Raw genomic sequence first — 72,089 nt, 5'->3', positions numbered from 1 at the left:
TGTCTCGGAAGAGTTTCAGAATTTTTAGACGAGCTTAAGGGCGAGTTTGGGTGGACAAACCAGTGAGCCAGGGCGATTATCCCATGGCGCCTCGCTGATTGCCTCACCTTGGGGTGAGCAAGGCGATAGGCGAGGCAACGCCTTGGCTATCGTGGTGCTCAACCCAGGGCGACGCCTTGGGTATCGCCCCAGGCTATTTTTCAGTTTTCTCCGAGATTTTAAGGGTGTTTTGGGAATTTTCAATTCCCCAATCATCTTAAACACGAGATTTAATCCCAAATACATCAAAATACCTTCACAATCATCCAAATTTCACACTAACATTCATAAAGATTTCAAACTAAAAACTCAAGCAACTCAAAATTCCATGGGTTTTCGAAACTAATTGGAGATTTGGAATCCCCAAGCCATAGGCGTCGAGAATCATCCTTTATTTTCTAAAATAGAGGTACGTGGGGTTGTCCTAAATTTCATGGGTATGCTTTCGAAAAGAATTTATACAAAATTTTAATATATACAAGTATATATATGTTATTACAAATGGGGTTTTCGTTTTAACACCAATAACATGTTTTGTAATATGATTTTGAAAAGAATATTGGGTTATCATGGGGTTGTTTGGTTGAATATATTTCAATTATTGAATTGTGGACATGTGATCTGAATTTTGAAAGGATGTGATGTGTATGAATTGTGAATTCCTTAAATCCCCCATGATAATGTTCTATACCCCATATGATACTTCTGTTAAACTATCGAGAGCATAAGTTTTTGCTATTTCTATGATACTACTCATAAATGATAAAACTTCTTGAATTATTATATGTTGAGAACCATTGTCCATGTGTTTGATGTATATGTAAGTATTATAAATGTGCATGTTGTGAATGACGTAAGAAGTTGGATAATTAATATGATACTGATGACTTGCACGTCGGGGTATGATGATACCCCACAGAGTATGATATATATTTTGTCTTGAATCAAGCTTAAAGCCTAACTTTATGTGTGTTAGGTGGTTACCCGAAGAAAGCACGAGTCAAATGACTCTATGCTGAAAATTGTGAATTGCCAACACGGGAAACTTGGTACCATGCTATGTGATCTTGTGTACCTTATATTGTGTCATCCCTATTCGGGACTAATGGTTAGGAGCCCTGCTTTGTGATCTTGAGCCCAACCCTGACACGTGGACTCGATTCGGATGGAGACACCCTATTGTGTGATCTTGCGTGTTCTTCTCCCCTCACTAATACTCCAATCTTGACGGCAACTGGGATTTGGCGATTGGTGAAAGATTGTAGGGTGTACCACTTAGCTCAGTAGTGATACAGTGTTGTTGAAAAATCACTATATTATGGCCATGTGTTTCAAACTATTTTTGATAAAGTGTTTTATAGCAGCTCTCATCTATGTTATATAAAAAATCTATTTTTAGTTTTGGATTACTCTGCGTACCAGTACATTTGTATTGACCCCCCTCCCCTACCTCTCAGGTTCTGAGGCTCAGTCTAGGGGTCCAGATAAGCAGTAGATAATTCAGACAGCAGATCAGATTGTGCAGTGGTGAGCCTTCTCTATTCCAGAAGGCCTATCTTTTCAGATTATGTCATCTCTTACAGTTTTGGTCTACTGGGGGCCTTGTCCCAGTTTTTAGATACTTGTTATTGATCATGTACTAGAGATTTTGCAGACGGTTTTCCAGAGGTTGTTATATGATTTTGGATTTTCATTTTTTATTATCGAATTTATATCAAATTTATGACCATGAGTCTGTTTCACTATATTTTCCGCATTCCCTTATTTGTGTATGAATGGTGTATTTGATTACAAGTTAGGAGGCGTGTCCGGGCCTTCATGGTTCGGGATGCTCATCCCGGCCAGGGCCTTAGTTCGGGTCATGACAAACTTAGTATCAAAGCACGGTTCATGGTCCCAGGGTGTCTGTAAAATTGCATCGGGTAGAGTCTTGTTTATGGATGTGTAACATGCCACACTTATAAGCAGGAGGCTACTAGGCGTTTAGGAATGTTTCCCCTCTTTGTGATTTAGTTCGGGCTTTAAAGTCTAATCTGTCCTCTAATCTAGTGATCTCATGTATTTCAAAAAAAAGACAACCATGCCTCCTCGTCGCTCTAACAATCAGGATACTCAGAATGATGAAGTCAGCCCCACCCATGGGATGCGGACCCGTAACAGAGTGTACACCCCAGAAATTGTTCCTACCCCGAGAGTACCTCTAGTCCCGACCAGTCCTCCTCGATCTCCAAGGACAAATGTTAACTATTCCTAGTCTTCTCAGAGGGACATATCTAATGCTGAATTTAGATAGTCCATTTACATGCTTGCACAGCTGGTAGCCATACAGACTCAGAGGTCGGAGGATACTGGATCTGTTACTTCGGAGGCTACTAGGGTGGGTCAGTTCATGAGAATAAACCCACCCAAATTTTCTGGCACTAAGGTAGAAGAGGATCCACAAGAGTTTGTGGACAAAATGGAGAAGCGAACTAATAGTATAATGAGTGGGAGGATGCGAAGGGTGAGAGTGTTGATCCCATAGTTTGGGGCAAGTTTATGGAGGCCTTCCTTGATCAGTTCTTCCCTCTAAAGCTGAGGAAAGCCAAAGCTGAAGAATTCATGAACCTGAAGCAAGGAAAAATGAGTGTCCAGGATTACACTCTGAATTTTAACCAACTGGCCCGTTATGCACCAGAGATGACTAGTAATATGAGAGCCCAAATATGGAAATTTGCATTCGGCCTTTCAAATAATCTAGCGCTTGAATGTCAGGGGGCGATGCTGAATAGGGACATGGACTTTACTAGACTATCAGTCCACATGCATCAAGTTGAGGAGAAGAAGAAAAAGATTTTTGAATCTAGCGAGAAGGACAGACAGGCAAAGAGAGCCAAAATAGCAGACCAGAGTCACAGTCAGCCACAAAGTGAGAATTGGGGAAACAGGTGGCAGAAGAGAAAGAATTGGGGAAATGCTCAGCCTGCAACCAGCGCCTCCGCACCCAGACCTCTACGTGATCAATGGTCCTTTAATCCTCGGGCTAATAGTAGAGGGAGGATGCAGGACACCCATTCATAGGGTAGCATGATGCAGCCCGCCAGATCTTTTCCCCGTTATAGTGTCTGTGGGAGAAATCATCCTGGAAAGTGTTACTTTGAAAGGAGAAATTATTATTCCTGCGGCCAAGTGGTTAACCTATAGAGAGATTTCCCTTCCACTGGGGGTAATGTTGGAGGAGCCAAGTCTCGAACAAATTCTTCCGCACCACCACCTCAGAAGGGAGCCACTTCAGCTACCAAGAGCGGTCGCAACCGGTTGTACGCCTTGACCAAATGCCAAGAGGCAGAGGCCTCACCAGGTGTAGTTAGCGGTATGTTAAAAATCTTTTCCCGTGATGTTTATGTGTTACTTGATCCCGGGTTTACCCTGTCTTATGTGACCCTGTATGTAGTCGTTGGTTTTGGGTTTGAGCCCGACGTGATAGCTAAACCTTTCTCTGTTTCCACTCTGGTTGGGGATTCTGCTGTAGCTAGAAAGGCATATAAGAATTACTTGTGTCTATTTTTAGCTGGGATACTGTGGTAAACCTCATAGAGCTTGATATGGTGGATTTTGATGCCATCTTAGGGATGGACTGGCTCCATTCATGTTATGCCACACTAGACTGTAGAACCTGAAAGGTTTCTTTTTCCTTTCTAAATAAACCAGAGGTAGAATGGAAGGGGCATTCTTTATCACCTAGAGGGCTCTTTATATCTTATCTAAGAGCCCGTAAACTTATGCCAAAGGTTGTTTGTACCATTTTATTTGGGTTAAAGATTCTAATACTGAAAGTCCTTCCTTTCCATTTGTTCCTGTGGTAAATGAGTTTCCAAAAGTATTTCCAGATGATCTACCGGGAATACCACCTGATAGGGAGATAGATTTTGGTATTGATCTATTGCCAGACACCCATCCCATTTATATTTCGCCATATAGAATGGCTTCTGCAGAGTTGAAAGAGTTGAAAGAGCAACTAGCGAATCTTCTAGATAAAGGTTTTATCCACCCCAGTTTTCCCCCTGGGTGCACCTGTTCTCTTCGTGCGAAAGAAAGATGGTTCCCTTCGTATGTGCATAGATTACCGCCAGTTGAATAAGGTCATGATTAAAAATAAATACCCTCTTCCTAGAATTGATGATCTTTTTTACCAACTTTAGGGTGCTAAATGTTTCTCAAAGGTAGACCTTCGTTTGGGATATCATCAGTTGAAGGTTCGAGAGTCAGATATTCCCAAAATAGCTTTCCAAACCAGATATGGTCATTATGAATTCTCAGTCATGTCCTTCGGATTGACTAACACCCCTGCATCTTTCATGGATATGATGAATAGGGTCTTCCGTCAGTTTCTGGATCTGTTTGTCATAGTATTCATTGATGACATCTTGGTTTATTCTAAGAGTGATGAGGACCATGCCAATCACCTCTAAATCATCCTTCAGACCCACAAAGATCATAGGTTGTATACTAAGCTTTCTAAATGTGAATTTTGGCTAAATTCTATTGCTTTCTTTGGGAACATTGTGTCTAGTGGGGGAATAAAGGTTGATCCCCAAAAGGTTGAGGCAGTAAGAAAATGGCCTAGAACCATGAATCGAACCGATATTCGGAGCTTCTTGGGTTTGGTAGGGTATTACGGAAGATTATAGAAAGCTTTTCTTCCATACCTGCTCCACTTGCTAAGTTGACTCAGAAAAAGGTGAAGTTTGTGTGGTCCGACTCCTGTGAGAATAGTTTTGAGAAGTTGAAAGACAAATTGACTACAACACATGTTCTTACTCCTCCGGAAGGAACAGAGGGTTTTGTTGTGTATTGTGATGCATCCCGCGTGGGACTTCGGTGTGTACTTATGCAGCACGGTAAGGTGGTGGCTTATGCATCGAGGTAGTTGAAGGTGCATAAGCGGAATTACCCCACTCATGACTTGAAGTTAGCAGCTGTGGTGTTTGCGCTTAGAATATGGAGGCATTATCTTTATAGGGTGCATGTTGATGTTTTCACTGAACATAAGAGTTTACAGTATGCTTTCTCGCAGAAATAATTAAACCTCAGGAAAAGGTGCTAGATGGAATTGCTAAAAGATTACGACATGAGCCTGCAATATCATTCGGGCAAGGCGAATGTGGTAGATGACGCCCTTAGCAGGTTGTCAATGAGCAGATTTTATCATATTGAAGAAGGAAAGAGAGAAATGGTGAAGGATATTCACCGACTTACAAATATTGGGGTGCGACTCTTAGATTTCGAAGATGGTAGGGTGATTGTTCATGAGATAGCTAAATCATCCCTTTGTGCTGAAATTAAAGAGAAGCAGGTCGAAGTCCCATCTTGATGCAGATCAAGAAAGATGTGGGTCAACAGAAGGTGATGTCCTTTGAAATTAGTGGTGAAAGTATTTTTTGATATCAGGGTATCTTGTGTATGCTAGATGTAGATGGTCTGCGGAAGAGAATCCTTGTCAAAGCTCACACTTTGAGGTATGTTGTTCACCTCGGCTCTACCAAGATGTATCATGATCTGAAAACCATTTATTGGTGGAATAATATTAAGCGTGATGAAGCTAAATATGTTGCCTAGTGTTTAAATTGTCAGCAAGTTAAAGTGGAACACATGAGGCCAGGTGGTACTTCCCAAGAGATGGCTTTGCCTTTGTGGAAGTGGGAGATGATCAATATGGACTTTATTATGGGATTTAGAGGTCCTGAAACCAGTATGATTCCATTTGGGTGATTGTTGATCGGCTGACTAAGTCAACCCATTTTCTACCTATTAGAACTAACTATTCGGGAGATGATTATACCAAGCTGTATATTGAGGAGATAGTTCGCTTGCATGGGGCACCGGTATCCATCATATCTGACCGAGGTACACAATTTTCTTCACAGTTTTGGAGGTCTTTTTAGAGAGGTTTAGGTACCCAAGTGAACCTACATACTGCATTTCACCCTCAGACGGATGGGCAAGCTGAGCGTACCATTCAGACTCTTGAGGATATGTTGAGAGCTGTGTAATTGATTTCAAGAGTAGTTGGGTAGATCACTTGCCACTAATAGATTTTGCCTATAATAATAACTACCATGTCAGTATTAAGATGACCCCTTTTGAAGCATTGTATTGAAGGAGATGTAGGTCGCCTATAGGGTGGTATGAAGTTGGTGACACACGGTTGTTTGGGCCTGATCTTATTCATCAGGCAATGAAAGATGTGAAAATCATTAGAGAACGACTCAATACAGGTCAGATTCGTCAGAAGTCCTACGCCGATATTAGGATAAGTGGGTTAGAATTTCAGGTTGGTGATTGGGTGTTTCTGAAGGTATCCCCTATGAAGGGAGTCATGCATTTCGGGAAAAAAGGTAAGATGAGTCCTCATTATATAGGGCCATACTAGATTGTGAGAAAGATAGGTGGGGTTGCGTATGAGTTAGAGTTGCCAGCAAGTTTGGGTTCCGTCCATCCAGTTTTCCATGTGTCTATGTTAAAGAAATGTATTGGAAACCATTCTTTAGTGTTGCCTATTGAGGAGATTAAAGTGTCAGACTCCTTAACATATGAAGAGGAACCTATTGCGATCTTAGATCACCAAGTTTGAAAGTTGAGAAGCAAAGAAATAGCCTTAGTTAAAGTGTTGTGGAGGAATCAGAAAGTTGAAGAAGTAACTTGGGAATCAGAAGATGACATGTTTGATAGATACCCAAACTTATTTGATTCGGCAAGTGACAAAATAGAAGGTACCATCCTTGTCTTATTTCTTTTCCTCTGCCCTAGTATGCTTGAAATCCTTCATGTGTTATATCGTAGTAGGATGCTTGTTGAGTCAAAAGCTTGAAAATTTTCTAAGTGTAAAAGGGGGCTTAGAATCATTTTTATCTTTCAATCTTTGAGGAATTTATTTTTGACCTTTACGACCTTCGTTTCTTGATTTTTTTGTTGATACGCGATGGGGAAAGTCAAGAGTATGTCTCGAGAGAGTTTCGGAATTTTTAGAAGATCTTATGGGCGAGTTTGGGTTGACAAACTAGTGAACCGGGGTGATTAGCCCGTGGCGCCTCGTTGATCGCCTCACCTGGGGTGAGCAAGGAGATAGCCAAGGCGACGCCTTGGCTATCGTGGTGCTCAACCCAGGGCGACGCCTTGGGTATCGCCCCAGGCTATTTTTCAGCTTTCTCTGAGATTTTAAGGGTGTTTTGGGAATTTTCAATTCCCCAATCATCTTAATCACGGGATTTAATCCCAAATACACCAAAATACCTTCACAATCATCCAAATTTCTCAATAACATTCATAAGGGTTTCAAACTAAAAACCCAAGCAACTTAAGATTCAACCGTGGATTTTCAAAACTAATTGGTGATTTGGAATCCCCAAGCCGTAGGCGTCGAGAATCATCCTTTATTTTTCAAAATAGAGGTACGTGGGGTTGTCCAAAATTTTATGGGCATGCTTTCAAAAAGAATTTATACAAGACTTTAATTTACACAAGTATATATATGTTATTACAAGTGGGGTTTTCGTTTTAACACCAATAACATGTTTTGTGATATGATTTTGAAAAGAATATTGGGTTATCATGGGGTTATTTGCTTGAATATATTTCAATTGTTGAATTATGGACATGTGATCTGAATTTTGAAAGGATGTGATGTGTATGAATTGTGAATTCTTTAAATCCCCCATGATAATGTTCTATACCCCATATGATAATTGTGTTAAACTATCGAGAGCATGAGTTTTTGCTATTTCTATGATACTACTCATAAATGATAAAACTTCTTGAATTATTATATGTTGTGAATGACATAAGAAGTTGGATAATTAATGTGATACTGATGACTTGCACGTCAGGGTATGACGATTCCCAACAGAGTATGACATTTGTTTTGTCTTGAATCAAGATTAAAGCTTAGCTTTATGTGAGTTAGGTGGTTACCCAAAGAAAGCACGAGTCAAATGACTCTATGCTAGAAACAGTGAATTGCCGACACGGGAAACTTGGTACCATGCTATGTGATCTTGTGTACCTTGTATTATGTCATCCCTATTCGGGACTAATGATTAGGAGCCCTGCTTTGTGATCTTGAGCCCAACCCTGACACGTGGACTCGATTGGGATTGAGACACCCTGCTTTGTGATCTTGCGTGTTCTTCTCCCCTCACTAATACTCCAATCTTGGCGGCAACTGGGATTTGGCAGTTGGTGAAAGATTGTAGGGTGTACCACCTAGCTCAGTAGTGATACAGCATTGTTTAAAAATCTTTATACTATGCCCATATGTTTCGAACTATTTTTTGATAAAGTGTTTTATCGCAGCTCTTATTTATGTTATATAAAAATTCTATTTTTATTTTTGAATTACTCTGCATACCAGTACATCTGTATTGACCCCCCTCCCATACCTCTCGGGTTCTAAGGTTCCGTCTAGGGGTCCAGATAAGCAGTAGATAATTCAGACAGCAGATCAGATTGTGCAGTGGTGAAACTTCTCTATTCCAGAAGGCATGTCCTTTTAGATTATGTCATCTCTTACAGTTTTGGTCTACTGGGGGCCTTGTCCTATTTTTTAGATACTTGTTATTGATTATGTAGTAGAGATTTCGCAGACGGTTTTTCAGAGGTTGTTAGATGATTTTGGATTGTCATTTTCTATTATCAAATTTATATCAGATTTATGACCGTGAGTCTGTTTCGCTATATTTTCCGCATTTCCTTATTTGTGTATGAATGGTGTATTTGAATACAAGTTAGAAGGGGTGTCCGGGCCTTCATGGTTCGAGATACTTGTCACGGCCAAGGCCTCAGTTTGGTTCATGACAGAAACAAACCCCTAATTTGCTTGAGCTGCATCAAGATCAGTCCATTTGACTAGGACTTGACCTACTGCCTTGTTGCCGCACTTGACTATCCTCATATCTAGAACTGACTCAGGTGCAGGACAAAAGAGACTAGATAAGTATAGAACAGGTGGATGGTTGAAGCTCATGGAGAATTCATAACACTTCTTGAGCTGAGAAACATGGAAAGTAGGATGAATAAGAACATCCTTAGGCAACAACAACATGTACTCAACAGCTCCAATCCTAGCCTCCACCATATAAGGTCCATAATACTTGGTTGCAAGATTATTGAATGGTCTAGTAGCTACTCAAAATTGCCTATAAGGTTAAAGTTTTAAGTACACCCAATCACCCACTGAAAATGATAAGTTAGTTCTGTGTTTATCAGCAATGTCTTTCATCCTTTATTGAGCTCTAGCCATGTGAAATTTCAGCAGCTAAATGATGGATTCTCTAACTTGTAGTGATATGTCAACCATCTCAAAAGTACTCTCACTGACCAAGTAAGGAAAATATATAGGAGGTTTCTTACCATACAACACCTCATAAGGGGTGCACTTGATGGTGGAATGGTAAGTTATATTATGCCACCACTCAGCCAAGGGGATATAGGTAGCCCATTTTTTAGGTTTGTCTGTGCAAAAGCATCTCAAGTAAGTCTCTAGAGTCCTGTTGAGCACCTCAGTTTGACCATTAGTCTAAGGATAGTAAGTTGTAGATCTCTGCAATTGCACATCTTGAAGTGTAAAAAGTTCTTGCCAAAAATAGCTTAAGAACACAGGATCTCTATCACTTGTCATAGTCACTGGCATACCATGAATCTTTAAAACATGGTCCAAATAACATTGGGCTACTGATTGAGTAGTATAAGGATGGTGCAAGCACAAGAAATTACCATACTTGCTTAATTTGTCAACCACAACAATATTACATCCTTCCCATTTGATTAGGAAGTCCTTCAATGAAATCCAAGAAAACATCAGTCCACACACCTTCAGGAATCGAAAGATGTTGCAAATAACCCGGATAAGTTTTTGCATCATACTTGTTTCTTTGGCATATGTCACATTGTTATACAAAAGATCTAACATCCTGCAAAAGGGATTTCCAATAGAATAGTGACTGCAATCTCCAAGTAGTAGCATCCATCCCTGAGTGTCCTCCTTGAGGAGTGTTATGCCATAATTCCATGATCTTTCTTTTTAATTTTGGATCATCACCCACCACCAATCTACCTTTCCATCTCAGTTGTCCATGATACCAAGTATAGTGCTTAAAAGGTTGAACCTACAATCTTGTAATAATTTCCTGCAACTTAGGATCTTGTATCTAACTCTCTTTAATTTCATCATATAGAACATCATGTGGAGAGAAAATGGATATAGCCAAGAGTTCAATATCAGGCATTCTAGATAAGGCATCAACAGCCTTATTCTCAGACCCCTTTTTATACTCAATAGAAAAATCAAAATCCATGAGTTTAGAAATTCCTGTAACTTGAAAGTCAGTGTGTATCTACTGATCTAATAAATGTTTTAATGCCTTCTAATAAGTCCTAAAAAATGTCTCCCTAACAAGTAATGAGACCACTTTGTAACAACAAATATAAGAGCCAACAATTCCCTATTATACACAGACATAGCTTGATATTTTGGAGCCAAGACCTTACTGATATATGCAATGGGGTGACCCTATTGCATTAACACAGCACCAATTCCCTTTTCACTTGCATCAGTCTCAACAACAAAAAGCAAAAAATAATTAGGCATAGCCAACACAGGTGCAAAAACTAGAGCTTGTCTGAGTGCATGAAATGTTGTAGTAGCCTGTTCAAACCAATTGAATCCTTCATTTTTCAATAGGTCATGTAGTGGTCTACAAATAGCACCAAAACCTTGAAGAAATCTCCCATAGTATCCACCAATACCTAAGAAACCCCTCAATTGCTTGATGTTGCTTGGAAGTGGCGATTGTTGCACGACACTGATCTTTTTAGGATCAGTTGAAACACCTTCAGCACTTATATAATGACCTAAGTATTCTACATTATCCACCCCAAATGCACACTTGGACACCTTTGAATACAACTGATATTGCTTCATCAATTCAAATACAGCCTTAACATGTGCAACATGATCATTCAAAGTCTTACTATAGATGAGTATGTCATCAAAGAATACAAAAACTGATTTTCTCAGTAGAGGTTTAAAAACAACATTCATCAGCTCTTGAAAGGAAGAGGGTGCACTAGTTAAACCAAAAGGCATTACTAAAAACTCATAGTAACCTTCATGATTCTTAAAAGCAGTTTTATAAGTATCATTCTTGTCCATTCTCAACTGATGATACCCTGCCCTCAAGTCTACTTTGGAAAATAACATAGCACCCCTTAATTCATCAAGCAAGTCTTCAATCATAGGTATAGGGAACTTATCTTTGATAGTCAACTTATTCAAGCTTCTATAATCCACACAAAGCCTCCATGTACTATCTTTTTTCCCTACTAACACCACCGGAGAAGCATAAGGGCTAGTACTATTTTGTATTACCCCTTGTTCCATCATTTCTTGGATAAGTTTCTCAATGACATCCTTCTTGAAAGATAGATATCTATAAGGTCTTTTACTGTCTGGATTAGCAGACTCAATCAATGAAATTTTATGGTCAAACACACCTCTGTATGGAGGTAGTGTGATAGGTATTTCAAACAAACAAGAGTACTCCTTAACTAGAGAATCTAAAGCAGGATTTATACCAGTAGATGAAGTAGCTTGAATATTGTAACAACTAGTGTCAGCTATTATACTATCCACCAGTGATAACATAAACAATTGAGCTTGTGCTTCTTGTTTAATCATCTCTTTTGCTTTAGCAGACTTAAGTTTATCACTAGCTCATCCCAACACATGTTTCTTGCCCTTGTAAACAAATTCAATTATTCTGTTCTTGAAATCAAATAGTATCCTTCCCAATGTGCTTAACCATTGAACTCCCAACACAATATCCACATTCCCTAAAGGTAATAACAAAAAGTATGAAGAGAAGGTGGTACCTTATAGTAAACGCTGCAAATTTTTACACACAGCAGCAGTCTGCACTTTTCTGCCATCTGCAATGCTGATAGATTGTTCCACTATAGGATTAGCCTGACAACCCAACCTTGTGGATATAGATTGATCAATGAAGTTATGTGTACTCCCGGTATCAATTAAAACCTATAAGGGATTTTTCTCATGATACCCTGTGACTCTAATAGTTTGATAACCAGAAACACCAGTAAAAGCCTAAAGTGATATAGTCATACAGTCTTCAGGTTCATTCAGCATTTCTTGCACTATATCACCATCACTTATCTCTGTAGTATATTCATCTTCCAATACCAATACCATATATAGTTGCTTCTTACTTCAACAGTTATGTCCTTGTACATAAGGTTCATCACAGAAGAAACAAAGGCCCTTTTCCCTTTTCTCATACATTTCAGCAGCAGAAAGTCTTCTACCTGGGACTTTACTAACAACATTTTGATGTACCATCTGACTAGTCACTTGGTTAGTCCCAACATTTTTCTTAACTATAGGTGTGTTAGTAGAGGGTCTTGCTTGAAGAAAGGTTTAGGGGTATTTAATAGGCCTAGCATCTTGAAACCCCAATATTGAATTTGAGCTTCAAAAACCTCTTCTTGCAATCTAGTGATTTTGTAGGCTTGGTGAAGTGTTCTTGGAGTTTGAATCCTAACAACTTTATTAAGTTCAGGTTTTAACCCCCCTAAGTAACAACTCAGGGCATTTTCATCAGACAAATTTACCCTATATAATAACTTGTCGAACTCAACTTGATAATCCTTCATACTACCAGTCTGTTGTAAATTCTTAATAGCTTCCATTAGATCTTCAAAACTATCACCAAATCCATCATTAATGGCCAATATATACTCAGACCAAGAAGGATATTTTGCAGCAGTTCTAGCTCTCATATATTACCTATGCCAAGCTATAGCATCCCCATCTATATGAATTAAAGCTACCCTAACTATTTGATCAGGTGGAACCTTGTCCATGGCAAAAAATTGGTCCACCTTATACAACCAGGTTCGAAAATCATGTCCAGAGAATTGAGGGAATTCAATCTTAGAACAACGAGTAAGAAATTTACCACTAGAATTCTGAAATTCTCTATTTTGTTGGGAACAACTTGGCCCTCTTGGTTCATCACCACCTACTGAAGATTCAGCCCTGCCTTCATTTACATATCTTTCCTTGTGATTCCAATTCCCCAAAGCTTATTTAATCTTTATTAATTCCTTATCTATACATGCATTTCAATCATTCATGCTCAACATTCCATCCATCAATTTCAGCAATTGATCTTGGATTTGTGACAATTTTCCATCGACCTCTTCTGTTGATTTATCCACATTTTTGTCACGCACAACCATGATTATTCATCCTAGAATCACGAGCTCTGATACCAATTGATGCACCTCGAAGAACCAAATCAATCCAGGAGGTTAACCTCGAGGAAGAAAAGAGCTAAGTTCAGGGTATAACCAAGAAAAATAGCCAAATTGAAAAATAAGAGAGAAGACGAATTGTATTATGATTTTCTGAATAGCTGTGAATCATTACACATGAGTATTTATATCTAATAATTGATTGATAACCGCCTAGCTAACTCTTGGACTCTACTACAGTAGTTCTGTTATAACAGTAAAAACAAACTCTGCTACAACAGTACTTAACAAACTTAACTAACTTTTGAATCTTAACTGTTTTGACTCTTTTTATCCTATTGCACTTGTATCAAAGGGACCGACAATCATACTACCGCGGCCACAAAAGAACTTGTCAAAAACTATATGAAAAGGGGTCGAGGGCAGAAAAAGGGTTTTCGATTCAAGTTGCCTCTGATATTCATTGGGCTTCTCACTTCGAGATATTTGAACTCATAGTACAAATCTTGGCTCCACCACTAATGACGATCAATTATATGTGTCCATTGTAGCAAAGAAGATAATCTCCAAACTCATGGAGTGAGTTTATCGTCCGTATATCTAGCGTTCATCCTAATCTTTTCTCTGACGATGAAAATTATCTTGGTCTTCTGTAAAATCTTGCATTAAACAGTATGATGGCAAAAAAAAGGTCCTAAAACTTAATTTTATAAGTGTTATTGGACATTTAGGTTTAGGTGTAAAAGTTCACCTATTATTTCTTTTCCCATAGCTTTTTGTTTGAATTTTGTTATTTTTTATAATTGTTCCTTATAAAATGAATTGATTGTCAAATTTGGATAATATCTTAGCAGTTTAATTAGTGGCCTACAATTTTGCGCTATGTTGTTCATAAAATACTTCACTACTATATTATTACCTTCATTTTATTTATCCTTTTTCTCCTTTTGGGGGACATTTTTCCTACTTTTCAAAATTATATGCTAAAAAAAACCTCAAAAATCACTCATTTTAACCCTTTTAATTATGTTTAATGTACTTAAAAGTTTTTTTTCTTCCAAAGATGAATAAACACGTAGCAACATTAATTATTAATTAATGTTAATAGTTGTGGAGCCTTGAAACTTTTCCTGCAAAGTACGTGGTTAACAATATAATTATGTATTAGTGGTAGTCTATTTGTGTTCCTATTCAGTGTTATCTCTTCTCCTAAAACTATTCAGCTTCTCTTGTGTGGCGTTACCAATTGTCGGTATCTCACAGCCTGCATCCTCATATTTTGTACAATCGACCATAATAGTATCTTTATGAAAGTGTCTTACAATTTATTCAGTTGTTCTGTTGTTCTGTTGACTGTTGTAACAGTTCTTCTGCATAGCTGTGGACTGTTGTAATAGTTCTTATGCATATATTTTCTTAGTTGGAATGTTCAATGTCAGCAAAGAATGTGATTCAACACAAATCTCACGTCTCAAGAGAAAAACAACACTAGCACTGTTAATAGAGAGTAACGTGCATTGGTTTCAAGGGGAGTATCTACAGTCCTGTTGTCAGAAAGACGCGCCCGTGTAAACAAGTCAGATATATACTTAGTCTGAGAAAGAAGATACCCTTTCTTAGACTGAGCCACCTCAATACCCAGAAAATAACGCAGCAAGCCCAAGTCCTTCATTGCAAATCGATGAGCCAAATCATGCTTCAATAACTCAATACCACTATGATCATCACCAGTAATAATCATATCATCTACATATAAGGACAATAGAATTCGCCCTGCACTTGTACATCTAACAAACAATGCTGAATCATGGTTACTCGGGACAAATCCAAGGGAAGTAATAACAGTGGAGAATTTCTCAAACCAAGCACGAGGGGCTTGTTTGAGACCATATAAAGCTTTTCGAAGCCGACAAACTTCACCAGGCTGGTGGTCAATACCTGGGGGAGGAGTCATATAAACTTCCTCGTGGAGATCACCATTCAGAAAAGCATTCTTGACATCCATCTGAAATATCTTCCACTGTCGAACGGATGCAACAGCAATCATAGTGCGAACAGTCGTCATCTTTGCTACGGGGGAAAAAGTCTCCTCATAATCCATACCATATTGTTGTGAATACCCTTTTGCCACAAGTCTTGCCTTGTATCGCTCAACAGACCCATCAGATTTTGTTTTTATCTTATACACCCATCGACAACCAATCGCATGCTTACCAGGTGGGAGAGTAACCAAATCCCATGTATGTGTATGATGAAGAGCAGCAAGTTCCTCAGCCATAGCATTCTGCCAAAGAGGATCAGACACAGCCTCTCTATACGACTCAGGTTCAGACAAATGATGTATGTTTGCAATAAAGGAAGCAAATGAGGCTGAATATGTAGAATAGTAAAAATCTGGCAGTTTGGTGGACTTACAAGGTCGAGTAGACCTCCTCAGAGGTGGTGGGTCTCCAGTCTCAACAGTCGAAGGAGCAGACTCAGGCACAGGCGAGGCTGAAGCACTATCAGGTGGCACACCAGATGGCATGGATGAATCCGGAACTGGAACCTCTATGTCAATCCCAAAGGGATCAATAAGCCGAATATCTGACTTTGTCACATCATGGGTTTTAGCTGGAATGGAATAAAAAGGAATATGTTCCAAAAAAGTGACATGTCGTGAAACATATAATTTCTGACTTACAGGATCATAGCAACGATATCCTTTTTGTCCAATACCATACCCCAAAAACACACATATAGCTGATTTTGACCCTAACTTATTTCGTTCAACATGAGGACGAAGAACAAAGCAAGTACATCCAAAAACTCGTAATGCAGAATAATTCGGCGGGTGACCATATAGTTTCTCAAACGGAGACATCCCTGAAGTCAATGCAGTAGGAATACGATTAATCACATATACAGCAGTTAGAACTGCTTCTCCCCAAAAAATACTAGGAACCTCTGCAGACAAAAGTAAAGAGCGTGCTGTCTCAACAATATGACGATGTTTTCTTTCTGCCAGACCGTTCTGCTCAGGAGTGTCGGTACAAGATGACTGGTGTATGGTACCATCAGAGGCAAGTAACTGAGTAAAGTCATTAGAGGTATATTCACCCCCTAAGTCACACCTGAAACACTTTATCACAGCCGAATGTTGTGTTTTAACAAGGGCTCTAAAGTTGTTGTAAATGCCAAAGAAATCAGATCTGCGTTTCATAAGATACACCCAGGTATAACGAGTATAGTCATCTATAAACGAAACATAATAGGTCGATCCACCCTTAGTGGATACTGGCGCTGGTCCCCATACATCAGAATGAATAATATCAAAAGGAGCAACAGAATAAGACACACTTTTATTAAACGGTAAGGCAGAAAATTTTGCCAGTTTACAACCACTACAATCTGAAATATCACTAGTGTTCACATGACCCAAAGCACCACTAGAGACCAAAAAACGTAAACGTGAAACTGACACATGTCCTAATCTGGAATGCCAAAGATAAAACTGAGAAGACAAAGGACTCAAACGAAAAGAAGATAAATCTATGCTAGAGGCAGCAACTACAGACACTTTGAGATTCTCCAAGACATAGAGTTCCCCCAACCTACGGCCGGTCCCAATCAGCCTCTGAGTGTGTTGGTCCTGTATAACACAAACAGAATCAGAAAAAAACACCCAATTACCAGCCTTACACAACTGACTGACCGAAACAAGATTTAAAGCAAGTTTGGGAATGTAATAAACATCAGAGAGGACAATGTGAGGGGTAGTAACAGAACCAACACCCTCGACTGACATAGGTACAGCACTCGCGGACATAACAGAGATTGGTGAAATGGGTGACAAAGAACCAAACGATGACAAATGAGGGGACATGTGATGAGACGCACCAGAATCCAATATCCACAAGGATGAAGGAATACCTGAGGTACTAGAAGAAACTGAACCCGAATGAGACATAGATGCTGACATGGCCGTAGGATTAGAAACGAAGAACTGTCTGAACTGTTCGAAAACCTGGGGATCCAACGCAGAAGGTGGCATAGTGCTAACCGACTCAACATCTACAGATGGTGCAGCAGCAGCGAACTGTGGAGGACGAGATGACCATGGAGGAGCACCAGAGGAGCGTGACAGAGACTTTTGCTGCCCATATTTCTGTTGCTGCCCAGATTGAGGTTGTTTGACCTTGTTAAGTAACAACGGACACTGAGCCTTCCAATGATTTTTCTGTTTGCAGAATGCACACTCATCAAATGCAACGTTAGGAGATTGTCGAGTCTGAGTACGTGGTGGCCTAGACTGATCAGTTGAAGCAGCAAACATGACAGGAGTAGTAGTTACTTTAGACCCTTTATCCACTTGAGACTTGATACGAGTCTCCTCTGCAATCAGTTCATGAACCACAGAATCAACAGTAGGGAGGGGAGATCGATGAAGGATTGTTCCACGTAGGCCCTCAAAGTCAGAACGTAGTGCCATCAAAAACTGAACCAAGCGTTGCTCTTCCCGTCTAGCAATGTACGGCCCAAAACCTTTTAACTCTGCAGATTCAGTAAGTGCCAATTGATCCCACAAATCCGACATGGCAGCATAAAAATCTTGAATACTGAGATCATGCTGTTGAAGAGCACGGATATCATACTCCAACTGGTACTGCTTAGCAAAATTAGACTGAGTGTACAGTCTTTCCAAATGATCCCAGACCTCCTTTGCTGTGTCATACTTAGCCAATTGCATACCAATTGACTGAGTTACAGAATTGTTGATCCAAGTGATAATCTTGGAGTTATTAGTTTCCCATAAGTCCACCAACAAATCAAAATTTTCAGTTTTATCATCGATAGGTCTTGGTTTTACTCCAGTGATATAACCCCACATATTTTTCCCACGAAGAAAATTCTTCATGACATAACTCCAATATGCATAGTTCTTACCATCTAATTGAGTACTAATGGACTGGAGAGAATCATCCTTTCCAGTCATTGTAAACACAGCAACACACAAACAATTCAAAAAACAAAAAGATGCAAAACCCTAGGTTGAACAATTCCGAACGAACAACAATGGCAGCAAGCAAAAGAACGAAAGACGAACAATACCAGACAGCAAACGAATACAGCAGCACCTCAAAATTCGGGGCTCCGCCCCGAACCCCGGACGGGGGCGCGCTGCCCCCCGTACCCCCCAGCAAACTCACCGCGGAGTTCGATCCGCGCAGTAGGTGCCTGCTGCAAAATCTTCAACCAACAAATCAAAGGACATGGATCGAACTAGCTTTGATACCATGTTAATAGAACTTTTATTGAAGGGAAGAAAGGCTAAGATTTACAATATAATCTGAAAAGCATAGAACTAACTAAAACAAAAGTAGGCTATATATACATAGCCAATAACCTAAAGGTCCATAAACTAAAGGCCCAATAACATATGGGCTAACAAGCACATATCTAGCTCATATCGTTGATCTGATGGTGATTGCATTTACAGAGCCGTGGCCTTAATTTTTTAAGAATAAGATTATGTATGTATATGTATTGTTATGTTGCACCTTTTCTGGCATTCTAATTTGATTTATCATTATTTTATTTATTTTTTGGTTATTTATATGATTGTGTTTTTGTTTGTATCATTTGTAGTTAGATTATTCAGCTTGAAAACGTTGAGATAGATTCAAGATTTAATTTTATGGGTTCAATAATCAAGGTTATTTGATTAAATTTACCGTACTTTTAAAGTTATAAATAAATATCTACTATTTGTTGTAATTTTAATAGATTTTCGTTACATAAAAGTATTATGTTACTGATGAAACCGTCGTTGCTTTTGTATCATTTTGAAGGTAATATTCCAATGTATATTTATTTTCAATCTAATTATTTTTTTTATCATGAAGAATTGCACATCGGCTTTAAAAGCTCTACAAGTTGCTTGATGAAAAAATTATTTTCTCCAAGAAAATATCATCAAGGAATTTATCAAGAATGTGGTAGCATTTTAAAAATATATTTATATGATTTATATGTTTCGATCAAAATGTTTATTTGTTAAATGGTTTTATATGTAAACTTATATCATTTAAATAAAATATTACTTTCTTTGTATCTTTCATATATAATATTGGTATTTGTGTGGAATTAGTAGTATGAAATGGGAGTTAATATTTTTTTTTCTACTTGTCTAAATTATTGTCAGTGTTATACTAATAGACAAAAATTCAATAGTTGATATTAATAAATTACATGGTTATTCTTCTTTTATCTTTCAAATAAAATTTAACTTTAAAATTGTAGCATGAATTCATTGATATTTTTTCACAGAATAATTGCCCGAAGCGCGGTTGAATTCACTAGTATATATATATATATATATATATATATAAGAGTTATAGAGAAGGTGATGTGCTGGTGTTCATAGCTTTGTCATTAAAATGTTAAAATTAAAGTTCAAGATGTAAATTAACCAAGAAAAAATACAGAGTAAAGATGTAAATATTGATGCAAAGAACCAACCCCTGAAAGTGGAGGATCTAGAAAGTCAACTCTTATTCTATTCTTCTGTCTATATACTGATAACTAATAACGGATGATTACTAGACACTTAGTTGTTGTAGAGTTCTTATAATTGTTGTAATTTTAAGTCTATTCTTGTCAGAGGTGGATCCAGAATTTTAAATTTGTGGGTTCCCAAGGGCTCCTTTCCTGCCACTAAGTTATCCCTTGGTTTAGTTATGGGTTCCCACCTATTAATATTTATAACTTTTGGCGATTTTTCTATGTAATTTTAAGCCTTACGGTAGCGGGTGTGGGTTCCCGGGAACCTACACCTTCTACTTTACATCCGCCACTGATCCTTGTTGATATAGGTCTTGTATATAGTCTTGTACAGATTCTTTAAACAGCAATCATTCAATTATTAACATACGAGGCAGATCAAAATATGGTGCGGAAAAACCAAAATCGATATGAATGGAAGATGCCTCTAGAACTCCTTTTTCTTGGTAAGGATAGGTACGAAGTCACTCGACTGAAAGGAGAGGGAACAACCAAAATGTTACACCCCAAAACTATACGGAGTCTTTCCGAATGACCTAGAATATAGTCTACTAGACTAGCCAAGAAAGAGTGACGTAGACTATATTGCCCGTGGAGGTGAGTGGAGGAGGCTGTGAAGCTTCTAAATCTAATTACCAACTTGGGACTACATTAGTATAAAGCGGCATTATCTCTCATTTTCTACTCTCTATCTCTTTATGGTATCAAAGCCTATCTAAACTCCTACGAGTTGATCCTCTCCTTTTTTTTTTCTTTCTCTGCTTACTCACACAAATGGCCTCTAAGATTTCTGTGATCAATGCCGATGGAATCCAACAATGCCATCACTATTGTTCAATTCAATCCACTTACCCAACTGCCCATTAAATTAACGGACATTCACAATTTCTCCTTGTGGAAAGCTCAAGTTTGAATGCTTATGCGTGGTTACAATTTTTATGGACATCTCGATGGCTCCATCCCTGCACCTACTTGCACCATCTCTCCAAACAATCAAGACATTGATAACCCTGAGTTCCTTTCTTGGTATCGCCAAGACCAGCTAATTTAAAATGTTATTTTGACCTCTGTTGATCCTAGGCTTGCCCCTACTGTTGCTGTTACAGTCTCCGCCAAAGCTGCCTAGGATGCTTTGCATACTGCTAGGGGTGTATAGACCAAACCGTCAAGTCAAACCAAATCGAAGAACCAAACCAAACCGAGAAAAAAACTGACTTATGATTTGGTTTGGTTAGTTTGGCGTTTGAAAAAAAAAAACGACCATTCTTGATTTGGTTTGGTGTAAACCAAAAAAAGTCAAACCGAACTCAAATCAAACCGACAATATATATATATATATATGTATGTATGTATATATGCATTTATGTATATATATGTATGTATATATGCATATATATAATTTAACTTTTTACCCATAAAATATTAATTCTAATCAACTTTTTAAATACTTTTTCAATTAGTTTTATTAATTTTCAATATTTAGAAAGTAGGTGTGTGTGTATTAAGTGATAATATTTGTCCATTAATTGCTAATAAAATGATCCAAAATCCAATATAAACTTAAAACCTAAACTTTTCACTCTTCATCTTACTTTTTAGTTTCAAAAGAGTTTTCGCTCCTCAATTTTTCGTAATGGAGTTTTTTCATTAGCACACGAGTGAAAACATACTTGATCTAGTCTTCAATCACAATATAATTGTAAAAAATAAAGATTATAAAAAAACCGAGAAAACCCAAAAAAACTGAAAGAACCGACTAAAACCTAAACCAAAAAACCAATTTTATGTTGGTTTGATTTGGTTTGTAGTTTTAATAAACTGATACAAGAACAACAAGGGAAACACAAAACAACTCCAAAAGAGTCCGCAAATCTTAAGGATCTGAGGACCTCTTTGGAGATCACTCTCGGATTCACTACCAACAACAAGAATACAAGATATAATGGTGTGTTTTAACACCAAAACAGCAACAAGAACAAGAACAAGATGAACTCAAGACGATAAACAAGAAGACACAAGATTCGAATTTAACAATAACAACAAGAACATAAGATTACAACACAAACAATAAACAAGATTACAAGAAGGTAAAAGGATAGATAGATAGACCACATGAAGGTATAATCTTAAGAACCCAAGAATGGACAATCTTGGACCCTTAACATTACACACAATAATAAACCTATCTCTTACAAAGATACAAGTTCGTATTCCACCTCCCAAGCATCAATGTTTCCAAGCAATTTACAATCACTAGTGATGTCACACTAGATCTTGTCCTAGTTTTGGTTAGTGGCTTTTCCAAGCCCTAACTATGGTGTTTCAAGTCTTACAAGACTTACAAATATCATCCAAAAACTAAGTGAATAATCCCTAATATGTTCCTTATATATTACAAAGCAAATAGAAGTTAAAATGACCAAAAAGGCCCTCCAAGAATGGGCACCCATCTAGTGTAATTTATGGGCTGAATTGGGTGCATTTTGGACCTCTTTTACACTTCAATTGCACATACCAAGGCTCGGGGCCAACATGCACTCTCCTAAGTCCATAATAATGATTATTCCTGTATCATCCTCTCCATCTTGAGAGGAATTTGTCCACAAATTCACGGCTTCACCTCGTTCAATTGATCACGTCAAAGGAAATCTACTCAACACAATCCGCAAACAAGTCACAAAAACAAGTCAAAAACAGTCCACAAAATCATGAAGAATCCGAGGACTCAATAGCAACAAGTCTCGGCCAACATCTTCATTTTGAACCTCGACTTCCTCTCCATCTTGAGCCTTGTCTTCAATCTCATCCGAAACAAGTCTCCTACCATCATATAAGTATTGTAGTAGTCTCCATATCCTTCATGTTCTTTTCTACCATACTCTTCTACATGGATATATCAGTTTTGGTGAAGTGAAGTTTCGATTGAGAGGAATGATTTGGTAAGGGGGAGCTTCGGTTGTGGAGCTTGGATGGGAGAAAATTGGCTTCCAAGTCCCTCTTGTTAGACTTGATCGAATTGATGGGGAAGTGACTCATTTAGGTCTCGGGCTTGAGGACATTTGTTGTCTTGGCTTATGTCTATGTCATTTAGTGGTGGTATTGGAGGGTTGATCGTTTGAGGTAAAGCTTCGGGAGTAGAAACATGAGAGTTTCTTTGACTCTCCACTCGATCCAACCTCTCAAGTATAGTAGACATATTCGAGCCCAATTTGCCAAGACCCGCATTCACCTTAGCTATTTCTCTGGCAATAGCATCGAGGTGGGCCACAATGGTGTCCATTATGGTAAAGGAGTTACCTATAAAAACAGAAAACACATTAGTTGTACAAAAACATCCCCACTCTCTCTTTTTATTTCTTGACTCTCGGATCCCTCACACTCAATCTCACAAGTGTTTCAAGCTTGCTTGTACTCCGAGTGGTATTGAGAGGTGAATCCAACATTGACAAGGACTCCAAAGAGTAAGAAAAACACCAGGATGTATTACAATGACTCAAAATAATCAAGACTCACAAAGGAAAGTTAACACGAAGAACGGGTTCAAAACTAATTTACAATCTAGTAAATGATCACTAGCTTGTAAATTAGTATTGGAATCAACAAACGAAACCAAGAAAACAATAAATTGAAACTAGAAGATCAAAAATTGAGCTTAAAAATTGTCGTGTGAACAGTAAAACATGCCGTGGAAGCCACGTATTGGTTCAGTTTTATCAAGTTGTTAATTTCAAAAGTTCAAGTCTTGGTCAATTTTCAATTTGGACCTTTGGTGGAACTTGTTCAATGGAGGGAAATACAAACTAGTCTCTGGAGCTTATTTTCAATTTAAAATTCAAGACTCAAAAGTCTTGACTAGACTTGTACAACCCTTAAAACATGGACCCTTGTTTTATGGAAAAGTGGTGTAGATGTGATGTAAAGTCTTTTGGTGGTTCGGGGTCTTTCAAGACTTAACAAAAGTTCTACACCTTGTACTTCACCTTTTGAAGATCTAAGTTAACTTTAACATTAACAAGGTGATGAATATGGTGAAGAACTTCAGAAACACAACAACCACAACAAGAACAACCAACAACAATCTCCCAAGAACAACAACAATTCCATAACAACAAGGTCAACTACAAACCTACAACATCAATTCTATCGGCCAAGTCTTTAGTGTGGTATTTTTGGTTTTAATAAGAGATAAAGGTTGTGACAAGCTTCAAGAACAACAACAACATCCACCAAGAATTACAAAAACATCCACACGACCAACTTTAAATCCATAACAACAAGAACAACAACAATGGGCCAAGTTTATGTTTACAACAACAACTTTGAACAAGTTCATACTCAAGTTTAGATCTAGACTCAAAGTGTTAGTCGACAAGAAAACTAACACTAGAAACTACAAAAGAAATAAGAACACAACTAGATCTAGACACACAACAAACAAATCTCGGCCAAGACACAACAAGAGCATAATTTTGGCCAAGAACACAAACACTAACAGATTGGTATATTTTTTTATTATTATTTTTGGAATTTTCAGATTTCAACTTATTTTTTTGATTTTTTAAGTGAGCTAGCCCAAGATTTGATCTTGTAGGAACAAGATCAAGCCATGCTTTGATACCAAATGATACAAGAACAACAAGGGAAATACGAAACAACTCCAAAAGAGTCCGCAAATCTTAAGGATCTGAGGACCTTTTTGGAGACCACTCTCGGATTCACTACCAACAACAAGAATACAAGATATAATGGTGTGTTTTAACACCAAAACAACAACAAGAACAAGAACAAGATGAACTCAAGATGATAAACAAGAAGACACAAGATTCGAATTTAACAATAACAACAAGAACATAAGATTACAACACCAACAATAAACAAGATTACAAGAAGGTAAAAGGATAGATAGATAGACCACATGAAGGTATAATCTTAAGAACCCAAGAATGGACAATCTTGGACCCTTAACATTGCACACAACAATAAACCTATCTCTTACAAAGATACAAGTTCAGATTTTACCTCCCAAGCATCAATGTTTCCAAGTAGTATACAATCACTAGTGATTCCACACTAGATCTTGTCCTAGTTTCGGTTGGTGGCTTTTCCAAGCCCTAACTATGGTGTTTCAAGTCTTACAAGACTTACAAATATCATCCAAAAACTAAGTGAATAATCCCTAACATGTTCCTTATATATTACAAAACAAATAGAAGTTACAATGACCAAAAAGGCCCTCCAAGAATGGGCACCCATCTAGTGTAATTTATGAGCTGATTTGGGTGCATTTTGGGCCTCTTTTACATGTCAATTGCACATGCAAAGGCTCGGGGCCAACATGCACTATCCTAAGTCCATGAAGGTGATTATTCCCGTATCATAAACCAACATAATTGGTTTGATTTTTATTCAATAAAAAAATAAACTAACCCGACCTATGTACACCTCTACATACAGTATATGCGAACAAATCTCAAACAAGAATTTTTAGCTTGCGAGATCGATTGGCCCGCCTCACTAAAGATTGTTGTCCAGTCACAAATTATCTTCATCAAGTTCGATCACTTTGTGATGAACTTGCAACTGCTGGTGCATCGGTATCAAACCCGAAACTCATTGTGAAAATCCTCGATGGACTAGAATCTGAATTTTGAGAATTCTCTACTGCCATTCGTGCTCGCGATTCTCATATTTCATATGAAGAGCTTTACGAAAAGCTTCTAGATTATGATTTTGCCCTCAAACATGAGGAAGACAAGAAGCCGCTATGAACTCCCATTACTGCTGCTGTAGCACAAAAGACTAGCTCAACTATTTCTCACCAGGGCAACAATAATTACTCCAGTAACCGCCGTCCAGGTGTGAACCCTCCTGTGGCACCCTCCTGCCAACAATAAGCAATGGCAAGCACAACTCCCGTGAAGAAACAACCAGCAGCAGTAGCCCTCTAACAAAAACCTTCACTGCCAACTATGTGATCGCATAGATCATTTCGCTAAAGTCTGCAGATCACAGTCACATAACCATCTGTAAGCCTGGGAAAACTTTGCTGCTCATTTTCCTTCTTAACAGTCCCCTTGGATCATCGACAGTGGATCCACTCATCATATTGCATCAGATACTCAAAGCCTAGCCACTGTACATGACTACCACCACATCGAAGAGATAACTATGGGAAATGGTAACACCATTCCAATATCCCATACTGGTAACGCTAACATAAGTGCATCAAATCATCATTTCAAACTTCTCAATACCTTATGCTCCCCTGTCATTAAATAATCTTATTTTTGTTTCTAAGTTTTGTTGTGATAATCATTCCTCTTATTGAATTTTTTCCTTTTCGTTATTTTGTGAAGGATCTGAGTACAGGGGCGTCTCTAGTTTGGGGGCAGAATAAAGATGGTTGTATGAGTGTCCACCGAGTTGTACACATCATTCTCCTAAATACAATGTGGATGTTTCAATTCACCTGTGTCATCGACATTTAGGCCATCCTAATCGCCGCGTTTTAGATACTATGTTGAATAAGTTTTGCCTTTCTGTTTCAGATCCTAAAGCTAGCTCCATTGGTAATTCTTGTTATTCAAATAAAATTCACAGTTGACTTTTTTAGAAAATTCATTGCGAAGCAATAAGCCCTTGCAAATCCTTTATAGCGATTTATGGGGTCTATCTCCAATTTTATCAATTGATAAGAAAAGATATTATGTGTTATTTGTTGATCAATTTTCAAAATGTATGTGGTTGTTCACTTTAAAATCAAAAAATGAATCTTTGGAAGTTTTCCAAAATCTGCATCCATTGCTTGAACGCAAATTCAACACCAAAATTCAATGTTTTTACACTGATGGTAGTGGCGAATTTCAGAGTCTACAGTCATATCTCAAAGCACATGGCATAGAGCACTTAGTGTCACCCCATATACTCTACATACTCTACAGAGAGTTGCTCTAGTCAAAAGACAATGCCGGCATATTATTGAAACTGCTAGAACCTTGTTGTACCAGGCGTCTTTACCCTCACACATTTGGAGTTTTGCCTGTCAACAAGCAGTTTATCTTATAAATAGGCTAACTACACCGAATCTCAGCATAAGAGCCTTTTTGAAATTTTATTTCAAACTATGCCCAAGTATGACTCTGTTAAAGTATTTGGTTGCTTGTGTTATCCATGGCTCAAACCATATGCCAAAAACAAACTCGAGGCTCGTTCGACACCATGTGTTTATTTAGGATCTTTGAATAAACATTACTGCCACCAATGTTTTGATCCTTTAACTTTCAAAATATATTTATCTCATGACGTTTTATTTTTAGAAAACCAGTTTCCATTAGAAAATATTTTTTCTCATTTGACAAATACACAAAATAAAAATATGTCTTGGGAGATTTGTTCAACTAAAGAGCAGCTATAGGTTAAAGCTCAATATTCACATGATTCTTATGAGCTTCCCGCTCACATTATGCAGCAGCCCGTGGATACGTACTCACCCATCTCCTCTTCCCCAACAGGAACAACCATCTCAGGTAATTCAATTTCTTCCTTATCTGATACTTCTTCTCCAACATCTCCACTTCTTCCTTCCCTCACCATACAAAATTTAGTTTCCAGCGGTAATTTACCTCAACCAACTATTTTGGCCTCACCAGTTCATTATTCTCCCCATTTAAATATGCAACCACAATCCATAATAACCACTTACCAGCGTGAATTTAAGTCTACTGGTCCTTTGGCCCAGAACCCTGTGGTACAACCCTCTTCTTCGTCACTTGTCCTATCTGTTGTGGCCCCACAACCTTCTATTGTTGCCTCTAGATCTACATCAACACCCACTTATAACATGATTACTCGATCTAAGACCAATAGCCTTAAGCCTAAGCAATTCCACACTGTTGTTCAAACCACTTCCTCCCTACCTAGAACCTTTAAGCAAGCTCAACAAGCCCCGCATTGGCGTGAAGCTATAAAAAATAAATTTGATACCTTAGTTTGGAATCGTACATGGGAGCTGGGACCATGTGATCTTTCAAAAAATATGGTGGATTGTAAGTGCCTTTTTGTGTTAAATATCATCCTGATGGTTCTGTTGACAGGTTCAAAGCCGCTTGGTTGCCAAAGGATTCATACAAAGACCTGGCCTTGACTTCCAATGAACTTTTAGCCTTGTGGTAAAGCCAGCAACTGTTCAAATAGTTCTTGTGATTGAAACACAACAAAGTTATCCCGTTCATCAACTTGATATCAATAATTCCTTCCTGCAAGGTTGTATTGATGATAAATTCTATATGCGCCAAAAACCTAGTTTTGAATCTTATGCATATCCGACGCATGTTTACAAGCCGCAAAAGGCTATTTATGGACTCAAGCAGGCCCCATGATACACTAAACTCAAAAATTATTTGGTTACATTAGGGTTTATTAAGTCCCAATCTGATTCTTCATTATTTATCCTGCAGAATTTTGAGTTTATTGTTTATGTCCTAGTATATGTTGATGACATAATTATTACTGGTAATCAGATTTGTGGTGTTCAAAGCATTATTGATAATCTTGCAACCCGATTCTCACTGAAGGATCTTGGTCCACTTTATTATTTCCTTGGTGTTGAAGTGTTGTCTTATCCTAGTGGTCTTTTGTTGTCTTAATAGAAGTACATTACAGATCTTTTACAGGAAGTTAATATGCAAAATTGCAAAGGTGTTCCAACACCAATGTCTTCTACTGTAACTTTCCCGAAGTCCATGGAAGATTCTCTACTTGATGGCTCTCTTTATAGGCGAATCATTGGTAAACTTCATTACCTTTATTTTACATATCCGGACATAGCATTTCTGTCACTAAACTCTCACAATCCATGCACCAGCCTTTCATATCTCATTGGACAGCCATGAAACATGTTAGAGTTGTGACCTGAATTTTGGTGGATGGACCTTTATGTTTTTGGGCCTAGGACCCATTTGTACGCACGTAATATATAAGTGCGATTCAGTGGGTTATTTTATAATTCAGAAAATTCAATTTTCTCCACAATGTACTCTCTTTCCATTATAGTGAAACCTCATCTGCCTCTGCCTGTGGTTTTTTCCGCAAGGGTTTCCACGTAAATTTGTGTGTTGTTCTTGTTTTCTTTTACTTGTAGTTTACTTATTCTATCCGAATCATAACAAACTGGTATAAAATCTTAGTTAATTGTTTTCTCGGGGATGGCAACTATGAAGTATGATATTTCGATGTTGGATCGCAACACCAAATTTTTGTTATGGTAGGTTAAGATGTGGGTTGTGCTCACGTAGATGGATTTATAAGATGATCTATTAGGTTTTTCTAAGATGCCCTCATCGTGGACGGACTAGGACAAACAGCGTAAGGATCGGAAGGCTCTATCTCAGATCAACCTTTATTTATCCAATCACATTCTACAGGATATTTTTAAGGAGACCACTGCACTGCGTTTTGGTTTAAATTGGAATCTTTATGCATGATGAAAAGCCTAACAATTAAGTTGCATCTCAAACAACGACTTTATTCCCATTATATGTCTGAGGGTGCGTCTTTGAAAGATCACCTGTCTGTCTTTAAAGAAATTATCTCTAGTTTAGAGACTCTGGAGGTTAAAATCATCTCTAGTTTAGAGACTCTGGAGGTTAAGTACGATGAGGAAGATTTAGGGTTGATTTTGTTGTGTTCACTGCCTGCATCATGCACGACCTTTAGGGATACAATTTTTTATGGTCATGATACCCTGATGATTGATGAATTCTATGATGCATTATTCTCTAAAGAAAAGATAAAACTTCTTATGAATGGGTCGGAGACTCAAGAAGATGGTCTTATTGTTCGAGGAGGAAGGACTCGTGAGAGGAATTCTAGGGGTGATGACAGGAATAGGACAAAATCCAAAAATAGAAACAAAACCTATAATTAATGTAAGAAGAAGGGCCATATCAAATCCGAGTGTTAGAAGTTACAGAATAGAGAGAAAAGAGAAGCTCCAAAATTAAAGAAAAACAAACCAGAAAAGTCCGGTGAAGCCAGTTTTGTTGAAGATGGCGGTAGTGATAGAGAACTCTTGGTAGTTTTTTATGGTAACTCCAAACCCTATGAGGATTCTATTCTTGATTCAGCTTGCACGTTTCATATGTATCGCAATCGGGATTAGTTTACAACATATGAAATAGTCTCTAAAGGTGCTGTGTTGATGGGAAATAACATACCTTGTAAGATAGCTGGTATTGGAAAAATCAGGATCAAGATGTTTGATGGGGTTGTTAGGACACTTGGTGATGTGCGGTATATCCTAGACATGAAGAGAAATCTTATTTCCTTGAGTACTCTTGATTCGAACAGTTATAGGTACACTAGTGAAGGTGGAGTCCTGGAGGTTACTAAAGGTGTTGTTGTTGTGATGAAGGGGCAAAGAAAGTGTACAAATTTGTATGTCCTACAAGGCTCTACTGTTACAGGTAATGCATCTGTTTCTACCTTCTTTCTATCAGAAAGTGACGTTGCTAAACTTTAGCATATGCGCCTGGGCATATGAGTGAAAACGGGATGGCAGAACTAAGAAGGAGAGGACTTCTTGATAGGCAAAGTATTACCGAATTGGAGTTCTGTGAGCACTGTGTTTTTGGGAAGCAGAAGATATTCAAATTTACTAAAGGCATCCACTCAACTAAGGGCACACTTGATTACATTCATTCTGATCTCTGGGTCCTGCTAGAGTACCTTCTAGAGGAGGCACTAATTACTTGTTGACTATTATTGATGACTATTCCAAAAAAGTTTGGGTGTTCTTTCTAAAGAAAAAAAATGATGTGTTGCCTACTTTTAAGGAGTGGAAGACTATGACTGAAAAGCAAACAGGGAAGCAGGTAAAATGCCTTCGGACCGATAATGGTTTAGAGTTCTGTTCTAATGAATTTAATGTTTTGTGCAAGTCAGAATAAACTGTGAGCCACTTGACAGTTCATCATACTCCGCAGCAGAATGGTGTGGCCAAACAAATAAATAGGACTATAATAGAGAAGGTGTGTTGTATGCTCTCTAATGTTGGTTTACCCAAGTCTTTTTGTGTTGAAGCTGCTTCCACAGCTTATCTTCTTATTAACCGCTCTCCCTCAGTCGTGATTGATAAAAAGACTTCACAAGAGTTATGATATGGTACTCCTGCTAGTTATTCTGATTTAAGGATATTTGGATGTCCTGCGTATGCTCACATTGATAATGGAAAGTTGGAACCTAGATCTGTCAAGTGCTTATTTATGGGTTATAAGCCTGGTGTTGAAGGTTATAAGCTTTGGTGTCCAAAAAGCGAAAAGGTTATAATTAGCAGGGATGTTGTGTTTGATGAATCTGTCATGCTTCGGGCTCCTTTCGAATCAAGTTCTTCGCCTCTAGATGAACTTAGTGACATGAATCAGCAAAAGTCAAGCACCCATGTTGAATTGCAGATTGGAGCAGAGTATACACCAGTGTCTACTTCTCATTATAGCCTGGAGATACAGAGTGATACTATTTCTTCTTTACCACCAGTGGCGCCACAATATTCTATTGCTAAAGACAGGCCTAGAAGAGATATTAGACCTCGTCAAAAGTATGTTGAAGTTGATTTGGTTGCTTATGCATTGAGTGTAGCAGAAGGTATTGATTCCGGTGAAGATCCTTCTTCTTACTCAAAAGCAGTTAGTTGTGATGATTCCAGTCGATGGATGATTGCTATGCAGGAGGAGATGGAATCACTTCATAAGAATAGAACATGGTATCTGGTGAGATTACCTAAAGATAAGAAAGTTGTCTGTTGCAAGTGGGTATTAAAAAAGAAAGAAGGAACATCGGGATTTGAAGATGCTAGGTACAAAGCAAGACTAGTTGCTAAAGGTTACAGTCAGGTTTCAGGTATTGACTTCATAGATGTGTTTTCTCCAGATGTAAAGCATAGTTCAATTCGGGTATCTCTTGGTATTGTGGCCATACATAATCTTGAGCTTGAGCAGTTGGATGTCAAAACTGTATTTTTATATGGAGAACTTGAGGAGGACATCTATATGTAGTAACCAGAGGGTTTTGTAGTTTTAGGAAAGGAGGACTTTATATGCTTGTTGAAAAAGTCTCTTTATGGCTTAAAGCAGTCACCCAGGTAGTGGTATAAGAGGTTTGACTCTTTTATGACCTCTCATATGTTTCAGAGGAGCAGCTATGATAGTTGTGTCTACTTCAAGGAGGTAAGTGATGGTTCATTCGTGTATCTTCTCTTGTATATTAATAATATGTTGATTGCGGCAAAGGATATGAGAGAGATAATAAAAGTCAAAACCCATCACAGTGAGGAATTTGAGATGAAGGATTTAGGAGCAGCAAAGAAGATCCTTGGCATGGAAATTATGCGGGATAGAGAAAACTGTAAGTTATATTTAAGTCAAAAAAGGTATATTGAGAAAGTGATTCACAGATCAATATGCAAAATACCAAACCTAAAAGTACTCCATTGGCAACTCACTTCAAACTCTTGGCCACTTTATCTCCAAAAACAGATGATGAGCGTGACTATATGTCTCGAGTTCCATACTCTAGTGCCGTCGGGTCTCTTATGTATACGATGGTGTGTTCCCGACTAGATTTATCTTATGCCGTCAGTGCAGTTAGCAGATACATGGAGAATCCTGGCAAAGAATATTGGAAAGCAGTTCAGTGGATTTTTAGATACTAGCATGGATCTCCTGATGTTTGTCTGCAGTTTGGGAAAAATAGAAATAGAGTAATCGGGTATGTTGATTCTAATTTTGCAGTAGATCGTGATAAAAGGAGGTCCCTTATAGGCTATGTTTTCACCATTGGTGGTTGAGCTATTAGTTGGAAAGCTGCCTTACAGACTACGGTTGCTTTGTCAACTACTGAGGCAGAGTACATGGCTATTACAGAGGCTTCCAAGGAAGCTATTTGGTTGAAGGGTCTGTTTGGTGAACTTAGCAAAGACTTATAGATTACTATGGTCTTTTACGATAATCAGAATGCTATCTTCCTTACAAAAGATCAAATGTTTCACGAGAGGACAAAGCACATTGATGTTCGGTATCATTTTGTGCGTGAAATTATTGCTCGTGGTGATATTGTGGTAAGCAAGATTATTACTCATGATAATCCCGCTGATATGATGACCAAGACACTACCAAGTGACAAGTTTCAGCATTGCTTGGACTTGGTTATTGTTAGCTGTTAAGATGTGCCCTTAGGGGCTTTTGTGGAAGAGGTGGAGAGTTTGTCTTGAAATGGATTTGAGTTCTGAATTAGAATTCGTGTCAAGGTGGAGATTGTTAGAGTTGTGACCCGAATTTTGGACCTATTTGTACGCACGTAATATATAAGTGCGATTTAGTGGGTTATTTTATTATTCAGAAAATTCAGCCTTCTCCACATTGTACTCTCTTTCCATTATAGTGAAACCTCCTCTGTCTCTGCCCGTGGTTTTTCCCGCAAGGATTTCCACATAAATCTGTGTGTTTTTCTTATTTTCTTTTACTTGTGGTTTGCTTATTCTGTCCGAATCATAACAAAATGTCTCCTTCGTTATCTACACCAGACATCCTCATTTGGCCTCCGGATTGCCAAAGAACTTGATCACCGTCTTCTAGCTTACTCAGATTCTGACTGAGCTGGAGATCCTCTTGATCGAACCTCCACCACAGGTTATGCTGTTTACCTTGGCAGCTCTCCGATATCATGGTCCTCTAAAAAGCAAAGATCTGTCTCCCATTCCTCCACAGAAGCAGAAAATCGGGTTGTTGCTGCTACTATTTGCGAGACCAATTGGCTAACAAGTTTACTCCATGAGCTTCGATTTCGTATCTCAGACATTCCTCAGATATTTTGTGACAATGCTAGCACCACCTACATTTGTGCCAACCCGGAGTTCCAAAGTCAGATGAAGCATATTGCTATTGATTTTCATTTTGTTTGTGAACAAGTTCAAAACAAGGATATCGCAGTTCAACCTTCACTTGGCTGATCAAATGGCAGATATACTGACCAAACCACTTCCAAGAGTCTCTTTCGTCAAGCATTTTTCCAAGTTGGTGTAGTTGACACCACCAACTTGCGGGGGCGTAATAACGGATAATTACTAGACACCTAGTTGTTGTAGAGTTCTTATAGTTGTTGTAACTTTAAGTCTATCCTTGTTGATATAGGTCTTGTATATAGTCTTGATTCTTTAAACAGCAGTCATTCAATTAATAACATACATTCTTTTCCCATCTTCTACTCTCTATCTCTTTAATAACCAGAAATGTTTTTCGCTAAATTAGTCTAGCAGATTAATTTAATTCAATATATGGTTCAAACTTCAAAGTCAACTACTTAATTACGTAGGCTATCAACTTGTTATTTTAATATGTTGCTTTTTCATGTGTTGGCATTTATTAGCTACCAGATCTTGAATCATTTTTTCAACCCTTAAAAAAAAATCTAGTATGAAGACATGCACAATTAAGAAGTTAGCATTATGTTTTTCAATACCAACTGAACAGTTTAATATAATTACTAGCATTATCTATCCATAATCAATCTAAACACATATAGATTATATTGCAGAAAAGATCCAGCCAACAAACGCATGTCCTTTCACTTGTCTCCAAAATGGAGAAAGCCGCATCTTTTCAGCCTCTTGCATTTTTATTATTAACTTGTGTTTACCTTGTAGCAATTTGTTCAGCCATGAATATTAGCACTGATCATTTTTCTCTTATTGCGTTGAAATCCCACATTACTTCAGACCCTTACCACATTCTTTCAGCAAACTGGTCTTCTTCAACCTCTATTTGTGATTGGAATGGGATCACTTGCGGCTCTCGTCATCAACAAGTGATTGCACTGAATATTTCATACATGGGATTAACTGGTACTATCGCGCCACAGCTTGGCAACCTTTCTTTCCTTGTGTCGCTTGATCTAAGCAACAATGATTTCCATGGTGAACTTCCACCAGAATTTTCTCATTTACCAAAACTGAGTCATTAATCTTAGTTACAACAACTTCATTGGAGAAATTCCAATAGGAATAGCCACTCTTCCGAGCTTGAAATGGTTCGTCTTTGGATACAATAAATTACTCAATGGCTCCAATGTGCTCACCAAATTCAATATCTCAACGCTTGAAATTTTGGATTTCAGAGAAGCTGGTTTAACTGGTGATTACCCTTCTGATTTATGTCGTCGCCTTCCCAGATTGCAAAAGCTTGCACTTGGCTCCAACATGTTAAGTGGAGAGATACCAAGAACCATAACTGAATGCTCGGAACTTCAACTACTAATGTTATTTCGAAATAACTTTGTTGGGGCAATTCCAAGACAATTATGTAACTTACAGCTGCTGCAACATTTAGATCTTCGAGGTAACAAGTTAAAAGGTATGCCTTTACCATTTATATCGGAAGTTAAACTTTAGTTATAGTATTATGATTAGATTTTGCTTATATACATTGACTGTGCAACAGTATTTTATAGACGGCCAAGCTTCTTGGAAGCTAAAAGTGCTTATTTTAAAAAGAAAACATATTTTAGAGAGTTGAAGTGTTTGACCAGAGGAATCTTAGCAGATCAGTTGGTTGGCTAAATGAACTTTCACCTTGTTGGTGAGAGTTTCGTTCCCCACCTTGTAATCTCCTTCCCCTACTCCCAATTTTCAACCCCAAAAAAAGTGTATGGCCAACCTTTAAAACTATAAGTGACTTTCTAATAGTAGCAAAAGAAAATCTGTTTGTTTTCACTAATTGCTCGGTTGCTTCTTCTCTTGTTTTGTATGCTTATAACCTGTTTGAGCAAGCTAGTGGTCAGAGACGAGGTGGGTCATAGGACCCAGTAGGTTGGCAAAATCTTGTATATATCTATATATATTCCTTGAAGGATGATATGCATTTGATTAGGCATCCAGATACATAAATGTTGGTTGGGGGCACTTGCTGAATCGGCCTCTTAATCATTGCTTGTCTTATAAGATGACTTCCCGAGTGCAATGCCTTAAATTTTGATTAGTGGTGCCCCCTTCGCCTTTAATTATTCCGCTGAAAAGCTAGAGGTGTTATTTTAATAACTAGAGTGTTAAGTTTATAGGATTGAGTTGTTTTACCAAGCTTTTAAGAAAAAGTGAAATATTTTTGAGTAGTAGCAGAGGCTGTTTTTCTAGAAATTTTCCTTCTCTGAGTTCTTGAAAATTTCTTTATGTTGTTGCCACTTTTTAGTTTATGTCCTCTGCTGCAACCACTATAATACAGAAATTACTCCCTAAACTCGAAATTAGTTTAAGTGAAGTACAGACATTTCTGGCGAGGAAGCTTGTTACGAAATTACTCAATTTCATTTGGGATTTTCTATTTTTAATTACCTATTATTTCATCTTCAGCATGCTTCACGTGAGCCTAGTTAGTAGTATAAAATCTCAAGTAACACCTTTTCATTGAAAGTTAATACAATCTGCTATTTCCCTTTTTCAATTTCTCTTCTTTCTTACATATACTCTTCTTCTTAAATTTTCCTCTTCTGGTATCACACTAGTGAAGTGCAGTAAGTTCTACTTTTAAAAGAAAATCAAGTTTGGCCTTTTTCTTAAGTAATATACTTACTCATGAGTCATAACATTTTTAAGCCATCATTTTGTACCCATAATTCCTTGATAGGTTTCATTAATCAGCACTGATGTAACGTTAAAATCTTACATAAATGCTGCCATAATATTAATATTAAAGGCCCGCAAGGGCATGGTTGAGTGGTTAGGACCTGGGATCGAATCTAGCCTCCATTTGTCGCTCAACCATGAGCTTGTCACATTAGACTTGCCTGGTGCGGTTTACATCTCCTATGTGGTTTGCGAGCTATTGCACAGTGAGCAAGTTTAGGTTACCACAAAGTGCTCACAAAGGGCAGAAGTTGTGAGTTTCTCTGGGGATCCAAAAAACTATACATATTTACTTAAAAGATTATAACATGGTTGAGATATCACCATTTCATACCCTTCCATATTACACCATATATACATTATCATACCTCAAATGCTTCACCATTTTCTTATGAGTCAGTTAACGTCTTTGGGACATATTAAACATGTCAATAAGGTCATTAATTGGCCCAATCAATTGTTTAAACCATGTGGGGATATACATTCTTCCCCGCTAAGGACTGAAATGACGGGTTGTCATCGTTCTTAGTGCTTGGGAGGGTCGTTGTATATGGTTGTTTTTATTTTCTATGAGTATTATTGTATGGAAGTTAAAATCTTGTTAAATATATGAATTTTTATGTGATATTTCTGCTTAACAATATGACAAGCACAATTCCCAATGAGATAGGCCGTCTCTATAACTTGAAGAAGTTATTCATATTGGGACATGATTGATTGTGTAGTAAATTGTGCAGATTTCTCTCCCTAATTTGTGCTTTCAATTGTGCAGATTTCTCTTCCTAATTTGTGCTCTATTAAATGTATATAATTCTCTAGCTGATTTCTAGTGATTTAGATATCTAGTTACCTTAGTTAGCCTTTCCTTTACTTGTATATATATATATCAATGTAACCTTTGGATAATACACAAGTCTAATACATTACTTCTTCATCTCTCGAACCATTATGGTATCAAAGCCTTTCTAAACTCCAACGAGTCTTCTCAATCGCTTCCAATTTTTTTTTCTTTGGTTCTATGGCATCCATGGTGAATCCAAGTGATTCTACTATCCCTGCTAATAACACCAGCCATCTGGTGCAATTTAACCCAAGTTCCCAGCTTCCCCTCAAACTTACTGGTCCAATGAACTTGGTCATTTGGAAAGCGCAGGTCGAATCTCTCATGTTCGTTCATGATCTCTACTGCTATCTCGATGGAACCTTGACAACACCATCAAAAATGGTAACCCTCAACAACCAAGAGGTACCCAATCCAAAGTACAAACTCTGGTTTTGCCAAGACCAGTTGATACGCAATGCCTTAATGGCATCTGTTGATCCTACAATCACCTCTGCAATCGCCAAAGCTTCCACCTCAAAGCAAGCGTGGGACACACTGCATAACTTGTTTGCTAACAAATCACATACAAGGGTTTTTAATATCCGAAACTCTCTGGCTACCATCACAAAAAACTCTCGCAGTATGACAGAGTACTTGTGCGAGATCAGAAATGTTGCTGATGAACTTGCAACGGCTGGAACTCCTATTCCAGATGATGAACTTGCGGTCAAAATTCTCAGTGGTTTAGGACCTGAGTATGATTCAATTTCAGCGGCTATCCAACGCGAGATACACCTATCACGTATGAGGAACTATACAATAAGCTTCTCAATAGAGAGCTTCTCCTCAAACACAATGAGCCTAATCAGGCCTCAATTACAGCTGCAGTGGCACATAAACCATCACCAAATAACTTTAACCCCGTAATAATAAGAGAGGACAACCATGGCGTCCATAACATCCCAACCAGCAAAATGCACAAACCTTATCTCCAAATTGGCGTCCAACGAATGCACCAGCTACATCACCAAATTGGCGTCCAACGGCCTCTCAACAAACTCGTCCAGTTTGTCAGTTATGCGGTCACACTGGGCATACTGCCAATATGTGTTGTTCATGCTCCCACAATCACTTGGAAGACAGAAAAAACTTTGCTGCCATGCCTTGGGTTGTCAATTCAGGAGCATCACATCATGTGACTGCTCATTCTCAAAATCTTCAACGTCCATATGACTGCACTGGTACTGATGATATTACCATGGGCAACGGTAACAAAATCCCTATAACTCACACTGGTCATGTTCAAATAAATGCTTCAAATAAAAAGTTTCATCTTTCGAATACTTTGTGTGCACCAGAGATTAAACATAACCTTATATCTGTGTCTCAATTTTGCAAAGATAATCTGACATCCATAGAATTTTTTCCTTTTGATTTTCTTGTGAAGGATCTGAGTACGGGGGCACCATTGGCACGAGGCCGGAATAAAGAAGGACTTTATGAGTGGCTTGTTGGAGGATCCCAATGCAATCTGAGCTACCAATCCTATATGGTAGAATATCAACAATCTTGGCATAGAAAATTAGGACACCCAAATAAAAGAGTGCTTAAAACACTCTCACATAAGTTTTCAATTCCAATTTCAAATTCTGAAATGTTTGATCATTGTAATTCCTGCTCTTCTAATAAAAGTCATCGGCACCCCTTTTCTGAGAATACTCTAGTGAGCAAAAAATCTGTACAAATTATTTTTAGTGATGTATGGGCCCATCACCTGTTTTGTCAATTGATAAAAAATTATATTATGTAATTTTTGTTGATCAATTTACAAAATACATTTGGTTGTACACACTTAAAAATAAAAGTGAGGTCGAAATGATTTTTTCTAAATTTAAATCCCTTGTTGAAAATTATTTTCATACAAAAATACTCTCAGTTTATACTGATGGTGGTGGTGAGTTTGAAGGTCTTAAGTCATTTCTTCACACCACTGGCATTGAGCACCTTGTATCGCCACCATATACACCAGAACGGGTAGCTATGGCTGAACGTAGACATCGGCACATCATTGAAATAGAAAAAACCATTTTACACCAAGCCTCCATGACTCCAGTATTTTGGTCCTTTGCGTGTCAACAAGACACATTCTTGATTAACAGGCTTCCCACCCGCACACTTCATTATGATTCTCCATACCAACGATTATTTGGAGAAATTCCAAATTATCAATCCATTCGTACGTTTGGTTGCCTATGTTATCTATGGCTTAAACCATATGCCAAACACAAACTAGAACCCAAGTCCACCCCTTGTATTTACTTAGTCTATTCTAATATCCATCACAGTCATCAGTGTTATGATCCTATTTTACAAAGAATATATATTTCACGAGATGTTATTTTTTATAAAAATAAATTTCCTTTTTCTGATATATTTTCATCTTTGAAAAATAAAGAAATTTCAAAATTAGAGTGGGATATCTTGTACAAAAGTCAAATGACCTTAGTGTCAAGTCTATGCCTCCAGTGGATTATGAAATTCTCCGGCCAATCAAGGTTGCTCCAGAATTGTCGGTGATACCTCCTACAGGTTCTTCTTCAGGTCTTTTGGCAGCAACACCAACTCCTGCCGCCGGCTCAGATTGCTCCACACAGCCCATTGTTGTCCCAACTACCATACAACCACTAATCCAGTATCAACGCCAAAATCGGCATACCCCTACAAACCCTTTATCTACACTAACTCCAGACCCCTCCCCGTTCATTCCATCTCACAATCATCACCAATCCTCCACCACAGCTTCCGTACATACCCAACGTTGTTGATTGTAAATGGCTCTATCGTATCAAAACCAAATCAGATGGAAGTGTTGACAGGTATAAAGCTCGGCTAGTTGCAAAGGGCTTCACACAATGACCGGGTGTGGATTATAACTCTACATTCAGTCCAGTGGTACTGTTAGACTCATTTTGTCGCTTGCAATTCAGCATAATTGGCATTTGCACCAATTGGATGTGAATAACGCATTTCTTCAAGGACATCTTGAAGAAGATGTTTATATGTGTAAACCTCATGGGTATGCTCATCCTGATTTTCCTCATTATGTGTACAAACTAAAAAAAGCAATTTATCTACTTAAGCAGTCCCCTCAAGCCTGGTACTCTGAGTTAAAGCAATTCTTGCTTCAAATTGGCTTTCAAAAGTCTAACTCTGACTCTTCTCTGTTTATTCATCATCAAAATGAAGCATTGATCTACATTCTTGTATATGTTGATGACATAATTATCACTGGATCGAACTCTGGGGTTATCAAGAAAACTATCCAGGTTCTTTCATCTAGATTCTCTCTCAAAGACCTCAGACTTCTCCACTACTTTTTGAGTATTGAGGTTCTCCGCACTAAAGAAGGGATCGTCTTTTCTCAGGCAAAGTATGTTTCTATTCTTCTTGCTGCCCATAACATATCTGAATGTAAGCCTGTTACAACTCTCATGAGTTCCATGGCCTCACTGTCTTTAAAGGATGACACACCTTCAGCGGATGCCACCTTGTATCGTCAAGTACTTGGTAAGCTTCAATATCTGTCATTCACCAGACCAGATATAAGCTTTCAAATTAACAAATTATCTCAATTCATGCATTCTCCTACACAAACACACTGGTCTCTTGTTAAGCGACTCTTGCGATACCTCCAGTACACCAAAAGTCATGGCTTACAGATAACGAGCAAGACGCATCCTGGGTTGTTTATGTATTCAGATGCCGATTGGGCTGGTGACATTAATGACAGGAACTCTACTTCCGGATATATCTTGTACGTTGGTGCAAATCCTATTAGTTGGTCATCCAAAAAGCAACGCACTGTTGCGCGCTCCTCCACTGAAGCAAAGTATCGTGCAGTAGCTTCTGCACTTGCTGAGGTCAATTGGATTCAAAAACTTCTTGTTGAACTACATGTGCAGCTTCCTGATCCACCTATAATCTATTGTGATAATGTTGGTGCTACCTATCTTTGTCAAAATCCGGTACTTCACAGTAGGATGAAACACATTGAAATTGATTTTCACTTTGTTAGAGATCAAGTACAGCGAAAACAAGTGCTAGTTCAGCACTTACATGTTGTCAATCAGCTCGCGGACATGCTTACAAAGACTTTGCCTCGTCTGCTGCTTCATCAACATCTGTCCAAGTTAAAGATTATTGACGCCACCTTCAACTTGCGGGGGCGTATTGGTACATAATTGATTGTGTAGTAAATTGTGCAGATTTCTCTCCCTAATTTGTGATCTCAATTGTGCAGATTTCTCTCCCTTTGTGCTCTATTAAATGTATATAATTCTCTAGCTGATTTCTAGTGATTTAGATATCTAGTTACCTTAGTTAGCCTTTCCTTTACTTGTATATATATATCAATGTAACATTTGGATAATACACAAGTCTAATACATTACTTCTTCATCTCTCGAACCTTTAATTCATAGCAACATCTAAGTTAACAGGCTCAATCCCTTTAACTTTATTCAACCTTTCATCACTTGAAATGTTATATTTGTTTGAGAACATGCTTGAAGGACCTTTACCAAGAGAGTTCGGAAATTTGACCGTGCTTAACGTACTTGATCTCTCATCGAATAAGCTGACAGGATTGGAAATATTTCTAATTAGTGTTATGTTAGAATTTCAGTTTTTCAGATACTTCTACTTATTCTAAACTGAATTTTGCAGGTGTAATTCCAGATGATGTCGGTAACCTTCAAAAGTTGGTGGAGCTTTTATTGTACTCAAATAACTTTAATGGATGATCCCTATTGGTATCTTCAATATAACAACTCTTAGAACTATTTCACTCATGGATAACCACATCTCAGGGAATCTTCCTTCCTCTATAGGGCATTGGTTACTTAATCTTGAATCAAAATTTCTAGGTGTAAACTACATTAATGGCGTCTCACCTGGTTCCATCTCAAATATGACTAATCTTGTCAGTCTCGAACTCCCTCAAAATAAACTTACAGGTTCAATTCCTGAATCTCTAGGAAATTCATGACTACTTGAAGTTCTCAACCTGTACGGTAACTCCTTCACAAGTGCATTGAGCGTTATCAATCCATTGGCCAATTGTAAACACTTGAGAAAATTGATAGTGTCTTTGAATACCATAAATTCAATGCTTCCAAAATCCATCGGCAATCTCTCTTCTCTGCAAACATTTTCGGCAGAAAGCTGTAACCTCAAAGGCAATCTTCCAAATGAAATCGGAAATTTAAGAAATTTATCTACTTTGAGGCTGGGAGATAATTACTTGACTGGAATTGTGCCCGTGACAAGGTCCTTTCCCAATTGTTTTGTGTGAGCTCTCCAAATTGGGCTTGCTAAACCTTTAACAAAATCAAATGTGGGGAAATGTTCTAGTTGCTTGGGAGATGTGACTTCTCTAAGGGAGGTTTATCTTGATTCCAATAACTTCACTGCTACCATACCTTCAAGTCTATGGAACCTCAAAGACATCTTGATGCTGAATTTGTCTTCAAATTTCTTCAATGGTTCTCTACCATTAGAAGTTGGAAACCTCAAGGCTGCAATACTACTGGATCTTTCCAGAAACCAAATCTCAGGCACCATTCCAAATACATTAGGAGGTCTACAGAAATTGATTCAACTATCTTTGGCTCACAATAGAATTAAAGGATCTATTCCTGAGGCATTTGGGGAACTCATAAATTTGGAAGTATTGGATCTTTCATATAATAATATGTCCGGTCTGATTCCAAAGTCACTAGAGGCACTTAAGCAACTAGACTATTTTAATGTCTCGTTCAACAGGTTACACGGGGAAATTCCAAGACCTTTTCGTCATCTCCCTTACCAGTCTTTCATGTCTAATGAAGTGATACAAGCACGATCATGAAGATAAACTTTTTTGAGTATTTTGGATGTAACCTCGGAGGTGTACGAGTTGAAGTGTTAAAAAGGGCTTCAAACCGCCCCTAAAAACACTCCATGGGTGCCTATTTGTCTGCTTGGTCATTAAAGGGCCTTTTTGTCATTTTATCTTTTTATTTGTAAAGCACTATAAATAAAACAATGTAGGGTTTTAGTTCATTAGTTTTGGTTGAATATTGTTGAAAGAACACATCTTTTGAGTGAGAGGGTCTCTAGGCCTAAATTAGGACATGAACAAGTGTGGATTCACTTGTGATTGTGTATTGCTTGGAAACGTTGGTGCTTGAGGGGTGGAATCCCTCTTGTTCCACGTAAGAGTGTGGTGTTGCTATTGTAAGTCTTATGGGTCCTTAGATTTAATACATCTTTGGGTTCTTAACCTTGTAATAGTGTATGCCTCACTTCCTATCTTTACATATCATGTACTAGTTGTGTAGTCTAGTGAACCGTTTGGTTTTTGTTGTTCTTGTAATCTTGTAATCGTTGGATTGTGGTTATTGTAGTGGTGTTCCTCTCGTTAGTGTTGTTTATCTCTTGTTGTTGTTAATGCTTTTGGTGTCATTTACACCTTGTTTCTTGATGTTGTTGGAACCGAGATTTGGTGTTTGTTGAGCTCTCGGGTTTCCCTTTGTTTGTGGACTATTTTTGGCTTGTTTTTGATACGTACCAAATTTGTATCGTATCATGAAGGATTATGTGGTAACCCTCAAAAGCATGTCCCAGCTTGCCCTTCTAATTCAAAGAATCGTTCTAAGTCAAAGAACAGAAGACTTATATGGATTATAGTTGCCTCTTCAGTTATCTCTGTAATAGGGTTTGCTTCGGCAATAGTTTTCGTGTTGATGAGACGTCGGGGTAAAACAGTCAATGTTGAAGATGAGCGGTCGCCTGAGGTAGCACCACAAAGGATTTCTTACTATGAACTTCAAAGAGCAACTCAGGGCTTTGATGCAAATAATTTGCTAGGTAGTGGAAGTTTTGGTTCTGTTTACAAGGGGACATTGGCAGATGGGATGACTGTAGCTGTGGAAGTTTTCAATGTGCAGATGGACGGTACATTTCAAACCTTTGACAGAGAGTGTGAAATCTTGCGGAATCTTCGTCGCAGAAATCTCACCAAGATTATTAGCAGCTGTTGTAACTTGGATTTTAAAGCATTGATACTTGAGTACATGCCAAATGAAAGCTTAGACAGATTGCTGTATTTTTGAGATTATTGTTTAAATATAATGCAAAGATTGAATATCATGGCAGATGTTGCATTTGCTCTGAAATATCTCCATCATGGTTATTCAGTACCACTTATCCACTGTGATTTGAAGCCTAGCAACGTTTTACTTGACAAGGACATGGTGGGACACCTGGCCGACTTTGGCATAACTCTTAACTAAGGAAGAATCTATTGCTCTCGCTACAACCTTTGCCACAATTGGTTACATTGCTCCAGGTGAATTGTTAACTTGTGCAGTGTTATGGATTATGTGTTATAAGTTTATTTACTGACATATTTTAAGTTTTCTTTTTTAGAGTATGGTTTGGAAGGCCTTATATCCAAGAGTTCTGACGTTTATAGTTTTGGTATCATGCTGCTGGAAACTTTTATCAAGAAGAAACCCACAGATGAAATGTTTGCGGGAGATTTGAATTTGAGAAGTTGGGTGCATAAGTCGCTTCCTGAAGAGTTGGATCAGATTTTGGATGCTGACTTACTAACGCTAGATGAACAAAACTTAAGTCAGAAGTTACAATGTATATCATCTATCATGGAGTTAGCCATGAAGTGCACAGCTAATATTCCAGTTGAAAGGATGAACATGACATGTTGTAGCATCGTTAAAAAAGATCAAACAGAAGCTTTCTTCCTGTTACTGAATGGCCTAATGACCAGATCAGGTACTTTCCATATCCCTTTTGGGAAAAAGGCTATAAAGTTCAGTGGCATTTAGAAGTGAAAAATTGCAGTTGAAGAATATAAATAAAAACAACAGCAGTAATTCATCAAAGAGCATCCATGATCTAGTACAGAACTGTTTAATGTCATAGTAAATAAAACCGACATAATCCTTCTTTTTTTAGAAATTTTTGAAAAAGCGATATAGAGCAGCATCTCTTTAATAAATAGGACAGACACATGATTTTAGTCCATCATTTTCCTATGTTATCGAGTCTATTGGGTTTGGGTTGGTTCGAATGAAAAAACCAAGGGTGTCCGTCAACTTTGGCCCTCGTTTTCAACCTATTTTTAATAGTGCATACATGTCGTGGACAAGATTTTATGGACAAATTAAGCTCCCACACACTTGTTGGTGGTTGTTTTCAAACATTTAGCCTAGTCAGCTTCGATGTGTGTTTTAATGCATAGATGGTAATAGTTTACTAGAAAAAAGGAATAGTTGATAGTTGGGATGTGAAATTCACAAAAAAAAAAAAAAAAGGAGATAGTTTAAGTGTGTATCAAGAGATTCAAGCTAACACACGAACAACATCACTAGAGAATCAAAGGCCCCACTCGGCTTCTCTAGGTTTTTATGGAAACAACAACAATATTCAACAAGATAGATAAATAACACAAGATTGCAATAACTATAGTGAAACGAAATAGCCCCACACAGCTTCACTATATCAACACACAAACAACAAGATTAGAAAATGATGGATAGTAATTTGACACAAAATATCCTAGAATCTAAGAACCCTAACATAAATATTAGGACCCTAAGACTAAAATATATTTACACCAAATTCTTACTTGAATCAAGAGGAACTCATGAACCTCAAGACCCCATGTTTCTAGTCAAAGAACAACAAAAGTGTTACTACACTTTACTACACTTTGTTGTCTAGTTTTGGGTTCACTCTCAAGAACAAGAGAGAGAAGTTCTCAAAATATTACAATACTTGTGTAGTGAAATATCAATAATGAACTAAGTCCAAGAAATAGCTCTATTATTGTCTATATATAGTACTCCACAAAATGAAAGGAAAATGATCATTCTAGCCTTGGTCTTGGGTGGCCTTGGAGTGTAATACAAAAAAGTGTTACTACACTTTTTTTTGTAGTGTAATAAACTTACACTTCAAAGACCCTTTTCACACTTCAAAACATGGAATCCCTTAGATGAATTAATTACACACTCACACACCGCCATTTGCATGAACATGGTGTGGAGTTTTTGTAACTCTCATCTTAGCTACGTGTGAATGGTCTTGAGCTAGTTGCACTTGTATCATCCTCTCCATCTTGAAGGAAATTTGTCCTCAAATTCGGTGGATGTTCATCCTCAACCATGGCAATAGGAGAGAGGTTACATATGTTGAAGATGTTGTGCACTTGATATTCCGGAGGAAGATCAATTTTGTAGGCATTATCATTGATTCTTTCAAGTACTTGAAAGGGATCATCACCCCTCGGCATCAACTTGGTTTTCCTTTGTGAAGAAAACCAGTCTTTTCTAAGGTGCACCCAAACCCAATCACCCGGTTCAACAATAAGTTTTCTTCTCCCCTTGTTTGTTCTCTTAGCAATCTCTTGATTTTTCTTCTCAAGCTTTTGCTTCACTTTCTCATGTAATTTCTTCATGGCTTCGGCCTTCTTGCTTCCATCTAAGATAATTATAAGATCACTTGGAAAAGGAGTTAAATTCAAAGGAGTGAGGGGGTTGATGTCGTATACACATTCAAAGAGAGTCATTCCCGTACTTGAGTGTGTAACCCGATTGTATGCAAATTCCACCAAAGGTAGGTGGTCCTCCCATGAAGGCATTTTGCCTTTAACCATTGATCGTAATATAAAACCCAAAGTCCTATTTACAACCTCGGTTTGGCCATCGGTTTGTGGGTGGCAAGATGTAGAGAATAGCAATCTAGTGCCAAGCCTACCCCATATTGACTTCCAAAAGTGACTAAGGAACTTAGAGTCTCTATCACTTACAATGGTCCTCGAAACACCATGCAATTTGACAATATTTTCAACAAATAAAGAAGCCACACTTAATGCATCTTCACTTTTTAAACAAGGAATAAAGTGTGTTATCTTAGAAAACTGATCAACCACAATAAAAATGTTATCCCTACCTCGTCTAGTCCTCGGTAATCCTAACAAAAAATCCATAGATATATCAAGCCAAGGATGTAAAGGAGTAGGAAGCGGGGTATACAACCCGTGAGGGAGGAGCCGAGACTTGGCTCCCTTTCAATCTACACATTGGCTGCAAATCCTAGCCACATCCTTGTGCATTCTAGACCAATAGAATTGCTCTTCCAATATCGCGAGGGTCTTGTCAATCCCAAAATGACCCATTAGACCGCCATCGTGTGCTTCCCTCATAAACAACTCTCTTCGAGAGATAGAAGGTACACACAATCGTCTACCTTTAAACAAGTAACCATCAAACTTGGCATAGGGATTTGAACCCCTATTCGAAAGCCACTTATCTCTACCCAATTCTTCGCATTCCCAAAAGATAGGAGCAAAGTGAGGGTCCTCAAGATACAATGCGTTTAGACTTTCAAAACCCATTAACTTTGAAGATAAAGTGGACACAAGTACATGTTTTTTAGACAAGGCATTGGCAACCACATTCTCCTTACCCTTCTTGTATTGAATAACATAAGGGAAGGTTTCTAGAAACTCAATCCATTTGGCATGCCGTCAGTTAAGTTTGTCTTGTGCCCGTAGATGCTTCAAGGATTCATGATCCGTTTGGATCACGAATTCTTTGGGCCACAAATAATGTTGCCAAGTGGCCAAGGCTCTAATTAAGGCATACAACTCTAAATCATACGTAGAGTAGTTTAGAGTTTCTCCTTTGATCTTTTCGCTAAAGTAAGCAATAGGCTTCAATTCTTGCATTAAAACCGCGCCTATGCCGACTTTGCTAGCATCACATTCGACCTCAAAAGTCTTGTCAAAATTTATCAATTGTAGCAAAGGGGTCAAGATGAGCATAGCTTTCAAGTTCTCGAAGGCCTTAGCTTGTTCATATCCCGACTTGAAAGGCCAATCCTTTTTAATCACTTCGGTCAAGGGGGCGGCAATGGTGCTAAATCCTTTGACAAAACGTCTATAAAAACTAGCCAATCCATGGAAGCTTATCACTTCTCCTACGGTTTTGGGAGTTGGCCAATTTTTAATAGCGTCAATCTTAGATTCCTCCTCTTCGACCCCTCTTGAGCTCACCACAAACCCGAGAAATACAACCTCATGGACACTAAAAGAACACTTTTCTAGATTAGCATATAACTTCTCTTTCGGAGGACATAAAACACACATTAAAAATGTTTTACATGCTCATCTAAGGACTTACTATACACCAACACATCATTAAAGTAAACAACAACAAAATTTCCAATAAATGGCTTCATCACATGATTCACTAGCCTCATGAAAGTACTTGGAGTGTTTGTTAGGCCGAATGGCATAACCATGCATTCATAAAGACCAAATTTGGTCTTGAAGGTGGTTTTTCATTCATCTCCCGGTTGCATACGGATTTGGTGATAGTCACTCCTCAAATGAATTTTAAAAAACAAACACGAACCACTCAATTCATCAAGCATATCATCTAGCCTACGAATAGGGTGATGATATTTTACCGTTATCTTGTTGATGGATCGACAATTAATGTACATATGTCAAGTCCCGTCCTTCTTAGGAACTAGTAGCACCGGAACCGCACAAAGGCCCATACTCTCCTTGATATACCCTTTGTTGAGAAGTTCCTCAACTTGGCGTTGCAATTCTTTGATATCCGTTGGTTTGCTCCTATAAGCCGATTTATTGGGCAATTATGAGTCCGGCACAAAATCAATTTGGTGATCAATGTCCCGAATTGGAGGTAATACTTTCGGCAATTCCATTGGGAAGACATCCTCGTAATCCTGCAAAACATGAGAAATAAGAGGAGAAATGGAAATGGTAGCGGGGTTAGTATTAAAACAATGAGCCAAGAGAAGCATCGGAGTGTCCTCGTCATGATCCACAAATAGTTCCTTCCTCCTAGCCATCATCACCATGCTCCCGTGCCCCTTATAATTTAGGGACCCCTCGGCTTCCCCTACTCCCTCACTCTCGGATTCCTCCTTTTTCCCCTCACTTTCAACCTTTTTTCCCTTTTTCCTCAATTCCCACATATTTTAGTGTAATTTATTTACTTGGGAAGGCAATAATGGATAAAGAGCGACCTTTCATCCATCTTTCTCAAGTTTATATCAATTGAACCTTCCATCATGTTTGGTAGACCTATCGTATTGCCAAGGCCTTCCTAACAACATGTGACAAGCTTGTATTGGTATCATATCACAAAGCACCTCGTCATGGTAGTTGGATACCTTAAAACGTATCACGCATTTTCTTATGACCTTTAACTCACTGCATTCATTCAACCATTGCAACTTGTAAGGACGAGTGTGAGGTGTATTTGGTAATTTTAAAAAGTTCACCATTGCAACACTAACCATATTTGCATAACTTCCATTATCTATCACCATAGTGCACACACTTTCCTTCACAAGATATTTAGTATGGAATAGATTCTCCCATTGGCTATGATCATCTATCGCCTTACTAATCATGGCACGCCTCACTACAAAGTTTGGAACACACATTCCCCTTCTTGCGGATAAGCATCCTCACAATCATCATCATGTGGCTCATTTTTGGGTTCCTCTCCATCTTGAGGCTCGGCCTCATTCTTTTTTTTTCAAGACCTACTTCCTCACCAAGGTAATACAATCTCCCTTCCCTTAGGATCACATTACATCGGTTTGGACATTCATTGGCTTTATGTCCCCAAACTTGGCACTTGAAACATTGGAACCCCTTAGGATTAGGATACTTGTGAGCCTCTTGCCTTGGTGGATATTCTTGCATTGCCTTAGCCTCGAGTTGTCTTGTAGTGGTAGGTTGGTCTTTGTTTTTGTGCCAACCCATGGTGGAGGAAGCAACCTCCTTACCCCTCGGCCAACCCGAGGGTGCTTGACCCTTGACTTTGTAACTTGTTCTTTCCTTAAGTTCTCTTTCAATTTCAACGGCCGCTTGAAAGATGCCTTCAACGGTATCAAACTTATGAAGAGTCAAGTGAGTAGCAATCTCCTTGTTCAACCCACACTTAAATCGAATAATGTCATGGCCTATTTGTTCTCCCCGATGGTCAAACTCCAACATAAGTTGTTAAAACTCATCATAGTATACCATAACACTTCGATTCCCTTGCCACAAGTTGTACAACCTCACAAGTAACTCATGACAATAACTTTCGAAAAGGTAGCGTTGCCTCATTAGATACCTTAACCGAAACCATGGTGGTGGTTGCCTATCTACAACTCATTGCCAAACCACTTGATGTATTCCCACTAAGTGTTAGCATAGCCTTCAAAGTGGGCTATGGCATAACAACTCTTTTTCTCCTCTGAAATGTCATTCACTTAGAATACCTTATCACACGCTGATTCCAAGCGATATACACCTCGGGGTCACTTTCACCCTTAAAGATAAATAGGCTCAATTTGATGGTATTGATGCCTACGTCTCTCTCTAGGTGTTGGTTTCTCCTTTCTCCATACCCTCGGTATCTCCTTACATCCACACGACCCCCTCTCATATCCTCCTCCCTCATATAGGCATCGTCAAAGGCTCCATGCTCTTTATAATCCTCTCTACCATACTCCTCAAGGTGGATGGGACGGTTTTGGACATTTAGAACTTGATTCAAAGGAATTAGATTTTGTGGAGGTGGTGCTTTTTGGTTTAGTGGAGCTTGGAAGGGGGGTTTGGATTTTGTGGAGGCATTTGATGTCCGAGTACCTCTTGCGGAACTTGAGGAGTTTGGGGATGGGTTGGTCTATTGGAGTCTCGATTTAGAGGGTTATGAGTGGTTTGGCTTGTGGCATTTAGTGGAGCTAGTGAAGGATTTGGCAATTATGGCCATATTTCGGGAGTAACGGTGGCGGAGGAATTTCTATCAAGTCCACTTGATGAAACATGTAGAGAATTAGAAGGACGAGAGTTTCTTTGACTCTCCACTTGTTATAACCTCCCACTAATAGTCGTCACTTCTCCTCTTATGGCTCCCACTTTCGTACTCAATCTTTCAAGAGCTCAAGTCATAGCCTCAAGAGTGACCCTCATATTCTCTATTTCATTAGAATCCACGGTTTGAGATGTGGTTCCCTCCATTTTCAAGGTATCACCTACACAAGCAACAATCAAGTTAGTTTAAAATCCCTCTCCTTACTCACACTTTCTTGGTTCACTCACACTCAAGTTCCATAAGTGTTGTAGATTAGCTAGGAACCCGTGAATCCATAAGGTATGAGTATGCTCTTGCCCGAAATGGATTCTTATTTTAAACTCAAAGAATTCTCATCGGACTAGAGCCAAGAGTTACAACGTATTCAAATGACAAAATCACACAAACAAACGTTGACACGAACACAAGGCTTCAAGGGACTAATTGACACGCTAGTAGGAATGTACTAGTTTGTTAATTAGTTATCAAGTCAGTTAGAGGAAACTAGGAATCAATAATTAGAAACTATAACATCCAAATTTGAGCTTAATTATCACGTGAACAGTAACTTGGGTGATGTGGCAGCATGTCATTGGCCGCGGGTCCACATAAGTAGTTCATCAACTTGAAGTCTTAGTCCCCTTAGATCTTTTGTAATAAATGACTTTTTATTGGGATGGAAAAGATAAGGTCTTGTAACCTTTTTCAACTTCTTTTTTTCAAACCCAAAAGGTGATGTTTGACCTCACTAATCCCACAAGACAAGGTTCCTTGTTTGAAGGAAAAGTGGTTGTCAAGTATTGAAAAGATGATGTTGGCAAGTCTTCTCACAAACAATTTTTTTCAATTTTGTCTTACAAACTTTTTGGATCTATTTCTCTTTATAGAAGTTAAAACATAAGATGAGAAGAAGTTTAGGATGAACACAACATCAATACCTTCAAGAACATAACAACAATACACCTCAATGGTCACTTCCAACGCCCCAACGCAAGTCAAAACTCTCAGCCACTTCAAGTTTTCACAACAACAATTCTCTTCAATTAAGCTCAACTTTAGATTTAGAAACTTTTTGTGTTGATGAGGAAGAAACCAACACAAGAAACAAACTAAACAAGTAAAATTTTTTGTAAATCTACAACCAATTTTCGATCAAAATGTTCAAGAACACACTTTTTGGTAAGAGCTTCCCGAGATTGATTTTGTAAGAAAAAAACCTAGCCTTGAGCTTTGATACCAAATGATATAAGATTAAATGTGTATCAAGAGATTCAAGCTAACACACGAACAACATCACTAGAGAATCAAAGGTCCCACTCGGCTTCTCTAGGTTTTTATGGAAACAACAACAATATTCAACAAGATAGATAAATAACACAAGATTGCAATAACTATAGTGAATCGAAAGAGCCCCACACGGCTTCACTAAATCAACACACAAACAACAAGATTAGAAAATGATGGATAGTAATTTGACACAAAATATCCTAGAATCTAAGAACCCTAACATGAAGATTAGAACCCTAAGACTAAAAGATATTTACACCAAATTCTTACTTGAATCAAGAGGAACTCATGAACCTCAAGACCCCAAGTTTCTAGCCAAAGAATAACAAAAGTGTTACTACACTTTGTTGTGTAGTTTTGGGTTCACTCTCAAGAACAAGAGAGAGAAGTTCTCAAAATATTACAAGACTTGTGTAGTGAAATATCAATAATGAACTAAGTCCAAGAAATAGCCCTATTATTGTCTATATATAGTACTCCACAAAATGAAAGGAAAATGACCATTCTACCCTTGGTCTTGGGTGGCCTTGGAGTGTAATAAAAAACAGGTGTTACTACGCTCTTTTTCTTTTTGAGTGTAATAAACTTACACTTCAAAGACTCTTTTCACATTTCAAAACATGGAATCCCTTAGATGAATTAATTACACACTCACACACGGCCATTTGCATGAACATGGCTTGGGGTTTTTGTAACTCTCGAGCTTGGCTATGTGTGAATGGTCTTGAGCTAGTTGCACTTGTATCAGGTGTGTTTTTGACCATTATCTTTAAATAATTTGTTATTGCATAATGAGTCATTTACCCATTGCATTAGATTTGCCTCCCCAGTAAAAAATTTTATTTCAAAATATGCATGATACAATAGCTGTAGATGTCGGATTCGGCAGAAATGAATTCCTCTGTAGTATATTCTGCAGGAAATAGATGTACTGATCATCTTTGAAACCAATACTATAAACATACATCTTGAAAAACGTTAAAACAAGGCTTAGATTGTTATTTACTAGGAAAGTTGTATTCCTGTACAATGAGATGAGTTGTAGTCCAAAGCTACTGAAGTTACCAATGTTCTATCCTTAAGTTCTTTAAGTTATGACAAAAAGTAAGCCATAGTTATCTCAGCTGAAAAAACCAATATAAAATGAAGTTCTTCAGAAGAGTTTTGACACCATTCCAAACACATGGCGTTGATGGTTTTCCTAATTACGTTCTTGTTCATTGTAAGTTCTCATTTGTCAATCATATTAGCCAGTGATCATCTTTCTCATCAGAGTAATTCAGAAATCTATATTGTTCGCGTTGAGTCACCTGAACATTTACATGCCTGGCACCAGTATTCATTATTGTCTGATGTGTCCTCGCGCGTTATATATTCCTATCGAAATATCTTTTATGGTTTTGCGGCAAGATTATCACCAGATGAAGTGAAGGCGTTGGAGACGAAAGATGGCTTTATTTCCATAAGACCTCAAAGGGTATTGCGAGTACAAACAACTCACAGTCCAAAATTCTTAGGATTGCACCAAAACTTAGGCTTCTGGAATACGTCTAACTATGGTGAAGGTGTTATAATTGGTCTGTTGGACACTGGAATTTATCCGGAACATCCTTCGTTTGATGACGAAGGAATGCCTCCTCCTCCTGCTAAGTGGAAGGGGAAGTGCGAGTTTAACTTCACAGCATGTAACAACAAGATCATTGGCGCAAGAGACTTTTTGTCGCTTGAAGGTGGGTCGCCATTAGATGAAAATGGGCATGGTACACATACTTCAAGCACAGCAGCTGGAAATTTCGTTGATGGCGCGAATGTGTTTGGCAGTGCTAATGGCACAGCAGCTGGCATTGCACCCCGTGCTCACTTGGCTATTTATAAAGTTTGTGATCCAAACGGCCTGTGTTCTGAAAGTGACATGTTGGCCGCAATGGATGCTGCAATTGAAGATGGTGTTGATATCATGTCCATTTCCATTGGTGGAATTTCTGGACCTTTTTGGGATGACAATGTGGCACTTGGTGCATTTAGTTCTATGGCAAAGGGAATTTTCGTAAGTTGCTCAGCTGGAAATGAGGGTCCAAATAATGCTACCTTATCTAATGAAGCTCCTTGGATTCTCACTGTCGGTGCTAGCACGATTGATAGACAAATAAAGGCATCTGTGGCACTTGGAAACGGCGTAGAATATGATGGTGAATCAATTTCTCAACCAAATGATTTCCCTCCAACATTACTACCAATTGTCTATCCGGCATTGCATATCAGGCTTTTTGGTGCTTTTGCTTGTAGCCCAGAATATCTTACAAATGTTAAAGGAAAATTAGTGTTGTGCGGAACGGGTGGGGCGACAGCAATTGCAAAAGGACAGCCTGTGAAAGATGCTGGTGCCGCTGGCATGATCCTAATGAATGAAGAAACAGAAGGTTACAGTATACCTGCACATGATTACGTTCTTCCAGCAACACGCATCAGCTATGCAGATGCACAAGATCTCATAGCCTATATAAACTCGACGTCAACCCCTATGGCCAGTATTTTATTTAAGGGCACTGTAATTGGAAATAAACATGCTCCATCAGTTGCTTTCTTTTCGTCCAGAGGCCCAAGCAGACCAAGTCCGGGCATATTAAAACCAGATATTATTGGACCCGGATTCAATATCCTTGCAGCTTGGCCGACCTCCATAGAAAATAATACTCATACAAACTTGACATTTAACATGATTTCTGGGACATCCATGGCTTGTCCTCACCTTGCTGGAGTTGCAGCTTTGCTTAAAAGTACTCATCCTGATTGGTCTCCAGCTGCTATTAAGTCAGCAATTATGACCACTGCTGATCTGGTTAATCTTGGCAACAGACCAATCAAGGATGAAAGACATTTACCAGCTAACATCTTTGCAATTGGAGCAGGACATGTGAATCCGTCCAGAGCAAATGATCCTGGTCTAATATATGACATCCAGCCTCACGATTACGTGCCTTACTTATGTGGCTTAAGCTACACAGCTCAACAAGTTAGCACGATCTTGCATAAGAAGGTTCATTGCACAACTAGTATACCCGAGGCAGAGCTAAACTATCCTTCATTTTCTATCACACTTGGATCAGATACTCAGGAATATACAAGGACTGTGACTAATGTAGGTGAGGCTAATTCGACTTACAATGTGGACATTTCACCACCTGAAGGTGTTGAGATAACTGTGAGTCCTAGCAGTTTGCACTTTTCTGAAGTAAAGGAGAGCATGACCTATCAAGTGACGTTTAAACGTTCAGCATCTGGCACTGTCAGCAACGCGAACTTTGTGCAAGGATATTTGAAATGGTCATCAGATAAGCACTCTGTTCGAAGTCCCGTTGCAGTTACTTTGGAGCAGTGAAAGCGCCATCAGGCGTCTTCAATATTGATCAATAAATTCCAGGAATAATTATGTATATTATTTCCCTTGAGACTTTGTAACACAATTTCTGAAGTAGATTGGAGCATGCATTAAATAAAGGTTGTACTTGAAAACAAATCCATTTTACCGTAATACATATAATCTGAATTTTTTTTAGAAAAGTTAAGTGCAAGCAGAAATAGATTTGTAAAGTTTGTTACTTTTGACTCTGCAACTATATTGCAAAATGAGTGACCTTTGGTATTTTTAACTGTCAACAGTTATCACTAGTCAAAATTAAGTTTCTTTTATTAAATGATGCAATCGGAAGAAAAGATGATTGGGCATATGGGAAAAATATGCATTTGTGGATAGAGGTGGTAAAATTAGTCATGAAAATATAACCTACCGTTATTAGTTCACTCTATTTCTGCCCAACCCATCAAAATTGGGCTTATATGTAGTCCAAATTGATTTGAGAAATTTTGTCAAAATATTTTTAGAAAGATATTTTTTTATTTGATATGTTATATATAACCATAACAAAGAAAAGATAATTTCATTAGGTACTAAAACTTAGCAAGAATTGAACTAGTTGGGTTATGACCCGCATTTTAGTCCATTGAGTACAAACCATTTCAGTCAAGCTACTTTTGGACCCGTTAACAACTCATCTATTTATTAACTCAACTCATTTTGACCTACCCAAAGTTCAGTCCGACCCGCCCATTTGACTTGTTATTTATGTGACAAAAGTCTTCAGCCTGCAAATGATTGATTTTTTACAAAAAAAAAAAAAAAATAAGTAGTTGTGTGTATTCGGCTGACAACCAAAATAGCTCCAAATGCCTAGTCCTGTGGCGTTTATTTCATAGTCAAAAAGGAATTTTCAAATCAACTCAATTGGAACATACATTAAAAAAATCAACAGTTCCTTTCTCAAATCTCCACTGAATTAACTCTTTCGATAACTTCAAAATAGGACACCAGAACAACGTCCACTTATTATGAAGAATTCAAAGTAGTAAGAAATCAAAATTGTTTAGAATTTAATTCACAGAGATTTGTATGTAGGCGTATTCATATAGACTCCCTAGCTTCTAGTTAAAATAAGTTTTGCACTATTATAAATAGACGTGATTTTACTTATTCTCTTGCAGAGAAAAAATATTAAGTTCATTAACATACCTACAAGAAACATGACTCCAGCACTAGTTTATCTAAGTGTTGTTTCCATACTTCTTCTTCATTCCATAGTCATATTTGCAAGTCATGAAAATAATAAAGAGATTTACATTGTTCATCTAGAGTCACCTGATGGTGGTCATTTTTTCTCAAATTTTGAAGATTTGCATAATTGGCACCATTCATTTTTGCCCTCAAACACAGACAATTCTTCCTCTTCACGTATGGTTTACTCTTATCGCAACGTCGTAAATGGATTTGCTGCTAGGCTAACACCAGAAGAAGTAACAGCACTTCAAGACAAGGAAGGGATAATATCAGTCCGGCCACGACAATTACTGCATGCACAAACAACTCATAGTACAAATTTCTTGGGGCTACACCAGAACTTAGGCTTCTGGGAAAAATCAAATTATGGGAAAGGTATGATAATTGGAGTTTTAGACAGTGGAATAACGCCCGACCATCCATCCTTCCACGACGAAGGAGTGCCCCCTCCACCCTCTAGGTGGAAGGGAAAGTGTGAATTCAACTTTACAGCCTGTAATAACAAGCTAGTTGGAGCAAGATATTTCCATGAATTTGGTAATGGGACGCCACTAGATGAAAATGGTCATGGTACACATACTTCAAGCACTGCTGCTGGAAATTTCATGAATGGGGCCAACTTTTTAGGCCTAGCTAATGGCACAGCATCTGGTATGGCACCGCTTGCACACGTTGCCATGTATAAAGTCTGCAATGCTACTCTTATCTGCTCGGAAAGCGATATATTGGCTGCTATTGATGCTGCAATTGAAGATGGAGTCGATATACTATCACTTTCCATTGCCAAAAATTCTACGAATTTTTGGTCAGACTCTATTTCACTGGGTGGATTTATCGCTATGCAAAGGGGTATTCTCATCAGCTGCGCAGCTGGCAATGCAGGTCCTCTGCCAGGCTCTGTGTTTAATGGAGCTCCATGGCTTCTCACTGTTGGTGCAAGCACCACTGATAGAAAACTAAGAGTGACAATACGTCTTGGAGATGCCAAAGAAATTGATGGGGAGTCAGCTTTCCAGCCCAAAGAATTCTCCGAGACCCCATTACCACTCATTTTTCCTGGAACAAATGTCAGTGATCCGACTGCTGCATTTTGCAGCGTGGAGTCTCTGAAGAATATAGATGTCAAGGGAAAAATTGTGTTGTGTATATCTGGTGGTAATATTACTAGAACTGGTAAGGGACATTTTGTGAAGGATGCTGGTGGTGCTGGAATGATACTCATGAATGGTGAATCACTAGGGTTCACCATCTTAGCCGATCCACATGTTCTTCCAGCAGCTCACGTCAGCTATGCAGATGGACTAAAGATCAAATCCTATATGAATTCAACAGCACACCCTCTGGCCACATTTTTATTCAGGGGAACCATATTTGGAGATGATCATGCTCCAGCAGTTGCTGGCTTTTCAGGCAGGGGCCCAAACTTGGCAAGTCCTGGCATCTTGAAACCGGATATTATTGGTCCTGGTGTTAACGTTCTTGCTGCATGGCCAAAATCCATTGAGAACAATACAGATACGAAATCTACTTTTAACATTGTATCTGGCACATCAATGTCTTGTCCTCATGTATCTGGAATTGCAACATTAGTAAAGAGTGCACACCCGGACTGGTCTCCAGCTGCTATCAAATCAGCAATCATGACGACACCCGATCTTGTGACCCTCGGTGACAAACCAATTGAGGATGAAAAGGGTGTTCCTGCTGACTTCTTCGCCACTGGTGCAGGACATGTTAATCCGTCAAGAGCAAGTGATCCAGGCTTAATCTATGACATTCAACCCGAGGATTATGTTCCTTACTTGTGTGGTTTAAACTACTCAAACAGAGTAGTAAGTATGTTTGTATTGAGAAAAGTGAACTGCTCATCAACCATTCCTGAATCAAAACTAAATTATCCTTCTTTTTCAATTAGACTTGGATTAGAAGCTAAAACATATACAAGGACTGTGACCAATGTTGGTGCAGCTGTGTCATCTTATACTGTGGAGATTGTACCACCCCAGGGAGTTGATGTGAGAGTTGACCCTCCTCTCTTGAATTTATCCAAGTTGAACCAGAGGAAAACATATCAAGTAACATTTAGCCGATCAAGTACTTCAACCATCAGTGCTACTTTTGTTCAAGGATACTTGAAATGGACTTCATCCAAGCACTTCGTTAGGAGCCCAATCGTAGTTACCTTTGAGTAATGAGGAAAATTTTCATACATCAATCAATATCCATTTTTCATAACGATATTCCATGCACCATTAGGGATGTATCTTCTTCGAGCCTTGGAATATAATCTTTCCCTAGTTAGCATATCAGATTTTCCCTTTTCATTTAGAAGCCACTCATTTTGGTTTCGAGTTTTTCTATAGGTTTCTGTGATTGAATATCGAAATGGGTATCTTTTCCTTAAAAACTGTTTTGACATGCTGTAAAAATGTATACATAATGAACTCACAAAAAGGACAAGGATTACTACTATACATTAAAAATCTGTTATTGGTAACCTTATTTAAAATGAATGGCAAACAATATGGTTAACTAGTTAAACTACACTATTAGCCAAGAGTTTATTTAATCTTGGCCTATTTTAAAGCCAATCACGGCAGATGCAGCTTCAAATTACTGGATTCATTTGAACCGAATACTTGCATAGTGAACCCAATACTTCCTATGCGAAGCATAAATTATGTGTATCCAATTGCAATAAATAGTTGATATGAACTTGTAACTTTAAAAATATAATGAATTCAATGCTAAGAACCTTAAAGTTAGAACCCGTAAAGCTTAAATCCTGAATCCTCCTCTGAAGCCAATACATAGTTATCAATTTTTGGCACATTGTACACATTATATAATAACATGAACATTTATATCTCACAGACAAGTTGTGAGCTAACACTGTAACAGATCTTTTTCTAAAATATTGTCCAGCCTAGGTAATCTGTTGACTTATATCTCACAGTCAAGTTGTGAGCTAACACTGTAACAGATCTTTTTCTAAAATATTGTCCAGCCTAGGTAATCAGTTGACACTGAGTTTATGAACGTCTAGTCCTTGCTGATTAATGAGTTCTCTAAACGGTGTCCATAAGAATATGCTAATTCTTGTTGCATAAATTTCCCCGAAGAATGTAAAGGGCAGCCCGGTGCACTAAAGCTACCGCTATGCGCGGTGTCCGGGTAAGGGCCCCCACCACAAGGGTGTATTGTACGCAGCCTTACCTTGCATATCTGCCAGAGGCTGTTTCCAAGGCTTGAACCCGTGACCTCCTGGTCACATGGCAACAACTTTACCCGTTACTCCAAGGCTCCCCTTCAAATTCCCCAAAAGAATGTATAAAAAATAAATGAACTGGAACAATTCAAGTTTTAACAAATGTTGCTTGTGAAATCTTCCTTTGTGCTTACATTTCCATTGGATATCATGCTCTAGGAGTTTTATTACCTCTAATCCTGCATTCACCGAGCAACATATGAACTTATCATTCATAACAGAAAGCAAATCACAATATGTGACATGGCCAGCAAACAAAGTACAAATCTACTATGAGATATTCTCCTCAATAAATGTTTTATTATTTGCTTTTCAGCTAGAAAAGCAAACGTCCTTGAGGATAATTGATCAAGAGTGCAAGTGCGCAACAATAATTAAAGTAATTTGTTAATCATATTGCAGTAGTCCTCTACTGCTTCATAATTAAGCTCAAGGTTCTATATCTTTTGCTAAAACTGAGAAAACCCCACAAATATCTTACATTAACCATGTAGAAGAGAAGTGATTCTTGAATTTATCTAGAATGCTTGTATTTCCATCAGAATAGATCCCTCCTGCACTAAAGAAACAGTCTTCAGCCTGCAAATCATTGGTTAATTCCCAAGCTAAACATGTTAAATAATTAAAATTATTTCGCAGCCGCCTAGTTGAAAAGTTTTTTTAATTGCAATAACAGCCAAAGCAAGCTCCAAATGGCTTGTCTTAGGCTTTCATTTCTTAGCTCAAATAGAGATTGCATTTCAAGCCAATTGGAGAATACAGAACCAATCACTTCCTTCTCAAAACTTCAGCGTCACTAGAATTCTTTTGACTACTTCTATACTGAAGATCCTGTGAAAGAAATGACAAAAAAAGCAGCCAGAAGAAATTAACAATATATATATCAGGCTTACAGGAACTGTGGCTCATTAGTTTGCACTGATAAACATGGCTTTGAAACTTCTTTTAAGTGTCATCTTTATTCTCAGTCTTTCTTCTTCACTCATACATGCAAGTAATACCAATCAGCAGAGCAACTCTGATATATACATAGTCCATCTTGAGTCTTTTCATGGCCAACTTTTCTCTGACTTGGATAGTTTACAAACGTGGCACCACTCATTTCTTCCGCCAAAGAAAACAATTCCAAAAGATTCCTCCTCCTCGCGCATAGTTTACTCCTATCGCTATGTGCTTAATGGTTTTGCCGCTAGACTAACACCAGAAGAAGCAGAGCTACTGCAGGAAATGGAAGGGATCATATCAGTGCGGCCACAAAGACTGTTGCATGCACGAACCACCCATAGTACTCATTTCATGGGGCTGCACCAGAACTTAGGCTTCTGGGAAAGTATAAACTATGGTAAAGGTATGATTATAGGATTTTTAGACACTGGGATAACACCCGATCATCCATCTTTCCATGACGAAGGAGTGCCTCCTCCACCGGCAAAGTGGAAAGGCAAGTGTGAATTCAACTTTACTACGGCCTGCAACAACAAGCTCATTGGAGCAAGATATTTCCAGGAGTTCGGAAATGGGACGCCTTTGGATGAGAATGGACATGGCACACATGTGTCAAGCACGGCTGCTGGAAACTTTGTCAACGGTGCGAATGTTTTTGGCCTTGCTAATGGGACGGCTTCCGGCGTGGCTCCCCTTGCTCATGTTGCCATGTATAAAGTCTGTGACGCTAGCACTGCTTGTTCTGAGAGTGACACATTTGCTGCTATGGATGCTGCAATCGAAGATGGTGTTGATGTAATTTCTATTTCCATTGACGATATCTCTAGACCTTTCTGGGAAGACTCTATTGCACTCTGTTCATTTACTGCAATTCAAAATGGCATTCTTGTGAGCACCACAGCTGGTAATACAGGTCCAGAACATGGCACAGTAGCAAATGGAGCTCCATGGCTTCTCACTATTGGTGCTAGCACCACTGATAGAAAACTAAGGGCGACTGTACTTCTGGGGAACGGTGAGGAAATTGATGGTGAATCAGCTTTCCAACCTGAAGACTTCTATCAAACTCTGCTTCCATTAGTTTTCCCTGGAACAAATACTAGTGATTTGATGGCCCCATTTTGCAGTGCCGAGTCTTTGAAAAATATTGATGTGACGGGAAAGATTGTCTTTTGCGAAGCTGGTGGTAAGATAAAACGACTTGATATAGGACATTGTGTGAAGGATGCTGGGGGTGCTGGAATGATACTCATGAATGAGGAGCCACAAGGCTTCACTGTACAAGCTGAACCTCATGTTCTTCCAGCAGCACACATCAGTTTTCTTGATGGCCTGAAGATCAAAGCCTATATGAACTCAACGGCAACCCCCATGGCTTCGTTTTTGTTTAAAGGAACTATATTTGGAGATGATCATGCTCCAGCAGTTGCAGCCTTTTCATCTAGAGGACCTTTTCCAGAAAGCCCTGGCATATTGAAACCTGATATTATCGGTCCTGGTATTAGCATCCTTGCAGCATGGCCAACATCTGTGGAGAACAATAACAACACAAAGTCTACCTTTGACACACTGTCTGGCACATCAATATCCTGTCCTCACCTTTCAGGAGTTGTAACATTAATCAAGAGTGCACATCCAGAATGGTCTCCATCTGCTATCAAGTCTGCACTCATGACAACTGCTGATCTGGTAAACCTTGGAAACAATCCCATTGAAGATGAAAGGGGCCTCCGTGCTGACTTCTTTGCTACTGGTGCAGGCCACGTTAACCCATTAAGAGCAAATGATCCGGGGCTGATCTATGACATCCAACCAAATGATTATAAACCATATTTATGTGGGTTGTACCCAAGTAGAGCTGTTAGTTTGATCGTTTTACAAGATGTTAATTGCTCATCAACCATTCCCGAAGCAGCACTAAACTATCCATCCTTTTCAATTAGACTTGGATCTGATTTACAAGCATATACAAGGACTGTGACCAATGTTGGCGAGCCAATCTCATCTTATGCTCTGGAAATTGTGCCACCCCAAGGAGTTGATGTTAAAGTTGAGCCTTCCACCTTGCACTTCTCAGAAATGTACCAGAAGATAACATATCAAGTAACCTTTAACCGATCAATTTCAGGCATTAATGCCACGTTCGTTCAAGGATTTCTGAAATGGACCTCATCCAAGCACTTTGTTAGGAGTCCAATAGTAGTTTCCTTGGTGCCATGAGGAAGCTCAACAAGCAACTCCACAATATTCTATACATCAACAGTAATTTCTTGATTTCAAGACACTAGGATAAATTTTAATTTTGAGTATTCATCTCATCAGTATTCCTAGCAGCTCTTCAATGGGATTGCTTCAGCTATTGGTGTTAATGAAAGTCGATAGTTCCATAGGTTTGTTTTAAGTATCTTTAAAAGTTCAATATGAAAAAAAGTTGCATTGTCTCAACTCCATAGTAAACTCTCCAACAACAGGCACGCAAAATCCGAGGAGAAAATCCTTCAACTAGGTTCTTGTTTCTCTCATTACAAAATATTACGTATTAAGAATCAAGCCTCTGAAACACATAAACCTGATGTTATCAGACACTTTCAACGGACACAGTGGAACTAGTATGGCAGTTTGTCATTTCTATAGAATGAAGTTCCAAATGAGGTAAGTTTAGCTAGTTCTAGCACAGGTTGTGAACTATCAAGAAAATAATGAATATTTTGCAATCAAATTTACAAATTACAGTAATTTACAGAGTGCTAGGACAGACTTAAAGCATTAATATATGCAAATGTATGGCTGAACTAGGTATATCAAAATTGCATACTTATTATGACAAGGCTAGTGCAGGCTACTTTTGTTATCTGGGTCCTGAAAGCTCAATTGGTTCAAATGTAAACGAGGATTCTTCATGAATATCGCTGAAGTTCCTAGAGAAGCTGAAAGCCCTTGTTTCACATACGTTGCTTACACCTTGTGATTCGTCCACATGCCCCATTTGTTCTGTAATGCCTTCCAGGATTCTCAAAACTTCTGACATCTTAGGCCGATTATTGGGGTTAGATTGAGTACACTGTAGAGCCACTTCAAGTGTTTTCTCTAGCTCCTCTGTGTTAAAACATCCTCTTAGATCCCTATCCGCAAGCATTTCCACTTTCTTTTCCTCCAATAAATTCCGGACCTGTAAATTGGACAGGTTGTCAGATGAATAGGAAAATAATATACATAACAAAGTCTGAGCTCTATCATGTTCTGAAATCTCTACTCCACATAAAATAGCCTGAAAGGGAAGAAAAATCATGACTGAAGAAGCATAGAACAATTACCTTTTCTCAGAAAGCTATTCATTGAATATGGTTGTTCATACTTACATGATAACGCAATAAATATTAACTAAATAAGTTATTCAAGGGCTTAAAGTATGCCAAGTGTAACATTATTACACAGCAATAATTTTGATTCATTGAAGACCACATTAATCAGTAAGAGATATTCAAAAACCCTTGAATAAATTGTCCAATAGCCCTACAGATCATGAACCCAATAATGCAGTGAGCAGAAAAAACAATTTTTAACTTTAGGGAAAATTTCAAATAGTGGTTTTGATTATGACTCAAACAAAATCCTGCATGAAGACTAGCTATTAACTGGTTAATCAAATAAACTTAAAAACTATATACACACAACTATATAAAGCTTCAAACAGTAGGAGGATTAGAAGCTACACACCCGGTCGAGAATAGTTCCTTTCTGGCCCTGACCAATTCCTGCATCTAATGCCTTGTGTCCTGTAATGAGTTCCAAAAGCAGAATCCCGTATCCAAAGACATCTGTCTTCTCGGATGATTGGCCGGTTGATAGATACTCTGGGGCTATATGACCTATAGTACCACGAACTGCAGTTGTAACATGCGAATCTCTACAGTCTAAAAGCTTAGCAAGACCAAAATCACCAACAACAGCTTCAAAACTTTCATCCAGGAGAATATTAGCCGCCTTAACATCTCTGTGAATTATTTTAGGATTACACTGTTCATGCAAATACAGAAGACCTCTGGCAGCTCCAAGAGCTATATTGATGCGCTTGCTCCAATCCAAAAATGGTTTATCCCGGCCATTGTCTGGTAGATAACCAAAGATTATGAGAGAATAGAGCAAAAGATGACAGAGTCACAACATCAAGCTAATCCACTTACATCCCAATATAAATTCCTACTTAATTTTGTATTCATATACCTAAAAATTGACTGTAAATTGTCATGTCAAAAATTAATAACAACACAACTGTTACCTTACTGCAAAGTAACAATTTATTTCATTCGTGGATGATGTAAGTCAATACCATAAATGACTTGTAGAGTTTTAGAAGATGGATAGAAAATCACACAAAATGTTAAGTTTAACATGTAAGTTTAGGGGAACTTTCAGCAAACTGTGAAAAAATAATAATAAGACAATGGTAAAGCTCATGCACATAAAGGGACTAATGTAGAAACTGTTAGCAACTAGTTTGGGTTTGAAGCATAGTTGATTGATATGTTGATACGCAGATTTAATTCCACTTGCACAAGAAATATTCGCAATGTAAATACAATTTAAACTAATCAATCAGAAGTCGTTTTCATAGATTCCTGGGTTTTCAGACGTAGAACAATAAAAATATTGCACAAAGTCCTCAATTTCCATAACCATGACCTTTCAAGAATTATTGCCAGATTAACATTGAGAGCAATAGGAATAACTGAATTCACCGGTGAAACTTGATCAGTTTAAGAAATCAATTGTGACAAGAAAAAAGAACTGGTTCAGCAAAAGCTGCAAGCAAATATACTTCAAAGCAAACCTCTCAAGCAATCGGCAACACTCCCATTAGGCATATAAGGGTATATAAGTAATCTTTCCTCAGGATTCATACAAAATCCGTACAAACGTAGAAGGTTCCGATGCACAGCCAACCCTATCATCTCAACTTCTGTTTGGAACTGCACTTCTCCGGTGAAGCTTGGATCTCTCAATCTTTTGACAGCCACAACTGTCCTATTTGGAAGGTATCCCTTGTAGACTACTCCAAATCCACCTTGTCCTAGTATGTTTTTAGAGCTGAAATTTCCAGTGGCAATTTGCAGTTCACGGAATGAAAACCTCTTCAGGTGGCCAGTGGCCAGTGGCCAATCTTGTTGTACTGCAGACCAAAATATCAGAAACTCATAATGTATCTAGGCTTAATGTTCGAGAGATAAGAGATGTGTTTCTGATCCTGTAGTTACCATATCCTGTGAGGACACGAGATCTGTACCAATGCACCCAACAAACAAGAAGCATGATTGTAACTATGAATGTGCAACTGACCCCAACAATAACAGAAACAACCAATCTATGATGATTGCTTATCTTCCTGTCTGAATTTGTTTCTGCGTGGTAAAAATAGAGTTTGATCAAAACGCTTCATCCTCAATACCATGACAAGTTCTGGTAAGATTTCAACAATACCATTTACTTGTTTCGGCACACCCCCACAAATTTGCGTGGTCAATGCAAAGCAAAGGAAGGTGTTTCCTGCAATACTAAGCAAACAACCAAAATATAAGCTGAAAATAGAATACAAAAGAACATGGCAGGTTGAAAGGATGGTGCCGAGGAGATAAACAATAAGCATTGCAAGTATGATAGAAAACTTCTATAACATCAGACACTATCTCAAGGAAAATATTCTGCTTGACATTAGCAGATTAGCAATATCGGAAGTGTACACAAATAAAAATAACATCATGGAGACTCTTAAACCAGGCAAGAAGATAGCACTTCAAACTATAAGATTTGAGACATTACTTCTTTTATTTTTATTCTTTTTTTGGTTGATAATGAGATTTGGATATTGTTTTTTTCCTGATAATGAGATTTTAGATATTACTTTCAGGTCTGTAAGAACTGACTGTTGGTTTCTAGTGAAGGGGCACACCACAATAACTAACAGTAACGCAAGACTGACAATTACGAAAACTTTAGAAAACACAACTTTATTATGAGAGAAAATTATGTATGGCACTGCGCCATATGGCATGTCGCAAATGCAACATTCTATCAAACTTCCATTTCGCAGTTGAATTTAAGATCTAGGTGTATATCTTAAACTCCATTAATGAATAAGATTCTGGCACACTTGTGTGGCAAATACCATCCTCCTCATAATAAAAGTGTAATCCCTGAATTCCTTGATCCATCAAACTAGAGACCCGAAGGATTCTTCCAGTCCACCGATAAAACTGATAACGTAAAGGACCAAACATTGAGGCAGATAGAATTATTTTGTCCTGAATCTTACCTGTAGTCTTTGGCCAAAATTTTTGGAGTTGGACCACTAAGGTTATTGAATGATAAGTCCCTACACAACATCACGCACAGATTATTTAACTCTCACCTAGCACTTGTATTAGACATATAAATGTCATGGATGGAAGACATACAAGAACGAAAGACCTGAAAGGTATGCCACAGGTTTAGGAATTTGTCCAGACAGTCTGTTCCTGCTAAGCCTCCTGAGGATTTGACACACCAAAGAATTACATAGAAAGCCAACAAGTAGAACTGTAACATATGAGTAATAAAGATAGAACAAAAGAGTTTAGCCTACACTCACAAGTAACTTAAACGAGTCAGGCGACCCAACGCCCTAGGAATTTCTCCATCAAACTGATTACCAGACAAATCAAGGGTCAGCAGTTCAGAGAGCTGTCCGATCTCAGCAGGAATCGAACCAGATAACTTATTATTCTGCAACAACCTACAACAGAAACCATTAAAAATGACTTTCAACAAATCATCTTAAAGGATATTTTTCAACATATCTCGCAATTAAAGCACTTCATTGTCACTCTTAATAGTATTGGTAATTATTAAACCAAGCACTATGTAATTTTAACTTAAACACCATATTTATTAGCATATTTCCAAGAAATATTTGAGCAGCATCACACCAAAATAAGAATCAAACAACAACATACCCTGTATACTCCCATAAAGTGGGGCACACCAAAATAAGAATGAAGTGGGAAATTCATGTCAAATCAATCTTACTCACATCGTCCGAAGATGAGTTAAATTCCCAATACTAGGCGAAAGTGTGCCAGATAGCCCCATACTCGCCATTTCACTGACAAGAATAAATAACCAAAGCTTAAAAATAATTTCTTCACAGAAAGGGGAAAGAAAAAAGAAATGGACAAAATGTAATAGAAAGGGAGAAAACTCACAGAGAAATAACAAAGCCTTCTGAAGAACAAGCAACCATATACCAAGTACAAGGATCAACAGAATTTATATCCCATCCATCTAACACATGATATTCATCTCTCATTTTATTCTTCATAGACATCAATGCAGCCACTGCTTACCCCACAATAAATTCAATAAATCTGTTAAAGTTTTAATCTTTACCACACTAAATTATGAAAACAAAAATAAACAAATGCTTATAAATAGTGTAAAGATATGGCACATTCGGCCTAACTCAACCCCAAAAGCTAGCTCACGCGGAGAGCAATGACTAGATGTTAAGTCCATATAAGCAAGCAAATCACTAGTCCATTCTCCGGCCAATGTGGAACTCTAACGCACTCTAACACCTCTTTCACACTCAGTCCCAACTGAAATGTGGACTAGGGCCCAAACGGGAATATACTAGCTCGGATAACATGTAAAGATATGACACTTGGACCTACCTCAATCCCAATTCATCACTCATGAGGAAAGAACTGCATAAGTCCCATATTCAAATCACCAGTTCATTCCCCAACAAATGTGGGACGCTAACACACTCTAACAAGAAATCAACAAAGTTTGGATTATTCAAGGGGTGTAGTAAAGTTCTAATCTTTACCACTCTAAACTATGAAAACTAAAATAAACAATAGTAGTAAGCAACAAAGTTAGGATTGCTCATGGGAATAACAAGAAATGCATAATAAAGTTTTGATATTTACCTTCATAGTTAATACCTTTAGGTGAAAGAAGACTCATGGAAGCTGGAGTAATGGCCACCGAAAGAAAAAAGGTTGAGAAAATGAGTACTAAATTTACCATTTGGATCCAAAAAGTTAAATACCCAAAAGAAAGATTTTGGTACAGAGCTTTCAGGAAAAGGCCTTTTTTAGCATTCATCATTGTTCAGCAGTAGTTGTAGCATTAAAAAATGTTTTTCTCGAGCTTATAAATTTGTGATTAAAGTCTTGTTTTATTTTTTTATTTTTTTAATTAAGAAAGGGGAATCCTAAGTATTATTGCTAATTTGAATTTCCACCAATTTCCTTCCAGTTCATTGTAAGTTTTTCCCTGTAAAAATTTACTCACTAAAATCTGTAACGGACAAAACTATTCAGATTCATCCTACAAAGAGGGGGAAAATTTGTACTCCCTACTTTTTTTTTGTCACCGTCTTTAATAGTGCACTGAATAAATAGTCCTTCAACAACCCAAATTGGAAATCCCAGTAAAAGAATATGGTAGGATGGATTGCGTTATGAAAACTACTACTACGTCCTTTGGTATATTTTTTCACCTATATAAAACTAATATTTTATTATATATTGAAATATGTATCATTCATATATTAAAATTTATAATATTAGCAATGTAATAAATCCAATACATACATTAATATAATTAAAAATATTATTATTCCTCAAAAAAAATTTCGTATTCTTCCCAACATATATATATAAAGGGTGTTTTTGTAAAAAAAAAAAAATTAAAAATTATGTAATTCATATTATTTTTAATATATCAAATTTAATAATAAAAAATATAAATATAATCAATGCAAATATAACTAACACAAATAAAATTATTAATACAAATATTGTCAATACAGTATATATTTTTACATTATTCTTGAACTAGGAAATGACAACTAAATGGGTTGGAAAAGAAAATAAAGAGTTAGAAGTGTTGAGATTTGGGGTGTCCCCTTGTCTTCCTTAAAAGGACAGCAGTAGTACATTTCCCATGAGATTCCAGTGTGGTAAGCAACACCGTAAGGATGGTAAACAGATGGTTTTCATTGGTTACACTCTATTTTAACCAATTGAAATAGAATGTATTGTTGGGGAGATGTACAAAGTGAAGCAGCAGTGGATTATTCATAAATTTTTTGGGGGAGTTTGGGTGGGGGGAGGGGAGGAGGAGGAGGGTGGGGCTATGAAGTGCCCGCAATTGGCGGTTGCTGGTGAGTTGTTTGACTCTTATGACATCAAACTGACAATTACTACGGAATCCCGTGAGCATGCAAAAATTAATCAATAAATATTTTTCATACTAACATTTTTACCTATTCATATTTTTTTTATTTTTTTTTTGTGAAACAGGCAGTGTTTTATTTAGAATATAAAAATATTTATAGTAACATATCTACAATAATTATTTTATTTATAAAATTAATGAATAATTTATTTAATACTATTCATTTTACCTTTAATCTTAAAAATAATTCATTATCTAATATATATGTTTTAAAATATTAAATTTATTACATTTAAAAATATATATAATAAAACTTTTTCTATAATTTATTGCTTCTTAATTCTTGTGTCAATAAAAATATAGACAAGTAAAAAATAAATAAAAGGAATATGAAAGAAAAATAATAAAATCTCTTGATTTACTACAATAAATAAGTAGAATAAAAATATCTATTTTTATAGAGGAGTCAAAAAAACAAAACAGAGGGAGCACGTTTGGATAAGTTGAAAAAAGTGGCTTTGAAAAAATTCTTTAAAAGTGATTTTGAAAGTGCTGAAACTTATTTTAAAAATAAATAGTTACGTGTTTGGATAAAAGTGTTAAAACTAAAAAAAAAGTTATTGATGTGTTTGATAAATAAGTGTTGTTAAGCACTTTTTTTGATCAAAATGTCTGAAATAACCTTAAGGTTGTTAACAATACGTAGAGTTGATTATTATTAATTTTTATTTCTAAAATCATTCAAATAAAAATTGATATATATATTTTTAATTCATTTTCAACACACACACACACATATATATATAATATTCAAATTTAGTGTTTATATATCTATTAATTTTTATTTTAAAGAAAAAATTTATGCAATCTTAGTTTTTGGCCAAACCCATCGATAGAACCTCAAACTTGTTTCGAAAATTCACTTAGACCCCTCAACGAAGGTTTGTACCTATCAGGCACCTCAAGTGCTAAAATTGGTACCTATCAGGCACAAAATGTTGATTTGGCAAGGAGAGTGTATTACACTCTCCTTGAGCGCGTGAACAGTAAATTAAATAATATTTTACTTTTTTTATTGAAAATTTTATATTTAAATTATTTTATTAATTTAATTTTTAATTAATCTAATATTTTGATTTAAAAAAAAAAAAAAAAAAAAAAAAGCTCCCCCCACGCCCGACAGTCATCTTCTTCTTCACAAACACCTACCCCCTACACACACACAACAATTAGCAGTGAACAAGATTTGAAGAATTGAAGCTTCATTAAGCACAAAATTGTTTTCTTTGCACAAGATTTGAATCTATTAGCAGTGAACATGATTGTTGTTTCCTCAAATATTGTTTCCTTTGCAACAATTTGAAGAAAAGCTTCAAACCAAAATCCACCAAATCAGTTGAAAACTAGCAACTCCATGAACAACAA

The 72,089-nt window shown here is 37.8% G+C and overlaps 4 protein-coding genes and 1 pseudogene across 7 annotated transcripts; 4 read left to right on the top strand and 1 right to left on the bottom strand.

Moving 5' to 3' along the window:
* The first annotated feature begins 43,729 nt into the window (after positions 1-43,729).
* Positions 43,730-45,267, top strand: LOC124896260 (annotated as a pseudogene).
* Positions 45,268-53,799: 8,532 nt separating this feature from the next.
* On the top strand, positions 53,800-56,149 carry LOC107859254 (subtilisin-like protease). The gene has a single exon (XM_016704188.2). The coding sequence runs from the start codon at positions 53,801-53,803 to the stop codon at positions 55,994-55,996; it is 2,196 nt and encodes a 731-aa protein (XP_016559674.2). The 5' UTR covers position 53,800; the 3' UTR covers positions 55,997-56,149.
* A 1,027-nt stretch (positions 56,150-57,176) lies between these two features.
* LOC107858104 (subtilisin-like protease 4) lies at positions 57,177-59,421 on the top strand. The gene has a single exon (XM_016702831.2). The coding sequence runs from the start codon at positions 57,196-57,198 to the stop codon at positions 59,419-59,421; it is 2,226 nt and encodes a 741-aa protein (XP_016558317.1). The 5' UTR covers positions 57,177-57,195.
* Positions 59,422-61,424: 2,003 nt separating this feature from the next.
* On the top strand, positions 61,425-63,662 carry LOC107858105 (subtilisin-like protease). Its single transcript, XM_016702832.2, has one exon. It carries the CDS (start codon positions 61,425-61,427, stop codon positions 63,660-63,662), a length of 2,238 nt encoding a protein of 745 aa, XP_016558318.1.
* A 428-nt stretch (positions 63,663-64,090) lies between these two features.
* LOC107859255 (probable LRR receptor-like serine/threonine-protein kinase At5g45780) lies at positions 64,091-69,859 on the bottom strand. 4 transcript variants are annotated; one of them, XM_047406834.1, is made up of 11 exons: positions 69,410-69,859; positions 68,681-68,813; positions 68,509-68,580; positions 68,068-68,211; positions 67,908-67,966; positions 67,753-67,812; positions 66,921-66,986; positions 66,698-66,841; positions 66,274-66,612; positions 65,160-65,551; positions 64,091-64,611 (listed from the first exon to the last, which is right to left on the bottom strand). In XM_047406834.1, the coding sequence occupies exons 1-11, from the start codon at positions 69,588-69,590 to the stop codon at positions 64,291-64,293; spliced, it is 1,911 nt and encodes a 636-aa protein (XP_047262790.1). In that variant the 5' UTR covers positions 69,591-69,859; the 3' UTR covers positions 64,091-64,290. The 4 variants fall into 4 exon arrangements, with proteins under 4 accessions (XP_047262790.1, XP_016559676.2, XP_047262793.1 ...); XM_016704190.2 differs by having other exon boundaries at positions 66,921-66,994; positions 67,895-67,966; positions 69,410-69,857; XM_047406837.1 differs by lacking the exon at positions 69,410-69,859 and adding an exon at positions 69,149-69,381 and having other exon boundaries at positions 66,921-66,994; positions 67,895-67,966.
* Positions 69,860-72,089: the final 2,230 nt, after the last annotated feature.

Source organism: Capsicum annuum, chromosome 2 (genome assembly GCF_002878395.1).
Source record: "Capsicum annuum cultivar UCD-10X-F1 chromosome 2, UCD10Xv1.1, whole genome shotgun sequence".
Classification (NCBI taxonomy): domain Eukaryota; kingdom Viridiplantae; phylum Streptophyta; class Magnoliopsida; order Solanales; family Solanaceae; genus Capsicum; species Capsicum annuum.
This window is presented reverse-complemented; position numbering and strand designations above follow the sequence as displayed.

Coding starts and splice junctions, on each gene's coding strand:
- LOC107859255 (XM_016704190.2), bottom strand. CDS start 69,590: ATGATGAATGCTAAAAAAGGCCTTTTCCTGAAAGCTCTGTACCAAAAT. Junction 68,581..68,680: donor GAAGGCTTTGTTATTTCTCT/GTGAGTTTTCTC, acceptor TATTCTTGTCAG/TGAAATGGCGAGTATGGGGC. Junction 66,613..66,697: donor TCGTGTCCTCACAGGATATG/GTAACTACAGGA, acceptor TTTGGTCTGCAG/TACAACAAGATTGGCCACTG.
- LOC107858104 (XM_016702831.2), top strand. CDS start 57,196: ATGACTCCAGCACTAGTTTATCTAAGTGTTGTTTCCATACTTCTTCTT.
- LOC107858105 (XM_016702832.2), top strand. CDS start 61,425: ATGGCTTTGAAACTTCTTTTAAGTGTCATCTTTATTCTCAGTCTTTCT.
- LOC107859254 (XM_016704188.2), top strand. CDS start 53,801: ATGGCGTTGATGGTTTTCCTAATTACGTTCTTGTTCATTGTAAGTTCT.